Source organism: Coenobita brevimanus, chromosome 106 (genome assembly GCF_032717465.1).
Source record: "Coenobita brevimanus isolate Jiangsu-jjx chromosome 106, ASM3271746v2, whole genome shotgun sequence".
Taxonomy (NCBI): domain Eukaryota; kingdom Metazoa; phylum Arthropoda; class Malacostraca; order Decapoda; family Coenobitidae; genus Coenobita; species Coenobita brevimanus.
Window position 1 is genome coordinate 15,651,602 of NC_137059.1, and position 72,089 is coordinate 15,723,690.

The 72,089-nt window shown below is 41.7% G+C and overlaps 1 protein-coding gene across 1 annotated transcript; it reads right to left on the minus strand.

The window, feature by feature from the left end:
* Positions 1–9,503: 9,503 nt before the first annotated feature.
* Positions 9,504–44,703, minus strand: LOC145416548 (zinc finger BED domain-containing protein 5-like). The gene is made up of 2 exons (XM_080285513.1): positions 44,186–44,703; positions 9,504–9,510 (listed from the first exon to the last, which is right to left on the minus strand). Exons 1-2 carry the CDS (start codon positions 44,701–44,703, stop codon positions 9,504–9,506), a joined length of 525 nt encoding a protein of 174 aa, XP_080141639.1.
* Positions 44,704–72,089: the final 27,386 nt, after the last annotated feature.

The following is a 72,089-nucleotide window of genomic DNA, read 5'->3' on the forward strand; positions in this document are numbered from 1 at the left end:
AGTGCCCTCCCCACATCCATCATGAATGACCTCCTCTTCGGTATGCTGATGCCTGTCCTTGCACGGTTCTCGCAGCTGATGATGAAGGCATTGATGCTCACTGCATTGAGGATGCCATACCACACACAGAGGGGCCAATGTCGTGTCTTCCTAGAGCATGAACTCGTTGCACACAGTTGGTCAAATGTGTCGACCCCTCCTTTTGTGGCATTGTAAAATTCTATGATGTCTGGCTTGCCACTTGGTGCAATGGTAGGCTGGGTGTGCTGGGATGACATGAGCAGCACCATTTTCTTCTTTGTGCGGGATGTCTGTGCCACGTACAACACAAGCGTCATCTCCTTGGTGAAGAGGAAGGCACTCAAACCGTGCAGTCGTGTTTCCTTTGCCTTCATCTCCCGTGGAATTTCAGCCTTGTTGGCTCGAACTGTGCCAACAAGGGTCATTCCACAGTTGTTCAGGAGGTCGGAGATGAGAGGCACTGATGTGAACCAGTTGTCCGTGGTCACATTTCTGTTTGTTCCGTGGTATGGCCTGGTGAGTTCCTTGGTGAAGTAATGCCCGAGGTTGACCCCATCCCGTGGCCTTGTCCCCTGCTTGCCCAGGTAGGGTATGGCACCAAGCATGTACATGGTCTCAGAGTCGCAGATCAGGACAAGCTTGATGCCATATTTGGCAGGTTTGTTGGGGATATACATCCGGAAGGGGCACTTCCCTCTAAACCCCAACAGTTGTTCGTCCACTGTGAGGTTATCGTGTGGGACATAGAGCCGGCCACAGTTCTCGATAAACTCGTCCCACACCTTCCTCACAGGGGCAAACTTGTCCTGGTTCTGCCTCTCCACACGGGTTTCAGGGTTGTCAAACCTCAGGCAGGATATGAGGAACTCAAACCTCCCCTTGGACATTGCTGCCCGATACAGGGGACACCCACTTACAGTGCTCCACATCTCGATGAGGGAGAGATGGTTATCCCTCTGCTGCCCTGCCACTGTGAGCACTCCCAGGAGTGCTAGTATCTCCTTAGGCTCCGTAGCACCGTATGTGGCACTTTGACTTGCCATCCTTGCCGCCACAAGCTCTATACGTTTGTTTGTCCAGGTGACGATTTCCTGAACAATGGATTCAGTAATGAAGAGCTTGATTGCCTCCTCAGGTGATATTTTATCCCTTGCCTCCTGAGTTGGCCCTGGAGTAAATCTTGCTAATATGTTCCTTGACAACCTTTTCGTTGTTGCAACGTGCTGGGGCTGACAGCTCCACCTGAAATTACTTCGGGTGGAAATTGTTGTTTTGTTGAAGTCCACAACAGGTGGAGCGTCAGCCACCAGGCGGCGTTTTCCTCTCCGTCCACCACTGGCAGGGGCAGCAGCAGAGGTAGTGGCAGGGGCAGCAGCAGAGGTAGTGGCAGGGGCAGCAGCAGAGGTAGTGGCAGGGGCAGCAGCAGAGGTAGTGGCAGGAGCAGCAGCAGAGGTACTGGCAGGGGCAGGAACTTTTATTGGTGTGGACGTGAAAATCTTTCTTCTTTTTTTCTTTGGAGGAGCATCATCCCCCTCAAACTCATCACTACTTTCACTTGCAATCACAGGCACATACTCTTCGTCATTGTCACTATCGTATAGTTCGTCTATTTCTAGATTGTCAATAAATTCACTATCAGGTTCAATATGTGGCTCAACATCATCAACACCTTCACTATCACTACTATCTTGCAATGATGTCCACAAGTTCATCATCACTGAGCAACTTTCCTCGACCAGCCATAATTTTGTTATTTCTGAAATAAATAACTCAATACCTGAAAAGAAACACACGTAAGATTTTCACAAAATAGTACGGTCACCACAACGTAGGGAGTATATCACCCTGGTAAAAAGTATCACATTCACCACAACGACGGGTGACTTTCTCCCAAAATCACAAACTTTCCCCAGTGATGGAAAATTCCAAGCCCCGAGCGAGAGCGCACACCCACCCTTCAAGACGTCACACAAAGCACTGAAGGTACTGAGGAGGGGAGCGCGCTCCCGCGTTATCATGGGTATGAATCACGTGACCACGCTACGCGCCCGGGTGCGGATCTCCCGACGATGTGGTTCCAGGGTTAAACACCCCATCCTTCCCGCCTACTGTGTCTTCCACTCCTCCAGCTTCTGCTCTGTCTGCTTCAGTCAGTCCTACTATTGTCACACTTCATCCTTACCTTTCTCCTTCACCTCCTGTCTCTAATCCTTCTGTGTCCTCTGTCTTCCTCTCCCGACCTCGTCCTTCTTCCTGTGTACCTGCCTTGTCCCTCACCTCAATTTTCGGTTCACAGACATGGTCAAAATTGTCAGTGTCCATGATACAACCAATGACCTCTCGCTCCACCTCTCTTTACTTTGACAAGTAGGCAGGGATGTCACCTTCTTGGCCTGTCCGAATGGTTCCCGCCTCCTTATTGTTCACAGTGCTGCCCAAGCCGAGAAAGTGACGTCCCTGGTCAACAATGCAGGACAACCCATGTTCGTGTCTTTAGGCATCCAGCTCAATTCTGCCACTGGCACCATCTGTTTACCATCTTTGATGTCTTTTGGCCAGAGGGCTTTCACAGATTGCTCTAATGACATTGAGCTAATCCTTTCAGAACAGCTTCATCCAATATGTTCAGTCCATTGTTATGCAACTCCTCCTTGTGGACGACGCCAAGAGCCAGCTAATATCGTAAAAATAGTTTTTGCCTTTAGCGGTCTGCCCCCCACAGTCATCATTGGAGGCACTGTTCTCCAAGTATGTGAGTATATTCCATCTCCTTACCAGTGCACATCTTGTTGGCGCTTTGGTCATCCAGCCAAATACTGCCGATCATCTGCAGTCTGCGCTAGCTGTGCACTGGCCAGTCATACCACCTCAGAATGCATTTCCACCATCCGATGCTGCCCTAACTGTCAGGGTAGCCATTCTGCCACCTACCAACAATGTCCCGTCTACCTCTTCAAAGCAGAAGTGTCCAGCATCCGCTGGAAAACTGGCCTCTCCCTTCGTGAGGCTCGTTGCAGAGTTCGCGGCCTCGGTCACCATCCTAACGTTACCTATGTACGTGTAGCTCGTTCTCCTCCCATAGTAACTTCTAGTGCCAGAACTATTTCATCTTCCCCTTCTGCACCTGTCTCTGTATCTGCTGCCCCTTCTTCCTCTCCTCCCACCTCTCGTCTTCCCACCTCTCACTCTGTCCCTACCGCTGTGACCGTTGTCTCCTCTTCCCTTCCTCCTAGTACTCCTATTTCCACCTCTCCCTCCACTCTACCTAACTTCCCCTCTACCTCAGTCTTTCCCTTACAGACTACTCTTGATCCTGTCTCTAATTCTTTCTCTGTTTTAGATTCCTCAACCCCTACATCCTCTCCATCCCCTTCCTTACCTGTTCCTTCTCTTTGTCCATCCCTCCATTCCCAACCACATCTCTCCTCTCACTCCTCCAGTTCTGTTTCTCATACTGGCCGTTTGGCGCCTCTGGCCCAACTTCCTGTCTGACCCCCATCCTCCTCTGGTGGTAAGCACAGACTACCCATCATGTTGGAATGTAAATCTCTCTTGCCCATCCTCCTACTTCTCCGGCTCGTAAAGTTCGCGCGACGAATACCTGTCCCTCTCGATCGATACACTCTGCCGAGTCGAAGTCCACATCTCAGCAGTCTCCTCAGTCATGTCTCTGGACTGCCTCACCACCGGCTGATTTTAATGCAAAACCCTCTGGTGATGACGACAGTGAAACCATCCCCAAGATTATGGATTACATTTTAACTTCTATGCCATATTCAGTAGACAGTGCTGTACCCTCTCTGTTGAAGTTCATCCTGTACTGCTGATCTCCCTCCTACTCCTCTCCTTCCTTCATTTCCCCCTCCTTCACCTTCTGTCCCCTCCTCCTCTCTGCACCCCTCCTTTTCCAGTTCTTCCAATACTCCTTCCCCTCTATCTCTCCCCATGCCTCCAGGCTGTGGTGGCCGTCCTGCTTGTCCACCACTTCCACCTTCTGCCCCTATTCCTACCATCCTAATGACTCAGCAATATATGTTACTATTCCGCATTTATTTTACTTAAGGATGGAAGTTTGGAGGGTGAGGTGCTTGAAAGGGTACAGCAGGGAATAAAGGTTGCTGGTCCCATGAAAGCAGTGATAAGAAACAGGGAAGTGAGCATGGAAGTGAAAAAGTTATTATATGACAGTATTGTGATACCAACTCTAACGTATGGAAGTGAAGCTTGGACGTTGTTGGAGGGGCATAAGTCAAGAGTGAGAGCAGTGGAAATGAGTTATTTGAGAGGAGCCTGTGGAGTCACATGGAGAGATAGACTGACACATGAGGAAGTGAAGGTGCATTGTGGTGTGGATGTGGATGTGATAGGAAGTGTTAGGAGAAACACTCTGAGGTGGTTTGGCCATGTGGAGAGGATGGAGAGTGAGAAACTAATGAGGAGAGTGTATGTAAGTGAGGTGGAGGGTGAGAGAGGGAGGGGAAGGCCAAGGATGAGATGGAGGGATGGAGTGGAGAGAGATATGAGAGAGGGGGGTGTGAACTGGGAGCAGGGCAGTGGAATGGTGGGGGACAGGGCAATATGGAGGTGATTTGTTTGTGGCCACCCCATAAGGGATTAAGGCGTCTGGCAATAGATAGAGAGATAGTAATATATTTTACTTTCTGTGGATTGATCTTTTACTTCCTGTGTATTATATTTTATCTTTAGTATTAATTTCCTTTTATCTTTCCTAGATTCTATTTTTCTGTTAGGTTTCACTTTTATTTGGTGTTTTAAGGTTTTAGTATGTCTATTTTACAATGGAGCATACGCAATTTTACAACCCTTCACAATGACCTTCGCTATCTTCTTTCAGTTCACTATCCGTCCTTAGTCTGTTTACAAGAACCCCGATTGTCTTCCCCTTTGGTACCTATACCCGGCTATTGTTTCCTGTTCTCTCCTGCTTCTCTTTCTGTTTCAGCTATCTTAGTCAACCATACAGTTCCTCTTGAACGTCTGTCCATTAACGCCACTGTTCCATGTCATTTTATTTGTGTTTTTCTCAGACGTTCGATTACGGTGGTTTCTATTATTTCTATCCCTCCCAGCCTATTGATTTCTTTGCCTTATCTCTTTTATTATCCCAGTTACCCATCCCAATTTTATTGGGAGATTTTAACAGTCGTCATGCATTATGGGGCGATGCCATTACTAATTTGCGTGGCCTCAACCTTGAGTCTTTTATTTTTAATAATGATATATCCTTGTTGAATACAGGAACTTCGATGCATTTTGATGCTAAAACTCGTACTTTCTTCTGTTTGGATCTGTCCTTGTGCTCCCCTTCTCTTTAGATTTCCATTGGTCTGTTCTTTCGGACGTTTATATAGTGATCACTTTCCTATCAAACTTACTCTTACTACATATTGTCCGGTAATCAGACCCTCTCGATGGAGTTTTCCGAAAGCTGGCTGGCTGTCATTTACTTCTTTAACTGTTCCTTCTATAACCCCTTCTTCCTTCTCTACTGTTTTAGATATGCTCACCTATTTTACTGTTTGAGTTCTGAGTGCAGCTTTGACTGTGATTCCTAGGTCGTCCTGTCCTTTTACTTTGAAGTGTGTGCCTTGGTGGGATTCGGATTGTACTGTGGCACTTCATGTTAAACGTGCACGTTGGAAGAGTTACGCAAACGCAACACCCCGGATGAACAGAGTGCATTTCTACTGTTTAAAAAGGTCCACGCTCTTCTTTGTAAGATTGTTAACTGGGCTAAAGGCCATAGCTGGAGATTATGCGTTTCCACCGTTATTGCCAATACACCCATTGCTTCCGTTTGGAAATGTATACGCAAAATAGCTGGTAAACATCTTCCCATGCCTTCCTCTGTCCTCCACTTGGATGGGGAGTCAGTTGCAGATGTTCATCTAGTTGCTAATGGCTTAGGTCTTCATTTTAGTAATGTTAGTAGCGGCTCTCATCTCTTACCTGAATTCCGTGCCATTAAAGCTGCTACTGAATGTACGTCTGTTGTCTTCAAGCGTCGTCTAGTCAGTCATATAACGCTCCATTCACGCTCCATGGATTGTCCTCTGCCCTTCGTCTTTATAAGAACACTTGCGAGGGTCCTGATGGCATACACTATAATATGCTCCGTCACCTTTACCCCCAGGCCCTGGCCTTATTATTAGCTATTTATAATCATATCTGGACAGAGTTGTTTTTCCTCCCTCTTTTCGTAATGCTGTCATTCTCCCATTTCTTAAACTGGGAAAGCAAGGCCATGCCCCTCAAGATTATTGCCCCATTGCTCTTACTAGCTGTCTTTGCAAATTGTTTGAGCGTATGATAAATCATCGTCTTATGTGGCTCCTGGGATCCAAGCAGCTTTTGTCCTCTTCACAGTTTGGTTTTCAAAAAGCTCGCAGCACCTTAACTTCCCACCTAAATCTAGAGACTTATATCCGTTCAGCCTTTGCCATTCGGCAATCTGTTGTTGCAGTGTTCTTTGAACTTGAGAAGGCTTATGTCACAGCCTGGCGCTACTATATTTTACGCACAGTTTATTCTTGTGGTATTGATGGTAACCTTGGTGTTTTCTTAAAGAATTTTCTGTCAGCTCGTTTTTTTAGAGTTTGTGTTCAGCATACTTATTCAGATCCATTCCCACAATATGAAGGTGTTCCCCAAGGCATTGTTCTTAGCACTACTCTTTTTTTTTTATTGGCAATTAATGAGCTCTTTTCCTGTCTCCCAGTTGGTGTTCGCTCTTCTTTATATATTGATTATTTTGCAATATATGCTTCAGATTGTGATATCTCTGCCCTTGGTGATCTTATGCAATGCGCGGTTTCTGCTGCCTCAGAATGGGCTACTTCTCATGGCTTTTGGTTCTCTCCTGTTAAGTCTCATGCAATTACTTTTACTCGTTCTCATCTTATTTCTCAACCACCTCATTTTCTCTGTGACTCTCCTCTTCCATACAAAACCTCCACTTCCTTGTGTGGCCTTCTTTCTGACTCCTGTCTTACTTGGAAGGATCATATTGTCTCCTTGAAAATCTTAGCCTTGCAACGCCTCCGTCTCTTACAAACGTTGTCTCACGTGTTGTGGGTGTTGATCGGACTACTTTCCTTCGTCTCTGTATTGTTTTCGTTCTCTCCAAACTTGACTATGCTTGCCAAGTTTATTCTTCTGCTTCAGACACCGTCCTCCACCAACTTGATTCTGTGCATTATCACGGGTTGCGTCTGGCTCTTGGAACTTTTAAGCCTTCCCCAGCTGAGAGTCTGTATGCCGAATCAGGAGTTCCATCACTCTTCTGCGGTCATGCTCTACTTTCTCTTTGTGCCTACGCTAAGTTGCACTGTTTTCCTCATAACTCTTCTCTACTTCCTCCCAGTCCTGAATTAGACATGTTTTCCACTCCTAGGACCAAGCCACCTTTTGCAGTTCGAACTCATACTCTCTTCTCACACTCTTTCCTTACTGTAAGTAATGTTTTCTCTTTCCGCACATGTCTTTTCCCTCTGTGGCTACTTCCACGACCCCATGTTTGACCTTCCATTTTCCCTTATACCAGGTCCGGTTCTTCTTCATTCATTCTCCGTTCCCAGTTTTCAGACTATCTCTCCCACCTTTCCTCTGTAGTACCTATGTACACTAATGGTTCAAAAACCCCTGCAGGTGTTGGATTCACTATTCCCTTTCCTAACACCTTTTATCATTTCAGCCCTCCTATTTGTGCAAGTGTTCTAACAGCGGAGTTATATGCCCTCTTGTTTGCATTGCGGTATATTTGTCGTGCCTCCTCACCCTCATTTGTGATGTTCTCTGATTCATATAGTGCTCTGTCCCTTCTTCAGTCACCCTCTACTTCTTACCCTGTAGTCCTTCGTATCTTGGAATGGTTGTTACGTATCTCCTTTCGTCGTAAAACAGTCCAGTTTTGTTGGGTCCCAGGACATGTGGGCATCATGGACAATGAACGTGCTGATCAGTTGGCTTGCATGGCTGGTAACAGGCATGTCTCTCCTTCCTTCCTCATTCCAGTCTCTGACTTTCTTCCTGCCCTATCTTCCCTCCTTCAACACCGGTGGCAGTCTTGTTGGGACTCTGTCACTAATAATAAATTACGTGCTGTTAAACCCTTTATTTCCCCCAGGTTGACCCCTTGCCACCGTAATAGGAGGTGGGAGACTGCTTTAGTTTGTTTTAGAATTGGTCATACTAGACTTACCCACTTGTATTTGATGTCTGGTGGTCACCCTCCCCTTTGTACTCGTTGCAATACCATTCTTTCTGTACGGCATATATTCCTTGATTGTCCTCTTTACACTCTACAGTGACGTATTTCGTTTCCTTTTTGTCTCACCTCCAACGTCCCCTGCTTCTTGCAGACTTTCTCCGAGAATCACCGTATTTTTCCTTCCATAATATCATGTCCTTCCGTACCTCTGTTGGTCTTCTTTCTGACATCTGATTCCATTCCTTACATCAGTAGCCCCATCTGTAATATAATATATTTCTCGCATTGACCCATTGCTTTCACGACGCCATGTCTGTGCTCCCGGCCCACCCAGCGTACACGTCATGTTGCCAATGATCTGGCTTTGCGCTGGATTTTGGCACTAGGTTGTTATTGTTCTTCTTCTTTAACCAGGCATGGTGCCATTCACTAACAAGTGAGAGAGAAGACATGTTTTATCTCTTAGGCTGGTTTGAGAGTGTAATGGAAAATTTTAAAAAGTGGGTTGTAGGAAAAAAAAAAATGAGTGCTTTGGTCTGTAGTGCCCCTTTAGCTACTGTTGGTACTTGTGGCAGGCCACCCCTCATGCATCGTGTCATATGATCTACTGAGCCAAGACATTATTAACCATGAGTGATATAATAATGTGAAACTCTAGATACAGTAACCCCTCAATATACCGAACTCTTTCCATGAATTTCAGTTTTAACGACCACCTTGAGTTGGCCGAACATTATGTTCTTTTAATGAACACTGTTTGGTAAAAGAATGGACGTGCAGGAAATACCCACCAGGGTTGGGTTCCCTCCCCCCCCACACACTGTGTGTGTATATGAAAAACATGTTTAATGTCCTTGCAGCTGTTCTGTACTATTTGCATTGCTATACTTTATTATGTAATACAGTATTTAGTGTAATGTAACAGTTAATGTACAGTGAGTTTACCCACACTTTCGCTGTAAATACTGATCAACCAGTATACAGTAGTGTAAAGGCAGTGTACAGTATAGTGCAGGATTGTGGTGGTTATCAGTGACTATCTGTGCCAGTGTGGAATGCAATTTATGTTTAATGTACATGCAGGTGTTTTGTACTGTTTACTTTGCTATTCTGTGGTATGTAGTATTTACTGTAATGTAACAGGCAATGTACAGTGTCAGTTTCTTTTACCTACATTTTCCATGTAAATACTGAGTGACAAATGAACATAGATTTATCCAAGACCTACTTCCAGTCTTTATTTGCAGTGCAATTACTTCCTGAAAGGTAAGAATAAATATGTCAATTAGTAAATAGAGCATTTATTGAGAAAAAGAGCCATTTAGACTAGGGATGTATCGGATATCCGCATCCGCGGAACATCCGCATCCATTTCAACATCCGCATCCGCATCTGCACTTATGTAAAAATATACATCTGCATCCGCATTGGCATTTTAATAAACATCTGCATCCACATCCGCATCCGCATTTGAACGAGACACAAAGTGGATGTGGTGGATATACTAAATACAATGCCTTCGTTATAAACAAAAACATTAGTGTTTTTCCGTGATACGACTTGTTTGCTGTGTTTACTGTTTACCCTGGTAGGCGGTCATAATTTTGTAGTTATCCTATAGTGCTTTGGTCTGCACAAGACCAAAGTGCTGTGACTAACTCCACCAAGTCGATAAGAGTCATAAGGGTAATACGCTAACCTTGGTACTTTGTAGTGTCTAATAGGGTTAGTGGGAGTCAAAATGCATTTATATTGGTGTGTACGGCTGTGTGCGTGTGTTTGTTATGGAGACTATGGCTAGGGAAGTGTCACAGTAAGTTAAAGAAAGGTGCTGAAAGTACCACTGTCTGAAAAAACCGTATTTTTTACAGTAGCTGAGTTCATTATGAATATTTTAAAAGAAGGGAAAAATCAGTTCCCAAGGCTGGGATAAGGGATAGGCAGCTGTCTCCAAGGGGCCGAGCTTTAGTTAAATGATTATGCAACAATATATCCTGAAAACATCCGCATCTGCATCAGCATCCGCGAGGATGTCATAGTTTCACATCCACATCCGCATGATACAGAAACATGATATCCGCATTCACATCCGCATCCGCGGATGTTTAAATTCTGACATCCGATACATCCCTAATTTAGACCTACCTGTATCTTATTGTGTGCGAGTATATGGCCGAACAATGCTGTACAATTACCGTAACAATCTTTGTTCGGTAAAAGCCAAAACGCCTGGGAAATACTGAACAGCGTGGTGTTCGGCTTTAACTTCAAGGGTTCGGTACCAGTTAGTTCATTATATCGAGAGTGCACTGTATTGGGAGAGGGTTGTTCACTGTGATAGTTGTACAGCAGTACAGGGCATTCATTTGGTATGAAATAAACTGGGCAGCAAGGTGCACTGTATCCTGCACAACATGTGCACACTAAAATATTGTACATGTATGTATTTTTTTTTTTTTTTTTTTTGTCTGACTCTAGGCATAGGCTTCACAGCCTGCTCCCAAGGCCCAGTAGTCCTCCTACATTCCATACACCTCTACATGTCACCACTTTGGCGCTAATACCCACCGTCCATATTGAATACAGGCTAGGGCTGTCTCATACAGGTCTGGTGTGTTGGTATTAGCAGGGGTATTTTTACAACATGTCGACGGGTCTTCCAGTAGATATTTATGAAATTCAAATCCTTAAACTGTTCCCTGCCCCAGCGGGGATTTGAACCCGGGTCCATTAGGACTGCAGGCCACCTCTCTACCGATTGAGCCACTGCCTCCCCCAATTGCTCTTTATGGGCAGCAACTTATCTTATTGTGTGACATTTTATAATGGGATAATGATGTCTAAGCACATGGCAAGTGCTCCACCTTGTAGTGAGAGTAATCTGAGTTTTCACTTTACTGGAGCAGGTCTAATGGAACACAATTTTTACAGTACTTTTGCCTCAAGCTTTATTTTTGTCATGGGGGGGTACTGTAATTGCAAGGTAGAGCACTATGGTGGTACCAATCTTAAGTGGCGGTTTAGGTGGGGCACGAACCTCTGTACAGTGGTGCCACGTGTTCCATACCCGCTATGTGAACGGCTCTGATATATATGTAATAGGCATCACAGTAAGATAAACACATTATAATATAATGGTAACGTATTATAATATATGAAAGAACAGTAAACTGATTATGCGTAAAATATTTATACAGCAATACAGAAACGTGGCATAAATATTTTACAGTGTTGCTTAAAAAAAAGTAGTCTTTTTTATTGGCTGTTACCATATTTCTGGGGTTGGTAATAATGTCACAGTTATGATTATAAGATAATGTGCAGGAATATAAGCAAAAATATGCCAGTTTCTTAGTAAAAAAAATATATACAGTAATCACTCTAATATCCGGATGCCCAATATCCGAACATCCCCACTATCCAGACTTAAGAATGTTTCATACTGTACTTTTTTCCATACTATACTTACCTCACTTCACTCTTTAATGTACTTTATTGGTGTGAATAGGGTGTTAGGAGCTATGCATGTGCAGTAGGAAGGTGTTTTTCTGAGTTAGGCTAGGTTGGGGTCCATAAGTACCAGTCCAGGAGCCAGTCACCAGAATGTTTAATATTGTATGAACCTACTTCTAAACCCTCATTTTATGTTTCTTTTGCATTTATTTCAGTCATGTATGTGCCTTATTGGTGTGATTTGGGTCTTAAATAGATGCTATGCATGTCCAGAGGGAGTTGTATAGGTGTTTCTCTGAGTTAGGGTCCATAAGTACAAGTCCATCAGCTGGGGCCCAATATCCGGACAGAACCAATATCCGGACCTACCTATGGCTCTATTATATCGGATATTGGAGTGATTACTGTATATATATAATATATATATATATATATATATATATATATATATATCACACACACACACACACACACACACACTGGTACATACTGGTACAGTACACACACACACACACACACACACACACACACACACACTGGTACATACTGGTACAGTACACACACACACACACACACACACACGGCATCGTCGGAGGAAGACGTCCTTTACTGGCGCTCCATACCAGCTCAACACGGCCAGAGGCAATTACCTAAATAAGTATCTTTGAATGAGTCAAGCTCTGTACCAGGTTAGACTAAATGATTTTTCATTATTAAAAGGAAAAGAAATAATAAGTTTAAATAAGACTGTTTCAAACAACAAAGAACCACGATGCGTTGAGTCAGCTGGGTTTGTTTATACTACAGAAAGACGGGGAAAGCGTGCACACTGTAAGTATATACTCTGTTCATTTAGTATTACAAAATAGATCCATATTTCAGTAAAACAAATTTGGAAAAGAAAAGGGATAAAAGTAAAAAGCAAAATGATGATTTCTACCAAGAACTGGTTGAAGTGGAGACTCAGAATAGACTGGTTGAACGTGTACACAAACTAGAAATGGCTTTCAAAAATGAAATTGAGGAAATAAAGAAGCAAATGCACTTGCAAAAGGAAGAGATAGAAAAACTGGGAAGGGAGGCCAATAAGAAAGACACAACCATCAGTGAACTAACAGTGGAATTGAATACGCTTAGGAAGAAAGTGAGTGAAATGGGAAGTACAGTAGTTAATCACGAGAGTGTTATGGAAGAGTTAAAAAATGACACAGAGACAATTAGACAAGCAAGCAGTCTTATGGACCAGAGCAGTGATATTGAGGAGAAGATAACACAGGTGAATGAAGCTGTGCAAAGCTACAAAAATGATGTAGAAACCACATATGCTGAAATGGTGAAAGTAAAGAAAGACTTAGAAACAAGGGTGGAGGAAAAAAACATTAAAAAGGAAGTGAAAAGAATAATCCAAAACAATCCAAAGTTAGTCAGAGATTCAGTATAAATAAATAAATCAATAGTAATCACTGGTATAGAAGAGGAAGAAATTAAAAACAAAATCACTAGAGACCAAAAGGAGATGGCAAATGTAATGAGTTTACTGAAAGAAGTATCAGAGGAAATCTGTAGTAAAGACATAGAGGAACACAAAAGGTTAGGGAAATACGAGAAAAGCAAGACAAGACCTCTAAAGGTGACTTTCCAGAGTGTAAACACTGTGGAAGAGATACTAAAAAATGCAAAGAATCTTATGGAAAAAGAGGAGTTCAAAAATGTATGGATAAAAAGATGCCTAACACAAGAGGAACTGGAATTACTGAAAGAGAAAAGGGAGGAAGCAAAAACAAAAAATGAGGGAAGATCAGAAGAGGACAAGAAGAAATTTTTTTACAAAGTAATAGGATTGCAGGTACGAAAGTGGTACACAAACAGGATGGAAGAAAAAAGAGGAAGTTAGTAGAACCATGTCATGACAAGTATATAAACAAGATGATAAAGTTGATGTACTCAATTGTGGATGGAATGGTATCTAAATTACTAGAGATGAATGATTATGTCAGAGAAAATGAACCACAAATAATATGCCTAACGGAGACAAAATTAACACCAAGGATATCAAATGACATACTAAACTTAGAGGAATACAATATATGGAGAAGAGACAGAAACTTAAAAAAAGGAGGAGGAATTATAATATTAACTAAGAAAAATGTAAAAGTCAAGGAAATAAACCTAGATATACCATCACAAGTAGAACTGATTGCAGTAGAGATCGACACATCTGAAGGTAAAGTAATTGTAGCCAATTTGTATATGCCACCCAGATCAAACACATGGGAAAGAGACGAATATGAGGACCTGGCAGAGAGTACAGTTCAGAGTATAAGATCCTTGCTACATAAAATGGAAGAGAAATCGGAAAGAATTATACTAACTGGGGATTTCAATACAAATATAAATTGGAATACTCTAGATATAAATAGCCAAGAAAGCTGTTGGGACCAAAAGCTCCTGGATCTCGTACAAGAGTTTTCTTAACGCAACATGTGAGGGAAACCACTAGAAAAAGAGGACTTGATGTACCTTCAGTGCTAGATCTAATATTTACTAGGCAAGAAAATGACATTGACAGTTTAATATATCACCCTCCACTCGGCAAATGCGATCATGCAGTACTAAATTATAACTTCAGGATAGCATATGACATAGTAAACAGCAATGACAGTTACAAAAAGAGACTAAACTATAAAAAGGGAAATTATCAAGACCTAAAGAAGTATTTCTTAGAAGTTGATTGCGAAAATGAGCTTAGAGGACAAGATTAAAATGCTGTATATAAAAAATTTTGTGAATTTTATGAAATAGGAGTCCAGAAGTACATCCCACAGCACAAAGAAGCAGATAAGAAAATACAGAAATGGTTAACTACAGAATGTAAAAAATCAAAAGAAAGAAGAGATTTGTTGTGGAATAGATACAGAAGACACAATAGTGAAAGGGCGTATAATAATTACAAACAGGAAAGAAACGACTATACAAGAATAAGGAGGGAAGCCCAAAAACAGTTTGAGGAGGATATAATAAATAAAAGTAGTGATCAACCAAAGCTGTTTTACAGCTATATCAGAAGCAAAACCAAAGTAAAAGATATAATACAATCCATCACGGACAAGGGAATCACTTATACACAAGAGAAAGATAATTGTGAAGCACTAAATAAGAATTTCCAATTAGTTTTTACAGAAGAAAAAAATTTTGAGAGGGACTATGTGGAACACGCATGTCCACACATACTACCAGATATACAAATAGCAGAAAAAGTAATACAGGAGGAGTTAAGTAGATTAGACAGAGGAAAAGCAAGTGGTCCTGATCAAATTTCATGTTGGGTGTTACGAGAATGTGCAAAGGAGTTAAGTAAACCATTATTTTTAATTTTCAAGAAATCCTTGAGTCAAGGGAAACTACCTGATATTTGGAAAAAAGCAAATATAGTCCCCTTATTCAAGAAAGGAAATAGACAAAATCCTCTCAACTACCGACCAGTATCACTAACCAGTGTTGTAAGCAAGGTATTAGAAAAACTTATAAGAAAAGCTTGGGTAAATCATCTAGAAGAACACAGTATGATAACAGAAAGACAGTTTGGCTTCAGAAAAGGAAAATCATGTGTTACTAATCTGTTGAGCTACTATGACAGAGTAACAAATACAATACAGGAAAGGGAAGGATGGATGGACAGTATCTATTTAGATTTCAAGAAAGCTTTTGACACAGTACCACACCAAAGACTTTTATGGAAGCTGTACCATGAAGGAGGAATTCGAGGCAAACTGTTTTGTTGGATGCAAGACTTTCTCATAAAAAGATAAATGAGGACAGTACTAAGAGGAAACTACTCATCATGGAAAGAAGTGACTAGTGGAGTACCACAGGGTTCGGTGCTGGCACCAATCATGTTTCTAGTGTACATAAATGATATAAACAGTAACACTGGAAATGAGAGCTATCTGAATATGTTTGCAGATGATGCAAAAATACAAAGGAGAATTACTAGCACAGACTCTTGTATGGAGCTACAAGAAGAATTAAATAAACTTCATGAATGGAGTAGTACATGGCAAATGGAATTCAATGTGGACAAGTGTCATGTAATCAAGTTTGGTAAAAGTAGAAAAAGACCTGATTGGGATTATCTATCTATCTATCTACTGCCAGACGCCTCAATCCCGTTTGGGGTGGCCACAAACAAATCGCCTCCAAGTCGCCCTGTCCCCCGCCATTTCACTACCCTGCTCCCAACTCACACCCCCCTCTCTCATATACCTCTCCACCCCATCCCTCCATCTCATCCTCGGTCTCCCCCTCCCTCTTCCACCCTCCACCTCACTCACATACACTCTCTTCGTCAGTCTTTCACCCTCCATCCTCTCCACATGGCCAAACCACCTCAGTGTGTTCCTCACAACGCTTCCTATCACATCCACATCAACACCACAACGCTCCTTTATATCCTCATTCGTCAGCCTGTCTCTCCACGTGACTCCACAGGCTCCTCTTAAATAACTCATTTCCACTGCTCTCACTCTTGACTTGTGTCCTTCCAACAACGTCCAAGCTTCACTTCCGTACGTTAGAGTTGGTATCACAATACTGTCATGTAGTAACTTTTTTACTTCCATGCTCACTTCCCTGTTTCTTATCACTGCTTTCAAGGAACCAGCAACCTTTCTTCCCTGCTATACCCTTTCAAGCACTTCACCCTCCAAACCTCCATCCTTACTCATCACACTACCCAAATACTTAAACGTACTCACATTTTCCAATTCCTCACCATCCAACCTCGCTATACATTCACTGACTTCACCTCTCTCAAAGACCATCACTTTACTCTTCCCTACATTCACCTTTAGGTTCCGTTTCTTACACACTCTCTCAAACTCATCCACCAAGCCTTGCAGCTCCCCTTCATCTTCACTCAACAACACAGTATCATCTGCAAACAACAGTACAGGGAGTTTCCAAACACTATCCTCTCTCACCAGGGCCACTCCAACATCCACTACCCTACCTTGTACCTCTTTTATTACCCCATCCATGTACAGATTGAACAACCATGGAGACATGACACATCCCTGTTTCAACCCAACTTTCAAAGAGAAAAATTCACTTAGTTCACCATCCACACGCACTGCAGCCTTCGCACCATCGTACATACTCTTCACAGCATTCAACAACTTCCCATCTACTCCATATATTCTTAACACTTTCCACAATCCTTGTCTATCCACCCTGTCATATGCTTTCTCCAAATCCATGAAAGCCGCATACAACTTCTTTCCCTTCTCTAGAAACTTTTCCACTAAAGATCTAAGAATGAATATCTGATCTACACAACCTCTTCCCTTCCTAAAGCCTCCCTGTTCTTCTCCAACTAATTTCTCTGTTCTTTCTCTAACTCTGTCTATAAGTATCCTACCATACACTTTTCCTATTATACTAAGAAGACAAATGCCCCTATGATTACCACACACTTCTTTTTCCCCTTTTCCTTTGTACAAGGGAATAATTATACCTGACTTCCAATCCTCCGGGACTCTACCTTCCTCCCAGGCCAATCTGCACATCTTCCACATCCATTCTACTACTATCTCTCCCCCATGCTTCAGCATCTCACCACACACTCCATCAATTCCTGGGGCTTTCCCCGATTTAACTTTCTTCATTGCTTCCACAACCTCTATCCTACTGATTTCTACCTGTCTTCTCACCTCCCTCCTTCTCCCAGCCATTCCCCAGCCACTTATACTCGCATTACTTCCATCCTCTACGTTCAACAATTCCTTAAAGTGTTCTCTCCATCTGCTCACTTTTTCTCCCTTCTCCACTAGTAATCTACCATGTTTATCTTTCACTCCCCTGCTAACTTCACTTCCACCCTGTCTTACTCTTTTCACTTCTCTCCAGAACATTTTCTTACAGTCCCTCCACTTTACACTCAAATTCCTTCCAAATTCCTCATCCACTCTCTTCTTACTCTCTCTTACTAATCTTTTCACCTCTCTCTTCCTTTCCACATATAACTCTCTCTTCTGCCTCTCAACTTCTTCCACGCCCCTATTTCTCATCCATTCATTGTATGCTTTCTTCTTTTGTGCCACAGCCTGTTTCACCTCTTCAGTCCACCACGCTGTTCCTTGCACCCCCTCCGTCTTCTCTTCCTTCCACACACCACATCACATGCTGCACATATTTCTTCTGTAAATATCTTACACACACCTTCCACGTCTCCCATCTGCTCCAATTCATATTTGCCCAATCGTTCCTCCACTTCTCTCTTATACTCTGCCTTTTTCTCATCCTCTTGTAACCTTTCCACTCTCCTTGCAACTACTCCTTCCTCTCGTCTTTCCCTTCTTCTATTCCTCCATCTTACTTGCATCCTAATTCTGGCCACCACCAAGTAGTGGTCAGAAAGTCCACTCCCCAACCTCTATACACTCTTGCATCCTTTACACATCTTCGCATCCTTTCATCCACACACACATAATCAATCATTGCCTTCCTTTCATTCAGTTCACCACCCACCCTTCTCATCACTCGCCATGTATACCTGTGGATCATTTTATGCCTGAAGAGGGTATTGGCTATTACCAACCCCCTCCCAGCACAAATGTCCACTAACGCACTCCCATTCTCATCTATCTCAGCAGGCACACCCCACTCACCAACTATTCCATCCACCTTCACATTACCAACTTTACCATTCATATCACCGATCAAAAACACTCTCTCATTCCTTCCAAACTTTTCCATGCACACTTCCACATTTGTCCAGAACTCTTCTCTCACTCTTCTAGCACGATCTTGCGTTGGCGCATACACACACACAATCGCCCACATTTGTATTCCAACTTTCAACTTTACCCACACAATCCTTGACCCAACTGATCCATACTGCCTTATGCTCTTCTTCCATCTTTTACTCACAACTATACACACTCCTTCCTTTGCCCTCTCATTCTCATCTACTCCTGCACATATACCCCATCCATACTCCCATTCTCTCACACTTTCTCCTCTCCATTTTGTTTCAGTTATTCCACATACATCCACTTTCGCATCCTCAAGCACCTGGACAATCTCTCTCTCTTTCACCTCATCATTCGCTCCTCTTACATTCCATGTACACATTACCAAGTCCTTTGTCCGGTCCTGGGTCGTCAACGTTTGGTCAGTCCTTGTCCGAGGCTTCTTGTTTGTTTTTTTAGTTAGTTGTTTTCCGGGGAGGGATTATAAGTTAGGAAATAAAACCCTATACACATCAGAAAGAGAGAAAGACCTAGGTGTGATTATCAATAACAGACTATCTCCGGCTGACCACATCAGCGAGAAGGTACGGAACATGTATACACTGCTTGCAAATATGAGAATAGCATTCACATACATAAATGAAGACATGCTAAGAAGGATAATAACATCATTCATTAGACCAACCCTGGAATATGCATCAATAGTCTGGAGCCCTCATCTCAAAAATCATATAGACATGATTGAAAAAGTTCAAAGGGCCGCTACGAGATGGATACCAAGCTTAAGGGACCTAAGCTACGAAGAAAGACTAAAAAAGCTGAATCTACAAACACTACAGGAGAGAAGGAAAAGAGGTGACATGATAATGCTATATAAGTGCATATCAGGAAAGGAGAAAATAGACATAAATGACTACTTAACATATGGAGAAGCATCAGCAAGAGGACACTGCAAAAAACTGCATAAGAAGAGAGGTGATAAAGATATAAGGAAATTCAGTTTCCCAAACAGAGCAATTGATCAATGGAATGCACTACCGAATGAAATAGTGTGTGCCAAAACAATTCACAAATTTAAGGATATGTACGATAAATGTGGTCTAAGACACGGGACAATACGAGCTTGACTCATTCCTGTAAAGATACAATTAGGTAAGAACAATTAGGTAAGGTAAGAACACACACACACGTAAATACATAAACACATAAATACAGTACTGTACATACATACTATCTATCAATAAACAGACAGCTTAATCCCGGAAGGAGTGGCCAGAAACTAATCGCCCCCATGTCGCCCTACCCCTGCCATTGCACTTCCCTCCCCCCAACTCACACCCTTCTCATATACCTCTCTACTCCATGCCTCCATCTCATCATACATCATCATCATCATCCGGACCTCCTTTCCCACCTTAGGGCAGGGTGAGGAGTAGCAACGTCCAGACAGTCCAAGTTTGCTCAGTCCAATGGGCCACGCTTCCATTCACTCACCATTCAAGCCCCCGGAATCCTGGCTCTATGTGACTCTCATTACAAAGACTTATTACCGACTGCCATCCGCTGGTCAATCGTTTATGAATACAAGTGGCTTAGTTGCCACACAGGGTATATTGGCAGGACCATACCAGCCTTCAAGCTAAGGATTGACCAGCACAGAGGTCAGTGGAGCAGGTCAGGTCTGCCTGTGAGCGACCTTCCTCACTCAGCGGTAAGGGAACATACATAGAATTGTAATACTTCTGTTGATCCCAAGAATTTCTGTATAATAGACACATGTACCTGTAAGAACCTGACAGTACTAGAATCCATTCATATTTATCGATGAAAACCTGTCCTACACAATTGTCTGTCTGCTGTCCCTCTGATTATAATTTGCTGTTAAGTCCACCCTGTAATTAACACCTTTTTTTTTTTTTTTTTATAAGCACGATGAGCTCAAGTTCAAATAGTTCTTTTAGGCATTTAATTACCTTACAGGTCATTTTTATCTTTTTAGTTCCACTGAGGATGAAATAGATGAATATGTCGAAACGTCTGGGGATATTATACTTGATACGAATGTTTGAAAAAGTCCAAATTTTGAGTTAGGAGAAAACTGTCAAGAAAAGAGAGAAATTCGTACATATACTCTGTTCACTTTAACTAGGTGCAGAAATCCCATCTCCAACTTATATATGTCTACTGAGCTTAACATTAGAATATGGTGCTAGTCACGAAGAAGTGCTGTGGAAGGCATGTTGTCTGGGTATTGTATTATTCTGCCATTGAGCTACAGGAAGTAAGCTACAAAAGGACAAAAATCACGGCCAAGTTAAAATGAACGCACTATAGTTGTATTAAGAATGTGGCTTGGTTTGTGAAGGAGTGACTGGTGAATGAATGTGTGGCTCATTTCACTGGCCACTCTATGGGTAGTTCTGCCAGCTTTGTATTTTCCTTTTCACTATGTGGATGATGCCCAGCCCATTACATGTACTGGATGTAGGGTTAGCATGATGATGATGATGATCATGATCATGATCATGATGATGACAGACGGTTATTAGGTGATTTTTATGGTATTGTTGATGGTGATTGTAATAATGGCGATGATGGTGATGATTGTGCAAATGATGATGATACTGATTCGATGATTATTAGGTGATTATTATAATATTGTTGATGGTGATTGCAATAATGACGATGATGATGATAATAGTGGAAATGATGACGATTATTATACTGACTTATTGTAATTCTGATGATAAATGACTATCATCTTGATTATATATTTAGTAATGTCTGTAATATGTTAAAAGAAGACACGATTAGTGTGGTGATGATGATGATGATGATGATGACAGCGATGATGATGATGGTAATGATGATGACGATGATGATGATGGTGATGATGATGACGATGATGTTGATGCTGTCTGCCCGTCGCTTTTACCCCTTTCAGGCCAAGATGTGTTTGTGTTAAGCCTAATAAACTCCTCTGACAGTGATAAAAATGTAGCGAGACGCCTTTGAGCTGAATGGGTTAATTTTGCTGTGTAAGGTTATAAGCAGTGTTAACAGTGGCATAATGTGCATCTCTGAATGTCAAGTCTTCTGTCCTTACTTACCCTAACCTGTCATACTTAACCGTGCCTTACCCTCTCCTGCCCTAGTCTGACCCATGTAAATCCACCCTACCCTTCCTTACCCTAACCTATCATAGTTACAGTAACCCTGCCTTACTCTCTCCTGCCCTGGTCTAACCCATGTAAATCTACCCTACCCTACCGTACCCTACTACCCTACCTAATCCTACCTTACCTTACCTTACCTTGTGCTGCCATACTCTGCCCTACATAACCCTTCTCTACCCTACACTGTGTTGCCAAATTCTACCCTACAGTACCCTACCCTGTCCTGCCTTACCCAAACCTACCCTACAGTACCCTATCCTGTCTTGCCTTACCCAAACCTACCCTACCATACCCTACCCTACCCTACCCTACCACACCTAGTCTAAATCTCGCTTACCTTGCCGGCATCTTATCATATCCAACAGTAGCTTGTACCATGCCACACCTCCCCATACCGTACCCTACCATACCCCTGTCTACCATACCTCTGCCTACCATTACCTCTGCCTACCATACCCCTGCCTACCGTACCCCTGCCTACTGTACCCCTGCCTACCGTACCCCTGCCTACCGTACCCCTGCCTACCGTACCCCTGCCTACCATACCCCTGCCTACCATACTAAACCGAGCCCTTGTATCGTTTGAGTGCCGTATGATACTATAAGGAGTGCCGGTAAATGCGTGATACAGGTCTATCTATCTATCTATTGCCAGACGCCTTAATCCCGTAAGGGGTGGCCACAAACAGATCGCCTCCATGTCACCCTGTCCCCTGCCATTTGACTGTCCTGCTTCTAACACACACCCTTCTCTCATATACTGTACCTCTTCACTCTATCCCTTCATGTCATCCTTGGCCTCCCCCTCCCTCTCCCCCCCTTCACCTTACTCATATACACTCTCCTTGTCAGTCTCTCGCTCACCACCCTCTCCACATGGTCATTGGCATTATATGCTCACATACACCAGCGCCTCTTGGACTGTATACCAAAGCCGTGTGGCATCAAATAAACTCTACCCCACTGACTGCTGTTCTGGCATTATTGTACCTGAGTTTGGCTGTTCTAAAAGGTGCCTTGGGGTCTCAGTAGGTTATTTTATTTATTTATTTATTTTTTATTTATTTTTTTTGAGGGGGGATGGGAAAGGATGATGACAGCTGGGTGTGGAGAGTGAGAGGTATGATTGTTTGGGGTGGGGTTGCAAGAGGCAGACTGAAAAGCCCTGGTATCAGATCATACAGTGTGAGTGCCTAGAGGCTGCTGGGGCTGGAGTAATGTGGAGGGCGGCCATTAGGTGACCCATGGCCACGTGTGTATGTTGCCTTTATAAATGGTACACAGCCTGTACTGCCACTAAGGGAAGTAGGCGGCTTAGGTTCCCTTAAATATACTGGATTAGGTTATTCTAGCCTCAGGCCCCTACACTTTAAAGGCAGTGAAGTAGGTGTGCTTTGACCATTTATTTTGACATTCCGGTTACCAGTGGAATTAGGTCACAATGGGTCTAGTGGGGTCAGGTCAGGTCCATAGACATACATATATAACCGTGGGCTACATTCAGGCCACTTCAAGTCATGGTGGAGGTGGTGGTCTAGTGGTTAGAGAAGAGGTCTACTGTTGGAAAGAATGCACGTTCGAGTCCACGCGAGGGAACGAAAGTCTGCTGATTTGAGTCTAAAACATGACTGAGCTGCACAACCCATTGAAATTTCCTAACACCCTGCTAATATCATCACAGTCCTGAGTGAGACTTGTGGACGGTGGGTATTAGTGGCTAAGTGGTGACGTGAAGGACTTGGGATGTAGGATGACTGCTCGGCCTTGGGGAAATGGCTATCAAATCAATGGCCTCTTCTGTAGCAACTTGTTTGGCACATTACACCTTATCATTCTCTTGTATGTTCTATCTATCTATCTATCTATTGCCAGACGCCTCAATCCCGTTTGGGGTGGCCACAAACAAATCGCCTCCAAGTCGCCCTGTCCCCTGCCATTTCACTGCCCTGCTCCCAACTCACACCCCCCTCTCTCATATACCTCTCCACCCCATCCCTCCATCTCATCCTCGGCCTCCCCCTCCCTCTTCCCCCCTCCACCTCACTCACATACACTCTCTTCGTCAGTCTTTCACCTTCCATCCTCTCCACATGGCCAAACCACCTCAGTGTATTCCTCATAATGCTTCCTATCACATCCACATCCACACCACAACGCTCCTTTATATCCTCATTCATCAGCCTCTCTCTCCACGTGACTCCACAGGCTCCTCTTAAATAACTCATTTCCACTGCTGTCACTCTTGACTTGTGTCCTTCCAACAATGTCCAAGCTTCACTTCCGTACGTTAGAGTTGGTATCACAATACTGTCATGTAGTAACTTTTTCACTTCCATGCTCATTTCCCTGTTTCTTATCACTGCTTTCAAGGAACCAGCAACCTTTCTTCCCTGCTGTACCCTTTCAAGCACTTCACCCTCCAAACCTCCATCCTTACTCATCACACTACCCAAATACTTAAACGTACTCACATTTTCCAATTCCTCATCATCCAACCTCGCTGTACATTCACTGACTTCACCTCTCTCAAAGACCATCACTTTCCTCTTCCCTACATTCACCTTTAGGTTCCGTTTCTTACACACTCTCAAACTTATCCACCAAGCCTTGCAACTCCCCTTCGTCTTCACTCAACAACACAGTATCATCTGCAAACAACAGTACAGGGAGTTTCCAAACACTATCCTCTCTCACCAGGGCCACTCCAACATCCACTACCCTACCTTGTACCTCTTTTATTACCCCATCCATGTACAGATTGAACAACCATGGAGACATGACACATCCCTGCTTTAAACCAACTCTCAAAGGGAAAAATTCACTCAGTTCACCATCCACACGCACTGCAGCCCTCGCACCATCGTACATACTCTACACAGCATTCAAGAACTTCCCATCTACTCCATATATTCTTAACACTTTCCACAATCCTTGTCTATCCACCCTGTCATATGCTTTCTCCAAATCCATGAAAGCCGCATACAACTTCTTTCCCTTCTCTAGAAACTTTTCCACTAAAGATCTAAGAATGAATATCTGATCTACACAACCTCTTCCCTTCCTAAAGCCTCCCTGTTCTTCTTCAACTAATTTCTCTGTTCTTTCCCTAACTCTGTCTATAAGTATCCTACCATACACTTTTCCCATTATACTAAGAAGACAAATGCCCCTATGATTACCACACACTTCTTTTTCCCCTTTTCCTTTGTACAAGGGAATAATTATACCTGACTTCCAATCCTCCGGGACTCTACCTTCCTCCCAGGCCAATCTGCACATCTTCCACATCCATTCTACTACCATCTCTCCCCCATGCTTCAGCATTTCACCACACACTCCATCAATTCCTGGGGTTTTCCCCGATTTAACTTTCTTCATTGCTTCCACAACTTCTATCCTACTGATTTCTTCCTGTCTTCTCACCTCCCTCCTTCTCCCAGCCATTCCCCAGCCACTTATACTCGCATTACTTCCATCCTCTACGTTCAACAATTCCTTAAAGTGTTCTCTCCATCTGCTCCAGCTGGCAGCATTATCAGAAAGGAAGAGGATAGTGAAAATTAACGTAATGTGCAGAACAAATCGCTAAGAAAGAGGTGCTACGAAGGAGGTGGGGGAGATGTGTATTTATGTGCGCTCGTTCATGTAACCCCTCTCCATGGTTCAAAAATTGCAAAGTAAACACAGATGCAATAATAATAATAATAAAGGCCTACAGTGCTCCTTTCGCTTTAAATTGGCCTAAAATTGCCATCTCTTTATCCTGAATGCTGTGATGTAGCAAAAGACGAATGCTGGACTATGGTGTTAGTAATGAAGAGGTATAGATGTCGAGTAGTAGCATTATCCTTTTCTGCCGCTGAGGTACGTGATTAAAGTTGTAAAAGGAAAGGTTTGGGTCGAGGACTTATAATTCAAAAGTCAATGCAGCCACCAAATAACCTGTACTCACTAAATATGCAATAAAACATTGAAAGTGAACTGTTAGATAACTCATCAAGATAGAAGGGTAAGTATATAGTTTGTGTGTTCTTAAAAAATCTCGCTACCTAACTACACATGCTATATTTTGTTACACTGCATCGCGGTATCTCTGTCACAGTACATTATATTCGTCTAAGGGAAGCAAAAGAAAATTGTACCGTGATTTCCTCCCTAAGTGTCTAAAAAGGTAACATTTAGTACTGCTGAGGTTTAAACTAACTTTAGGAAGAGAATTTGAAACTAGAAAGGAGTGCCAGATGCTGGAATTTTGTTCGTTGTTATTGACTTCGGCTTCATGTTATCGTCAGCAAACCCAAAATATCCCGTAAGAGGGTAGTATCCATGCAAATAATGTAGCATATACAAATCTTTCACACAGCTAACTCAATCATAAGTGCAGCGATACTAATAGCATATAAACCAGCGTATTGATGGAAACTGTAATACCAATTTGAATCTCGCGGGCCTTACATCTAGGAAAAGGCCTGGGTTCCAAAATTATAAGTGTTTTGAGCAACCGGCGCACGTGTATAAAATTGCTTGTTTATTTTTTAGTTTTCGCGTAAACAAACCAAAAAAATAATAAAAACCGAAACAATCAACCGAACTAAATTATTTCTAATACTTTTAAAATGCTGTGAAGACTTTTTAAATCTCGGAAATTGGTTTAAGATCTTTATGAATACTGCCGAGGTTGGCGTTGGGAGTGTAAGTGTAACCGACGCCATGTTCCAAGAGAATATTTAGGAGTGATGAGGTGAGTATCCTGCCTTGATTCCACATTTTCAAGCGGTTACAGTTAATTTACTTGTATTATTGTGTTTGTGAAAATTAGATATGGCAATGGAGACAACTTAGAGGTGAGCATTTCTGGTGAGTATTCGTGTTTCGTGATAGGAAAGGACAACAACTTCCAAGCAGATGGTGAAGAAGGCTGGCTTCGTGAGTATCCTGGTCCACTTCCATAATTTTACCTCTAGCATCTGATTTACGTGCATAAATCTGCTCGTTGATATTAAATAAAGTATTGGAGCTTATTAGGGTATAGGTATGTGATGGAATATTCGTGTGTTGAGATGGTTTGTGGAATGGTGGTGTAAGTGGAAGAACAGACGCCGAAGAAGGCCAGCTTAGGTATCCTGCTCTGATTCGTGTTTCGGCAGCTTCCATCTAATTTACTGACATAATTCTACTCACTAATGTTAGGTAGAGACTAGTAGGGTGTACGTGTGTGAGGGAAAGTGGCTGTATTGAGGTATTTGGCATTCTTGTGAGAGCAGACGTTGAAGATGGCTGGCGTAGTAAGTATCCTGCTCTGCCTCCATATTTTCCTTACTAACAGCTAATATCCTCACTTAATTCTGCTTACTGTTGTTATGCAAGGTAATGGAGGTAAATAAGTGTTAGTTTGGTGGGAGAATATTGTTGTTTGGAGATATATAAAGGATGTCGGCTCTTTTCGTGTCCTTGCCGAAAATTGTAAACATTCTGCCCCCGAAATTTTTAGAATGTTCGTATATTGTTTACTTCCGTCGATTTATTGGTTATTGTCGGTTTATTGATTATTATTATTATTATTATTATTATTATTATTATTATTTTTATTTTTTGAAGAGGATTCCCTTCAAGCCGGTGACGTGTTGGAGAGGGACGCCTGCAGGTGGTGGCACTGATATAACCAAGCCAGTACCACTATTTATATATACGTTGCTCAATCCGTATCCCATGACAAAAGGCTGTGGCACTGCAGAGAGGTAACTTCATCCTGCAGTCCATCGGGTTCACGTTTAGGTGTGCAGGGAGTCACAGTAACACTTTTACTACCGCTGTCTGTTGACGATTTTATCTGTAAGTTTAGATCAACATGGATAGGTCATAAAGGGATCTGTGGGCTTAAAGTTGGATGAGGTTAATACAGGTATTCACAAAAAGTCTTGTACAGCACTGCTGGGTTGGGACAGAAATTGCAAAGTCTGGCCAACGTGACTGTGTACTCTAATACTGAAGGTGTGTGGCCTGTGTGAAAGTAGTGTGGTGCATTTATAACGCTGCTCTGCTACCCCACCTGGCTAGTTCTGGTGTGTTGTAACGACGGCTCAGTGTTGTCAATGTCTGTTGTGTATCATGTACCGGGTATTCCCTTTCTACTCCTATTGACACACACACACACACACACACGGCATCGTCGGAGGTGGACGTCTGTACCGGCGCTCCATACAAGCTCAACACGGCCAGAGGCATTACCTAAATAAGTATCTTTGAATGAGTCAAGCTCTGTACCAGGTTAGACTAAATGATTTTTCATTATTAAAAGGAAAAGAAATAATAAGTTTAAATAAGACTTTCAAACAACAAAGAACCACGATGCGTTGAGTCAGCTGGGTTTGTTTATACTACAGCAACACGGGGAAAGCGTGCATACTTTGTAAGTACATACTCTGTTCATTTAGTATTACAAAATGGATACATACTTCAGTAAAACAAATTTGGAAAAGAAAAGGGATAAAAGTAAAAAGCAAAATGATGATTTCTACCAAGAACTGGTTGAAGTGGAGACTCACAATAGACTGGTTGAACGTGTACACAAACTAGAAATGGCTTTCAAAAATGAAATTGATGAAATAAAGAGGCAAATGCACTTGCAAAAGGAAGAGATAGAAAAACTGGGAAGGGAGGCCAATAAGAAAGACACAACCATCAGTGAACTAACAGTGGAATTGAATACGCTTAGGAAGAAAGTGAGTGAAATGGGAAGTACAGTAGTTAATCACGAGAGTGTTATGGAAGAGTTAAAAAATGACACAGAGACAATTAGACAAGCAAGCAGTCTTATGGACCAGAGCAGTGATATTGAGGAGAAGATAACACAGGTGAATGAAGCTGTGCAAAGCTACAAAAATGATGTAGAAATCACGTATGCTGAAATGGTGAAAGTAAAGAAAGACTTAGAAACAAGGTTGGAGGAAAAAAACATTAAAAAGGAAGTGAAAAGAATAATCCAAAACAATCCAAAGTTAGTCAGAGATTCAGTAGAAATAAATAAATCAATAGTAATCACTGGTATAGAAGAGGAAGAAATTAAAAACAAAATCACTAGAGACAAAAAGGAGATGGCAAATGTAATGAGCTTACCGAAAGAAGTATCAGAGGAAATCTGTAGTAAAGACATAGAGGAACACAAAAGGTTAGGGAAATACGAGAAAAGCAAGACAAGACCTCTAAAGGTGACTTTCCAGAGTGTAAACACTGTGGAAGAGATACTAAAAAATGCAAAGAATCTTATGGAAAAAGAGGAGTTCAAAAATGTATGGATAAAAAGATGCCTAACACAAGAGGAACTGGAATTACTGAAAGAGAAAAGGGAGGAAGCAAAAACAAAAAATGAGGGAAGATCAGAAGAGGACAAGAAGAAATTTTTTTACATAGTAATAGGATTGCAGGTACGAAAGTGGTACACAAACAGGATGGAAGAAAAAGGAGGAAGTTAGTAGAACCATGTCATGACAAGTATATAAACAAGATGATAAAGTTGATGTACTCAAATGTGGATGGAATGGTATCTAAATTACTAGAGATGAATGATTATGTCAGAGAAAATGAACCACAAATAATATGCCTAACTGAGACAAAATTAACACCAAGGATATCCAATGACATACTAAACTTAGAGGAATACAATATATGGAGAAGAGACAGAAATTTAAAAAAAGGAGGAGGAATTATAATATTAACTAAGAAAAATCTAAAAGTCAAGGAAATAAACCTAGATATACCATCACAAGTAGAACTGATTGCAGTAGAGATCGACACATCTGAAGGTAAAGTAATTGTAGCCAATTTGTACCTGCCACCCAGATCAAACACATGGGAAAGAGACGAATATGAGGACCTGGCAGAGAGTACAATTCAGAGTATAAGATCCTTGCTACATAAAATGGAAGAGAAATCGGAAAGAATTATACTAACTGGGGATTTCAATACAAATATAAATTGGAATACTCTAGATATAAATAGCCAAGAAAGCTGCTGGGACCAAAAGCTCCTGCATCTCGTACAAGAGTTTTTCTTAACGCAACATGTGAGGGAAACCACTAGAAAAAGAGGACTTGATGTACCTTCAGTGCTAGATCTAATATTTACTAGGCAGGAAAATGACATTGACAGTTTAATATATCACCCTCCACTCGGCAAAAGCGATCATGCAGTACTAAATTATAACTTCAGAATAGCATATGACATAGTGAACAGCACTGACAGTTACAAAAAGAGACTAAACTATAAAAAGGGACTTTATCAAGACCTAAAGAAGTATTTCTTAGAAGTTGATTGGGAAAATGAGCTTAGAGGACAAGATTTAAATGCTGTATATAAAAAATTTTGTGAATTTTATGAAATAGGAGTCCAGAAGTACATCCCACAGCACAAAGAAGCAGATAAGAAAATACAGAAATGGTTCAATACAGAATGTAAAAAATCAAAAGAAAGAAGAGATTTGTTGTGGAATAGATACAGAAGACACAATAGTGAAAGGGCATATAATAATTACAAACAGGCAAGAAACGACTATACAAGAATAAGGAGGGAAGCCCAAAAACAGTTTGAGGAGGATATAATAAATAAAAGTAGTGATCAACCAAAGCTGTTTTACAGCTATATCAGAAGCAAAACCAAAGTAAAAGATATAATACAATCCATCACGGACGAGGGAATCACTTATACACAAGAGAAAGATATTTGTGAAGCACTAAATAAGAATTTCCAATTAGTTTTTACAGAAGAAAAAAATTTTGAGAGGGACTATGTGGAACACGCATGTCCACACATACTACCAGATATACAAATAGCAGAAAAAGTAATACAGGAGGAGTTAAGTAGATTAGACAGAGGAAAAGCAAGTGGTCCTGATGAAATTTCATGTTGGGTGTTACGAGAATGTGCAAAGGAGTTAAGTAAACCATTATTTTTAATTTTCAAGAAATCTTTGAGTCAAGGGAAACTACCTGATATTTGGAAAAAAGCAAATATAGTCCCCTTATTCAAGAAAGGAAATAGACAAAATCCTCTCAGCTACCGACCAGTATCACTGACTAGTGTTGTAAGCAAGGTATTAGAAAAACTTATAAGAAAAGCTTGGGTAAATCATCTAGAAAAACACAGTATGATAACAGAAAGACAGTTTGGTTTCAGAAAAGGAAAATCATGTGTTACTAATCTGTTGAGCTACTATGACAGAGTAACAAACACAATACAGGAAAGGGAAGGATGGGTGGACAGTATCTATTTAGATTTCAAGAAAGCTTTTGACACAGAACCACACCAAAGACTTTTATGGAAGCTGTACCATCAAGGAGGAATTCGAGGCAAACTGTTTTGTTGGATGCAAGACTTTCTCATAAAAAGAGAAATGAGGACAGTACTAAGAGGAAACTACTCATCACGGAAAGAAGTGACTAGTGGAGTACCACAGGGTTTGGTGCTGGCACCAATCATGTTTCTAGTGTACATAAATGATATAAACAGTAACACTGGAAATGAGAGCTATCTGAATATGTTTGCAGATGATGCAAAAATACAAAGGAGAAGTACTAGCACAGACTCTTGTAGGGAGCTACAAGAAGAATTAATTAAACTTCATGAATGGAGTAGTACATGGCAAATGGAATTCAATGTGGACAAGTGTCATGTAATCAAGTTTGGTAAAAGTGGAAAAAGACCTGATTGGGATTATAAGTTAGGAAATAAAACCCTATACACATCAGAAAGAGAGAAAGACCTAGGTGTGATTATCAATAACAGACTATCTCCGGCTGACCACATCAGCGAGAAGGTACGGAACATGTATACACTGCTTGCAAATATGAGAATAGCATTCACATACATAAATGAAGACATGCTAAAAAGGATAATAACATCATTCATTAGACCAACCCTGGAATATGCATCAGTAGTCTGGAGTCCTCATCTCAAAAAGCATATAGACAAGATTGAAAAAGTTCAAAGGGCCGCTACAAGATGGATACCAAGCTTAAGGGACCTAAGCTACGAAGAAAGACTAAATAAACTGAATCTACCAGGACTACAGGAGAGAAGGAAAAGAGGTGACATGATAATGCTATATAAGTGCATATCAGGAAAGGAGAAAATAGACATAAATGATTACTTAACATATGGAGAAGCATCAGCAAGAGGACACTGCAGAAAACTGCATAAGAAGAGAGGTGATAAAGACGTAAGGAAATTCAGTTTCCCAAACAGAGCAATTGATCAATGGAATGCACTACCGAATGAAATAGTGTGTGCCAAAACAATTCACAGATTTAAGGATATGTACGATAAATATGGTCTAAGACACGGGACAATACGAGCTTGACTCATTCCTGTAAAGATACAATTAGGTAAGAACAATTAGGTAAGAACACACACACACACAGACCAATGTATCATGTACTGTGTATTCATTTCCTACTGCCACTGCTACACACACACAGACACACACACACACCAATATATCATGTACTCATTTCCTACTGCCACTGACACACACACACACACACACACACACACACACACACACACACACAGACCAATGTATCATGTACTGTGTATTCATTTCCTACTGCCACTGCTACACACACACACACACACACGGCATCGTCGGAGGAAGACGTCCGTTACCGGCGCTCCATACAAGCTCAACACGGCCAGAGGCATTACCTAAATAAGTATCTTTGAATGAGTCAAGCTCTGTACCAGGTTAGACTAAATGATTTTTCATTATTATAAGGAAAAGAAATAATAAGTTTAAATAAGACTGGTTGAAACAACAAAGAACCACGGTGCGTTGAGTCAGCTGCGTTTGTTTATACTACGGCAACACGCGGAAAGTGTAAATACATACTCTTCATTTAGTATTACAAAATGGATACATACTTCAGTAAACCAAATTCGGAAAAGAAAAGGGATAAAAGTAAAAAGCAAAATGATGATTTCTACCAAGAACTGGTTGAAGTGGAGACTCACAATAGACTGGTTGGACGTATACACAAACTAGAAATGGCTTTCAAAAATGAAATTGATGAAATAAAGAAGCAAATGCACTTGCAAAAGGAAGAGATAGAAAAACTGGGAAGGGAGGCCAATAAGAAAGACACAACCATCAGTGAACTAACAGTGGAATTGAATACGCTTAGGAAGAAAGTGAGTGAAATGGGAAGTACAGTAGTTAATCACGAGAGTGTTATGGAAGAGTTAAAAAATGACACAGAGACAATTAGACAAGCAAGCAGTGTTATGGACCAGAGTAGTGATATTGAGAAGATAACACAGGTGAATGAAGCTGTTCAAAGCTACAAAAATGATGTAGAAACCACGTATGCTGAAATGGTGAAAGTAAAGAAAGACTTAGAAACAAGGGTGGAGGAAAAAAACATTAAAAAGGAAGTGAAAAGAATAATCCAAAACAATCCAAAGTTAGTCAGAGATTCAGTAGAAATAAATAAATCAATAGTAATCACTGGTATAGAAGAGGAAGAAATTAAAAACAAAATCACTAGAGACAAAAAGGAGATGGCAAATGTAATGAGCTTACCGAAAGAAGTATCAGAGGAAATCTGTAGTAAAGACACAGAGGAACAACAAAAGGTTAGGGAAATACGAGAAAAGCAAGACAAGACCTCTAAAGGTGACTTTCCAGAGTGTAAACACTGTGGAAGAGATACTAAAAAATGCAAAGAATCTTATGGAAAAAGAGGAGTTCAAAAATGTATGGATAAAAAGATGCCTAACACAAGAGGAACTGGAATTACTGAAAGAGAAAAGGGAGGAAGCAAAAACAAAAAATGAGGGAAGATCAGAAGAGGACAAGAAGAAATTTTTTACAAAGTAATAGGATTGCAGGTACGAAAGTGGTACACAAACAGGATGGAAGAAAAAGGAGGAAGTTAGTAGAACCATGTCATGACAAGTATATAAACAAGATGATAAAGTTGATGTACTCAAATGTGGATGGAATGGTATCTAAATTACTAGAGATGAATGATTATGTCAGAGAAAATGAACCACAAATAATATGCCTAACTGAGACAAAATTAACACCAAGGATATCCAATGACATACTAAACTTAGAGGAATACAATATATGGAGAAGAGACAGAAACTTAAAAAAAGGAGGAGGAATTATAATATTAACTAAGAAAAATCTAAAAGTCAAGGAAATAAACCTAGATATACCATCACAGGTAGAACTGATTGCAGTAGAGATCGACACATCTGAAGGTAAAGTAATTGTAGCCAATTTGTACCTGCCACCCAGATCAAACACATGGGAAAGAGACGAATATGAGGACCTGGCAGAGAGTACAATTCAGAGTATAAGATCCTTGCTACATAAAATGGAAGAGAAATCGGAAATAATTATACTAACTGGGGATTTCAATACAAATATAAATTGGAATACTCTAGATATAAATAGCCAAGAAAGCTGTTGGGACCAAAAGCTCCTGGATCTCGTACAAGAGTTTTTCTTAACGCAACATGTGAGGGAAACCACTAGAAAAAGAGGACTTGATGTACCTTCAGTGCTAGATCTAATATTTACTAGGCAAGAAAATGACATTGGCAGTTTAATATATCACCCTCCACTCGGCAAAAGCGATCATGCAGTACTAAATTATAACTTCAGAATAGCATATGACATAGTAAACAGCAATGACAGTTACAAAAAGAGCCTAAACTATAAAAAGGGAAATTATCAAGACCTAAAGAAGTATTTCTTAGAAGTTGATTGGGAAAATGAGCTTAGAGAACAAGATTTAAATGCTGTATATAAAAAATTTTGTGAATTTTATGAAATAGGAGTCCAGAAGTACATCCCACAGCACAAAGAAGCAGATAAGAAAATACAGAAATGGTTCAATACAGAATGTAAAAAATCAAAAGAAAGAAGAGATTTGTTGTGGAATAGATACAGAAGACACAATAGTGAAAGGGCATATAATAATTACAAACAGGCAAGAAACGACTATACAAGAATAAGGAGGGAAGCCCAAAAACAGTTTGAGGAGGATATAATAAATAAAAGTAGTGATCAACCAAAGCTGTTTTACAGCTATATCAGAAGCAAAACCAAAGTAAAAGATATAATACAATCCATCACGGATGAGGGAATCACTTATACACAAGAGAAAGATATTTGTGAAGCACTAAATAAGAATTTCCAATTAGTTTTTACAGAAGAAAAAAAATTTTGAGAGGGAATATGTGGAACACGCATGTCCACACATACTACCAGATATACAAATAGCAGAAAAAGTAATACAGGAGGAGTTAAGTAGATTAGACAGAGGAAAAGCAAGTGGTCCTGATGAAATTTCATGTTGGGTGTTACGAGAATGTGCAAAGGAGTTAAGTAAACCATTATTTTTAATTTTCAAGAAATCCTTGAGTCAAGGGAAACTACCTGATATTTGGAAAAAAGCAAATATAGTCCCCTTATTCAAGAAAGGAAATAGACAAAATCCTCTCAACTACCGACCAGTATCACTGACCAGTGTTGTAAGCAAGGTATTAGAAAAACTTATAAGAAAAGCTTGGGTAAATCATCTAGAAGAACACAGTATGATAACAGAAAGACAGTTTGGCTTCAGAAAAGGAAAATCATGTGTTACTAATCTGTTGAGCTACTATGACAGAGTAACAAACACAATACAGGAAAGGGAAGGATGGGTGGACAGTATCTATTTAGATTTCAGGAAAGCTTTTGACACAGTACCACACCAAAGACTTTTATGGAAGCTGTACCATCAAGGAGGAATTCGAGGCAAACTGTTTTGTTGGATGCAAGACTTTCTCATAAAAAGAGAAATGAGGACAGTACTAAGAGGAAACTACCCATCATGGAAAGGAGTGACTAATGGAGTACCACAGGGTTCGGTGCTGGCACCAATCATGTTTCTAGTGTACATAAATGATATAAACAGTAACACTGGAAATGAGAGCTATCTGAATATGTTTGCAGATGATGCAAAAATACAAAGGAGAAGTACTAGCACAGACTCTTGTAGGGAGCTACAAGAAGAATTAAATAAACTTCATGAATGGAGTAGTACATGGCAAATGGAATTCAATGTGGACAAGTGTCATGTAAACAAGTTTGGTAAAAGTGGAAAAAGACCTGATTGGGATTATAAGTTAGGAAATAAAACCCTATACACATCAGAAAGAGAGAAAGACCTAGGTGTGATTATCAATAACAGACTATCTCCGGCTGACCACATCAGCGAGAAGGTACGGAACATGTATACACTGCTTGCAAATATGAGAATAGCATTCACATACATAAATGAAGACATGCTAAGAAGGATAATAACATCATTCATTAGACCAACCCTGGAATATGCATCAATAGTCTGGTGTCCTCAGCTCAAAAAGCATATAGACAAAATTGAAAAAGTTCAAAGGGCCGCTACAAGATGGATACCAAGCTTAAGGAACCTAAGCTACGAAGAAAGACTAAATAAACTGAATCTACCAGCACTACAGGAGAGAAGGAAAAGAGGTGACATGATAATGCTATATAAGTGCATATCAGGAAAGGAGAAAATAGACATAAATGATTACTTAACATATGGAGAAGCATCAGCAAGAGGACACTGCAAAAAACTGGATAAGAAGAGAGGTGATAAAGACGTAAGGAAATTCAGTTTCCCAAACAGAGCAATTGATCAATGGAATGCACTACCGAATGAAATAGTGTGTGCCAAAACAATTCACAAATTTAAGGATATGTACGATAAATATGGTCTAAGACACGGGACAATACGAGCTTGACTCATTCCTGTAAAGATATAATTAGGTAAGGTAAGGTAAGAACACACACACACCAATGTATCATGTACTGTGTATTCATTTCCTACTGCCACTGCTACACACACACACACACACACACACACACACACACACACACACACACAGCTGTCCCCACAACACATCAGATATTGCAGGTGTCTTGTGAAGCTCTGTTTACATACTGCCTTGTACAACAATTTTGGCCCCTCTTGGACTCTTCATGGGGTACAGGCTCAACATGTGCTGTATTTTCTTTGATGATAACAAGAGTAATATTGGTCACTTTCTCCCCCCACCTGCAACTAATTGTTCCTTTCACTTGCAGGTACGATGTTACTTGTTTCTAGTGCGTTACTTGGGTTACTTGCAAGATGGCAACATGAATACAGAGTCAGGCAGCGGTACGTGGCAGCCTAAGTTACAGAGAACCAGTGGCCCCAGTGTAGTGGCTTTCGAATTAAGGTGAGTCTTTTAGCCTTCTTAGTGCACTGACACCTTAATTTAGTCTGGCAGGCTCCAAGTGATTTTAGTCAGTAGGTCAACTCTGGAACTATTCCCCTGTGTCTGTACTTCCTACATGAAAGGAGCATTGTGGTGTGGATGTGATAGGAAGCGTTACGTGAAATACATTGAGGTGGTTTGGCTATGCGGAGAGGTTAGAGAGCGAGAGACTAACGAGGAGAGTGTATGTGAGAGGTGGAGTGGGGGTTAGGGAGGGGGAGGTTGAGGATGAGATGGAGGGATAGAGTGGAGAGGTATATGAGAGAGGGATGTGTAAGCTGGGAAAAGGGAAGTGTGAAATGGTTGGGGATAGGGTGACAAGGAGGCGACTTGTTTGTGGCCACCCCTTATGGGATTAAGGCGTCTGGCAATAGAAAGATAGATTGATTGACCTACATGAAAATTAGTGTCTTTGAGTGTGGTGTGTTCTCAGTTCAGGTCAGCGTCTTTCCTTGCCACTTCACTCCGATGATGTCTGAGTTTATTCTTGCTATTTCCAAGTGGTTTTATGCAACTCAGACCAAAAAGAAGTGTCCCTAAGTGTTGTGTCTTGGTGTGTTAAGCTGAGGTCTTTCTAAACCCTGTTGAGAATGGCAAGCACAGGACATAATTATAATCTTTTCACCTCTCTCCTCGTGTCTACATACTCTCCCATCCGTCTTTCAACTTCCTCCATGCCTCTGCTTCCCATCCACACACTAAATGCTTTCTTCTTTTGCGCCACAGCCTGTCCCACCTCTTCATTCCACCATGCTGTTCCTTGCACCCCCTTTCGTCTTCTCTTCACCCCACACACCACCTCACACATCATATTTTTCATTCTGTCACTTCCATTAGCTTCAGAGGATGTTCACCCCTGTAGCTGGGCATTTTAAAGTTGGTAGTACATCCGCATGAGGCAACTGGCGGGCAAACTACTGTAGGTCTTTCATGAAACACTTTTATTCTTACTAAATAGTTAAACAAAATGCCTCTTCATGTTTGTGTCAGTTTAAGTCCATCCACCCTTGTTGGACTACACCTGGCCATCACCCAGCTGAAAAGGGTTGGGAATCTTGGCAACTTAGAACAAATGTTGTTAAGTCACATGGATGTCAGGCGAGAAGAATAATCTAATTCCTTGTTATATGTTGGCCTTTTTCCAGTCATATTTGCTCTTAATTTCTTGAATCCAGTGCCATTGCCAGTGTTATTCTTGCCGTCTGTAGACCACTGTGTACTTAAAGGCAGCATTAACCCTTTCATGGAGGTATTTAAAATTTTGTTCTTGGTATCTCTAGACCACTTTATTCAGTTTAAAGACTACTCGTGAGCAGTTGTTGAGTAACCCTGGTCTGTCTGGTTGAGCAGACCTATCAATCACAAACAAGCAACTACCCCTGCAGGGCCGTGCCATGCAATGAACCAGTGTTTCCTTGCAGTGGACAGCACCTTGCCACTGCCAGGTGCTGGCCAGAGTATGGAGGTTGGGTTGCCAGACGGAATTTGCATCTGCATCCAGTAACAGGGACGCCATAGTAGGCTGCACATCATGCTGCTGTTTGGTGTTATGATTACCACCCAGCGTTGTACAGTAAAGGGTTGCCATGGTTACGCCATAGTAGGCTGCACATCATCATGCTGTTTGGTGTTATGATTACCACCCAGCGTTGTACAGTAAAGGGTTGCCATGGTTACCCCATAGTAGGCTGCACATCATCCTGCTGTTTGGTGTTATGGTTACCACCCAGTGTTGTAAAGGGTTGCCATGGTTACCGGAAACCAGTAGGCTTGTCACTCAGTGTAGAGCCACCTGAAGTGGAAAGAAGAGTAATAAAAAGCAACAGGAAGGACGGGAAAAGCAGGAAGAGAAGAGGCCAGACACAAAAAGGGAATGACAGGTGAAGGAAGAGGTAGGCAGCACTACATCAAGTGAGTGACCGTGGGTCAGACACCAAAAGAGAATGATGAATGAAAGAGGAAGTTGGCAGCACTACATCAGGTGGATGGATGATAGTGGCCAGCAGCCACCACTGCACCCGGGTATAGTAAAGGCATTAAAGAAGGTTATACTGTAGGCAGCACTACATCAAGTGAGTGGATGATAGTGGCCATCAGCCACCACTGCACCCGGGTATAGTAAAGGCAGTAAAGAAGGTTATACTGTAGGCAGCACTACATCAAGTGAGTGGATGGTAGTGGGCAGCAGCCACCACTGCACCCGGGTATAGTAAAGGCAGTAAAGAAGGTTATACTGTAGGCAGCACTACATCAAGTGAGTGGATGGTAGTGGGCAGCAGCCACCACTGCACCCGGGTATAGTAAAGGCAGTAAAGAAGGTTATACTGTAGGCAGCACTACATCAAGTGAGTGGATGGTAGTGGGCAGCAGCCACCACTGCACCCGGGTATAGTAAAGGCAGTAAAGAAGGTTATACTGTAGGCAGGACTACATCAAGTGAGTGGATGGTAGTGGGCAGCAGCCACCATTGCACCCGGGTATAGTAAAGGCAGTAAAGAAGGTTATACTGTAGGCAGCACTACATCAAGTGAGTGGATGGTAGTGGGCAGCAGCCACCACTGCACCCGGGTATAGTAAAGGCAGTAAAGAAGGTTATACTGTATGTAACCTCGCCAGTTTGAAGTCTGTCCTAAGCTGAATATAAACACCTGAGGCAGCAAGAATATCTGAAGCATAGGTTGGGCCACGTGGACACGATGGAGAATGAGAGACTGACTAGGAGAGTATGTGAGTGAGGTGGAGAGGGAGACCAAGAATGAGATGGATGAATGGAATGGAGAAATATAGGAGAGAAGGGGGTGTGAGTTGGAGGGAGGGAAGTCAAATGGCAGAGGACAGAGCAACGTGGAGGTAATTTGCTTGTGGCTACCCCTTACAGGATTAAGTCATGTGGTAATAGGTAGATAGATGTCACCGGATTGAAGGGGTTATATTTTCAATAGTTTACAGACAAAGCCTAATACAGTTCCATTTCTACCTATAAAGCTGGTTTGCCACTTTGCTTTAGTGGTGGAGAGGGACGCCTTCCTGTGGTGGCACTGATACATCTGGGCGGCTACACTGCATGGTTAAGTAACACCCCCAGCTACTGCCCTGCCCCCCGAAAAGCGAATGGTGGACTTAGGGAGAAGGGCAACAGATGAACATGGGGATACAACAGTATTACTACTACTATTACCACCACCACCACCACTACTACTGCTACTACTACTACTACTACTACTACTACTACTACCTAGCACTGCCAAGTTTCCCCTAATTTAGCCACATACCCACTTGCAGGGAAAAACTCCTTGTTTATTTTAAACCTCATACCTGACAATGAGACCCTCCAGTAATTAGTCAACATATTTAGTCATTATTCTCTCCCTTACTGTCTTCTCTCCAGATTTTTGTTCCGTTGCTTATCATGCGTCTTGGCATTGAATTAGTGCCATATGGTCTCTGACAGGCGCTAGGAATCCAGTATTGAATTCAGTTAAGTAGTCAGCATCTTTTAGTCATTATTCTCTCCCTTACTGTCTTCTCTCCAGTTATTTGTTCCGTTGCTTATCATGTGTCTTGGCATTGAATTAGTGCCATATGGTTTCTGACAGGCGCTAGGAATCCAGTATTGAATTCAGTTAGTCATTTTTCTCTCCCTTACTGTCTTCTCTCCAGTTATTTGTTCCGTTGCTTATCATGTGTCTTGTCTTTGAATTAGTGCCATATGATCCCTGACAGGCGCTAGGAATCCAGTATTCAGTTCAGATCCACCTTATTCTAACTGTTGGTATTCGTCCCCAGGTGGCATGGTGGTTGTGTGGAGCAGTTTGGTGCTGAATAGTGGCGAAACGTGATGGGTTAAAGGCAGATGGACGACTCGTTATCATGGCAACCACCTGATGCTTTCCGTGAGCATTTTCTTTGTAATAGACTTTCATTTTTACTTTTGTTTTTTGTAAGCTTATTCATATATTCGACAGATTTTATTATTATGTACTAGTGGTAAAATATATAGGCCTTTTCAATTTGTCAACTTTTTTTTTATCTGTCTATCTATCGCTTGACACCTTAATCCCGTAAGAGGTGGCCACAAACAAATTGCTTCCATGTCGCCCTGTCCTCCGCCATTTCGCTGCCCTGCTCCCAACTCACATCCCCTTCTCTCATATACCTCTCCACTCCATCTCATCCTTGGCCTCCACCTCTCTCACATACACTCTCCTCGTTAGTCTTTCGCTCTTTATCCTCTCCAACCTCTTGATAATACTGGCAAGTCATGATGGTTGGGTGGGTTGCAGTGATGTAAGTGGCTGCCCGTGGCTTAGAGAGAGAGAGAGAGTAGGAGAAGAAACTGAAGCATGGTTAAGAGATGTGATTTAGAGAGAATGAGAGAGAGAGAGAGAGAGAGAGTGTCCATGAGTTAGAGTAGAAGAAACTGCAGTATAATGAAGAGATATTATTTAGAGAGAGAGAGAGAGTGAGTGGGAATACCCATGAGTTAGAGCAGTGGTTCATGCACATCTAGCCATGACCGCGACGCCACTGTAAGGTTGGAAAAAGGACAAAATTAGCATCATTACGCGTTATTTTAGTTATAGAAATTTAAAGTCTTAATTTGAACCCAAACATCCACTTCTGAAATAATATTTTGTCACATTCCACAAAGACGAACTAAAATTGTTTTTTATCAACTGATAAATTGATTTTAATGGGGGCCTTGGGCCAGGATCTCGCTGGTAAGCTTCTCCATTCGTGGCTCAGTCGTAGAAAGTGCTACCCTCAAATCATGTTCAGGCTGCAGCCAATTTCTGCTTTTCGTTTTGTTAGCAGCCAGATATGCAAACCCTGATCCGCACAGATAGGTTGTAACGAACGGCAACAGCACTTTCACAGCCTCACTGCCGAGGACTGGTTTCTCCTTCACAGTAGTCCAGAACACTGCTAGTGACTGTTTCATCATGTTGCACCTCGATGAGCTCCTCTTACAGATTTGGGATTTTTTTTTTTTTTTTTTTTTTAATGCGAGGAAGAAGGAACCAAAGGCCATGAGCCCGCAGTAACAGTTCCCTCCAAGAGAAAAACAAAATACAACAGAGAGCCAAATTCAAGATCCGATCATTTTGAGATGCCTGGACACACTACGTTTGAAAGACTGGAGATCATAGGCAGCAGGAAATACAGACAAAGGGAGACAGTTCCAGAGCTGACCTGTTGCATAAATGAAAGACTGGGAGTAACGGTTAACTCTTGCATTAGAGAGTTGGACAGAAAAGGGATGAGAGTTTGCTGCCAGACGGGTGCTACGCGCCCGTCGTAGAGGTGGAGGAATGCAAGCAGACAGTTCAGAGGAGCAGTGACCATTAAAGTAGCGATAGAAAAGAGATAAAGATGCAACAGTGCGGCGAAGAGACAGAGGTTGAAGGGAGTCAGTAAGAGGAGGAGAGTTAATGAGACGAAAAGCCTTTGACTCCACCCTATTGAGAAGAGCTGTATGTGGGGAGCCTCCCCACACATGAGAGTTGTACTCCACACAGGGGCGGATAAAACCCCTGTATAGAGTCAACAATTGTGCAGGGGTAAAGAAAGAGCGAAGTCGGCTTAGCACACCCAATCTCTTGTAAGCAGATTTTACAAGAGATGTAATATGATCTTTCCAAGATAAGTCCCGAGTAAATGAAACCCCAAGCATGTTCAAGGATGATGCAGGATTAAGCTGAATATTATTAAACATTAGTGGGTATACCTGTGGAAGACTTTGTCGGGTTGATAGGTGTAAGAACTGAGTCTTAGATGCATTAAAGACAACCATATTATTTTTACCCCAGTCAGAGACATGAGCCAAGTCAGACATTAGGTGTGCCATAGCCTCATCCCTTGTTTCTTGAAGTAACTGTTGAGATGGGCGTTGCGGGAACCGAATGGAAAGGTGAAGGGTGGAGTCATCAGCGTATGAGTGGATAGGGTTAGATGTACAGCTTAGAAGATCATTGATGAATAAAGGGAAGAGAGTTGGTGATAGGACAGAGCCCTGAGGAACACCACTGTTGATACATCTAGGAGAAGAACGATGGCCGTCTACAACAGTGGCTATAGAACGACCAGAAAGGAAGCTAGCGATGAAGGCACAGATAGAAGGATAGAAACCGTAGGAGGGCAGTTTGGAAATTAAAGATTTATGCCAGACTCGATCGAAAGCCTTTGAGATGTCAAGTGCAATGGCAAACTTTCGCCAAAGTCCCGAAAGGAGGATGACCAGGAGTCTGGAAGGTAGGTGAGAAGATCGCCAGTGGAGCGTCCCTGACGGAACCCATACTGACGATCGGAAAGAAGGTTGTGATAGGAAAGATGCCTTAAAATTTTTCTATTAAGAATTGACTCAAAAACTTTTGAAATACAGGACGTTAAAGCAATTGGACGATAGTTGGAGGGTTGGGAATGGTCACCCTTCTTTGGGACTGGCTGAATGAGAGCAAACTTCCAGCAAGAAGGAAAGGTACAAGTTGACAGACAAAGGCGAAAGAGTTTGCCTAGGCAGGATGTAAGCACAGAAGCACAGTTCTTGAGAACAACAGGAGGGACCCCATCAGGCCCATATGCCTTGTTAGTACTGAGGCCAGTGATGGCAGAAAATACATCAACTGAAGAAATTTTAATGTCAGCCATGAGGAAGTCAGAGGGGGGAAGTGAGGGAGGAACAGCACCGGAATCGTCTAAGGTGGAATTGGAGGAGAAAGTCTGTGCGAAGAGATCTGCTTTATCAGTAGAAGAAATAGCTACAGAACCATCAGAGTAGAAAAGAGGAGGGAAGGATGATGAGGTAAAGTTGTTAGAAAGATTTTTGGCAAGGTGCCAGAAGGAGCGGGAAGAATTCGAGTTGGAGAGTTGAGAGCATTTGGTATGGATGAAATTATTTTTAGTAGAGCGAAGAACAGACTTAGCACGATTCCGGGCAGAAACGTAAAGATTATGTGATTCAGGGGTGGGTTGGCTCCGGTACCTTTTGTAGGCCTTCTCCTTGTTGCGGACAGCATTAGAACAAGCGTGATTAAACCAAGGCTTTCTTGCATTAGTCAAAGGATATGAGAAAGGAATGTATGCTTCCATGCCCGAGAGAATAACCTCCGTAATGCGCAAGGCACACTCAGATGGCTCACGGCCATGGAAGCAATAATCATTCCAGGGAAAATCAAAGAAGTACTGCCTGAAGGCCTCCCAGTCCGCAGCTCCAAAATGCCACAGACGACTCTTCTTCTGAGAGGTCTTCGACGTGGACATCGAAGGGTCTGCGCACCCATTGGTATTTCTCATGCAACTCTTCATCCGGAATATATCTGTCAAACTCCTCACTCAATTTCTCAAGGTGCTCAACAATGACACTTTGTTCGTCCTCAAGCGTGACGTCTTCATCTTCCTGAAAAAGGTTCAAGAGTGGAAAGGATGCAGTTTTCTCCCACTCAATCGTTCCCTTCCACGACCTCAGTTTCGCCTTGAATGCCTTGAGCTTTTCTGACACAAAGAGACGAGTTTTTTCTTTTCCTTGCGTGGATATATTCAACAAATTTAACACTGTAAGTATGTCTGTTGAATGTGCCAGTTTAAGCAACCACCTTGGTTCTGCAAGCCTTGATGCTAGTGCATGTTTCTTCTCGTTCAAGATGATTTCAACCTCTGCACGCATTTCAAACACTCTCTGGAGCACTTTCCTTCGGGACAGCCACCTGACAGAGTAGTAAAGCAGGTGTTCATATTCCGACCCCATATCAGAGCACATCTGACTGAACAGCCTGGAATTCAGAGCTGATGGTTTAATAAAATTCACATCACAGAGTTAAGCTCAAATGACAGTTTCCGGGAGGCAAGGTTTTCCCGGTGGAGCAGACAATGAGTCACTATCACTTCGGGGTTGACTTGTTTCACCCTAGCGGTGAAACCCTGATGTGCCCCTAGCATTGCAGGTGCACCGCCCGTGCACACACTGAAGCACTGATCCCAGCTGAGGCCTTCTTTCTTGATGAAGCTGTCAACCAACTTGAACAGATCTTCACCTGTTGTTGTCGTCTCCAGACGTTTACAGAACAGGAATTTCTCTTCCATGTCATTCTTCCCTTGGCACCGCACATACACCAAGAGCTGTGCATCGTCACTGACGTCAGTTGACTCATCCAACTGCAGGCTGAAGTTTCCGCTCCTTGTTGGCAGCCACTACCTGTTCTTTGATATCTTCCGACATCTCTTGAATCCGTCGGCTAATTTTGTTGTCTGACTGGAATAGTTTTTTTTTTCTTTCTTTCTTTCACAGCATCATCTCCGAAAATAGTACAAACCACATCAAGGACTGCTGGCGTCACCAACTTTTCCCCAGGTGTATGTGGCTGTTTACACCTAGCAATTCTTTTTGCAGCCAGATAGGATGCAATTGCTGCTTGTCGAACATAATACACTCCTGTGTTCATAGGGGTGTCCAACCGCTGACTCTTCAGTTGTTCTTCTTTCCTCTTCAAATACTGGCGGTCTTTCCCCGCAGCGTCGGGTGTTTTCCGTGGAGATGGCGCTCGAGCTTGTTTTCTTTAAGCGACTCATGGCTGAGCACTTCCCCACATCTAACACATTGAGGTTTTTCGATCCCACGATCGATGAGAAGCGTAAACCCAATATCAAGGAATTCTTCTTTGTACACCCGCTTTCTGGACATCACTGAAGAATCTGAAAAGATTTTTATACTCGCTTAATAATAAATCAGACAAAAGATGCTACTTGGTACCGTACGCCAGGAGGGGAGAGGGGAAGGAGCCAAGGAAAGAGGAGGAGGGGAGGAGGCCAAGGAAAGAGGAGGAGGGGAGGAGGTCAAAGAAAGAGGAGGAGGGGAGGAGGTCAAGGAAAGAGGAGGAGGGGAGGAGGTCAAGGAAAGAGGAGGAGGGGAGGAGGTCAAGGAAAGAGGAGGAGGGGAGGGGGCCAAGGAAAGAGGAGAAGGGGAGAGGGCCAAGGAAAGAGGAGAAGGGGAGAGGGCCAAGGAAAGAGGAGGAGGGGAGGGGGCCAAGGAAAGAGGAGGAGGGGAGAGGGCCAAGGAAAGAGGAGGAGGGGAGAGGGCCAAGGAAAGAGGAGAAGGGGAGAGGGCCAAGGAAAGAGGAGAAGGGGAGAGGGCCAAGGAAAGAGGAGGGGACGACAAGGAAAAAGGAGGGGGAGGAATAAAGAGGATGGGGAGGGGGGCAAGGAAAGAGGAGGAGGGGAGGAGGTCAAGGAAAGAGGAGGAGGGGAGGAGGTCAAGGAAAGAGGAGGAGGGGACGACAAGGAAAAAGGAGGGGGAGGAATAAAGAGGATGGGGAGGGGGGCAAGGAAAGAGGAGGAGGGTGAGGGGACATGGAAAAAGGAGAGGGAGGAGTAAAGAGGAGGAGGGGAGGGGTATCTTTCGTGCAATATTTCGTCGGCAAGTGAAGTATTCAGTTTCTTTCTCATATTTACCTAGGAATTTTAAAGAAAGACTGAGTGAAACCTATACAGCACATTGCACTTCAATATACGGGTAAAAATACATCAACTTACCGACAGAAGATGAACAAGTTGGTAAAGAGTGTTTGCCGTTACCACCATACAGCTGGAGTGGTGGCCTGGCAGACTGGACGTGGACGGTTCACCTTTGCAGGACACAAGATGCTGTTCACGTACCAAACGCGTACGACACTCAGGGATACCAACATTGAATATACATTCGTATAATTTTATATAAATAACTATATACATAAGTACATAAATAAGAATCAACAAATACGTTTATATATTTTTCTTTACTACGAATTCCGCCAGAAGTCTACGGATTTTTCGCTGATTTTTTTTACTAACTCGCTGTATGGCTGTGGACGGAGGCACGTCTCATACATGTCTGGCCACTTTATCAGCAGTATTTAACACGATACCCAGATTCCTCAACCAATATGTGAATATATGCTGCAAACATCACATAATCGGGAATTGAACATATTTGATATTTTGAGGGTTTGGCGACCCCAGGGTTGGGAAAGGGGGAGTTAGAGAGTAAAAGGAACTGCAGCATGGTTAAGAGATGTGATATATATATATATATATATATATATATATATATCCGGTATACATGTAGAGAGAGAGAGAGAGAGAGAGAGAGAGAGAGAGTGCCCATGAGTTAGAGAGAGTGAAGAAGAAACTGCAGTATGGTTAAGAAATTTGATTTAAAGAGTAAGTGAGTGAGTGAGAGCGCCCATGAGTTAGAGTAGAGGAAGAAACTTCAGTGTGGTTAAGAGATGTGACTTGGAGAGAGAGTGGGAGTGGGAGTGGCCATGGGTTAGTGTAGAGGAAAAAGAAATTGCAGCATTGTTAAGATACAGCCTATGATTTGGAGAGAGTGAGAGTGCCAATGAGTTAGAGACGAAGAAGAAACTGCAGCATGGATAAGAGATGTGATTTAGAGAGAGAGGGAGTGAGAGTGCCCATGAGTTAGAGAGAGAGAGAGAGAGAGAGAGAGAGAGGGAGGGGAGAGAAGAAGAAGAAGAAGCTGCAGCATGGTTAATAGATGTGATTGATGAACAAGTGACGATGGCAGGACCAGTTGTTACCGTGGCAGTCAGTTCACAGTATAATTAAGCCTGTTGTTTATGTATCATGTTGGTGTTGTCACTGACCACACTCCTGTGTCTAGTGTTGTAAGGTATATTTGGCAACACAATACCGGGTCTTTCTACTAGCACGGTTTCTGTTTAAATACCATCATCATTATTCTTACCGCCTTCACCACCACCACCACCATCACCATTATTGTCATCATCATCATCATCATCTCCTCCTCCTCCTCCATCATCATCATCATCATCATCATCGGCGACGTCTTGTTCCCCCTGGCTGTTTGAATCTGGCATAAATGTTTCTGGTGCTGCCTCATCCTATCGCTAAGTAGGATAGTTAGCATGATGGTAGTAGTATAGTATAAGCTAATTTTCATACAGTTAATGTGTCCTGCAGTATTTATTATTACGTGTCAACAAGTGGGTTGGTGGAGGGTTAGTGCCCCTCCCCGTAAAACAAATAACTCAAAGTCTAATGGCCACCCCTTATGGGAATATGGCGTCTGGCAATAGATAGATAGATAGATTATTATTATTATTATTATTATTATTATTATTATTATATTACAACAGTCAGTCACAGCCCGAATACTTAGTTGTGGTTACGTGAAATTCGAATGAGTCTCCTTGGTTACTAGTCAGATCAACCCCCCCCGCCCCCCAACCTGTATACTAGGTCGTGTTTACGTGAAATTCGATGAGCCTTAGTTATGGGGTAATGTGAATCTCCTTGGTTACTAGTCAGATCAACCCTCCAAACTGACTACACTTGGCTATCAGCCGAACTGAAATGGGTTAGGGATCATTATCAGGTTGGAATTGGGATAGGGATCATTATCTATCTATTGCCAGACGCCTTAACCCGTAAGATGTGGCCACAAACAAATCGCCTCCACGTCGCCCTGTCCCCCGCCATTTCACTGCCCTGCATCCAGCTCACATCCCCCTCTCTCAGATACCTCTCCACTCCATCCCTCCATCTCATCCTCGGCCTAAACCTCGCTCACACACTCTCCTCGCTAGTCTCTCTCTCCCCATCCCCACCAAATGGCCAAACCACCTCTGTGTATTTCTCCTAACGCTGTCTATCACATCCACATCCACACCAGTATCTCAGGCGACAGGCAGAGAGAAAGTTACCGTAGATAATACCTGTGAAAGATGATTATAGTTGGTGCACCTTAACTTGGTGCAAAATGTTGTCCTTTGGCAGCTTATTTCACGTAGCCGGTGGCTGTGTGTGTGTGTGTGTGTGTGTGTGTGTGTGTGTGTGTGACTACCATAATACAAAGATAAACAAGACATGGTGTAGTGCACATCTACATACATACATACATACATCACACATATATACGGTACATACGTCTATGTGTGTGTGTGTGTGTGTGTGTGTGTGTGTGTGTGTGTGTTCTTACCTTACCTAATTGTTCTTACCTAATTGTATCTTTACAGGAATGAGTCAAGCTCGTACTGTCCCGTGTCTTAAACCATATTTATCATACATATCCTTAAATTTGTGAATTGTTTTGGCACACACTATTTCATTCGGTAGTGGATTCCATTGATCAATTGCTCTGTTTGGGAAACTGAATTTCCTTACGTCTTTATCACCTCTCCTTATGCAGTTTCTTGCAGTGTCCTCTTGCTGATGCCTCTCCATATGTTAAGTAATCATTTATGTCTATTTTCTCCTTTCCTGATATGCATTTATATAGTATTATCATGTCACCTCTTTTCCTTCTCTCCTGTAGTGTTGGTAGATTCAGTTTATTTAGTCTTTCTTTGTAGCTTAGGTCCCTTAACCCTATTCGGTGCAACCCTTGGCGATTTCCCACACTTACGACCCTAGTATCGAGAAAAGAATCTTGAGTAATATTATTGGTTGGACGAAGTGAAAGGAACGCATTCGGACACGTCGGCGCCGTTGCAAGGCAAGCGCCGCCAAACATATCGTACCGCACCCGCGCGCACTGAAACACACACACACACACACACACACACACACATACACACGTTTAACTATTATCAAATTTAAAATTAATGTAAATATCAAATGATAAAATATTTTACCATTCACCAACGCTTATCATGTTTGCCATATATGAAAGCCGTAGGCTATATTTTCAGTCTGAGGGCTGCAGTATCAATAAACCGTTTACTGTTGTCTCTCACACACACACCGTCCATAACATGGAAGTTGATAGCTTACACATCTTCCTCATCATCATCACCACCCTTCCTCCCTCACACTCACCACCTCCCATCTTCCTCACCACCACCTTCCCTCCCTCCATCACCCTCACACTCATCACTATATTCCCTTCTACCATACTCTCCGTCTCACTACCACCGCTTTTTTCTCACCACCATCTCTCTCTCACTCGCCACCGCTAATACTCTCTCTTTCTTCCTCACCTTCATAACTCCTAAACCCACTTTCAGTGGATTTACTACTAGGTAGACTAGTTGATGGAGAGGTAGCTATTAGTCAAGGAAATCTAATAATGTAAGCATGTAAATAATACCTGGTTATACATACGAGTATTTTTTTTTATGCAAGAAAGAAGGAACCAAAGGGCAGGACCTGCAAAGTGCTCCCTCCAAGAAAAAAACGACAGCAGAGCCAAATTCAAGATCAGTTCATTTCGAGATGCCTGGACACACTGTGTATGAAAGACTGGAGACCGTAGGCAGTAAAAAAAAAACAGAGATGGAGACAATTCCAGAGTTGACCTGTTGCATACATGAATGACTGGAGCAACTGTTAACTCTTGCATTAAAGAGTTGGACAGAAAAGGGCTGAGTTTGTTGCTAAGACGGGTGCTGCGTGCCTGCTGTGGTGGTGGAGGGATGCAAGCAGACAGTTCAGAGGAGCAGTGACCATTGAAGTGGCGATAGAAAAGAGACTGATGCAACAGTGCCGCGAAGAGACAGAGGTTGAAGGGAGCCAGTAAGAGGAAAGTTAATGAGACGAAAAGTCTCCGACTCCATCCTGTTGAGAAGAACTGTGTGTGAAGCCTCCCCACACATGACAGCTGTGCTCTACACAGGAGCGAATAAAACCCGTGTATAAAGTCAACAACTGTGCAGGGCCGTGGGTTAGGGCTTCCTGACTAAAACCTCCCTAAGTGAAGAGTCCAGTCCTGCTGTGGACTAAAAATGGAAAGTTCATAATGATGATGATGAGAATACTACCATATATTTCTTTCTAATGACTGAATATAATATTTAGCTACGCGAGTTTCAGCCACACCCAAAAAGTGTGTAACCTGGATACGGGACGAGGACCCAACTCGCCATGTATCCCACCAACCACTTTCCCCAACCTCCTCCCTTTAGAAAGTAGTTATTTTTCAAATGTCATTACAACTATATAATAATGAATTTATAGAAGTAAAAGATTATTCTTATTAATTTTACACGTGTGGGGTGAGGACTGAGTTGGTGCGTGAGGACTGTGTTGGTGTGTGAGGACTGTGGTGGTGTGTGAGGATTGTGTTGATGAGTGAGGACAGTGGTGGTGTGAGGACTGGTGGTGTGTGAGGACTGTGTTGGTGTGTGACGATTGCGTTGGTGTGTGAGGACTGGGTTGGTGGGTGAGGACTGTGGTGGTGTGTGAGGACTGTAGTGGTGTGTGAGGACTGTGCTCGTGTGTGAGGTCTGTGGTGGTTTGTGAGGATTGTGTTGGTGTGTGAAATATAATCTATTCGTGAGAACAAAACAGACTCGACCTTCTCATGGACCCACTTCACGTATAACTAAGGAGTGAGAAACAGGTAGACCTTTATCATACAAATGGATGGCGAGTGAGAAAGGGCCGGGGAGTACAGGAGGTAGATAAGGCAGAAGGCGGTAGATGTACGGGAGATAAATGCTTGAAAAGGCATACATATTGCATAATAAATGCAAAATTCCACATCAACAGCCTTGTGCCTTACCTACCTCCTATTCTGCCTGCCCCTCTGTTGTATAATAAAGGTCTACCTGCTTCTCACTCCTTACAGCTGAAGGAGGTCCTTGAGAAGGCTGAATCTGTTGTCACCAATATATTATATAGGTATTTCTAAATCTGAGTACTGCAAATTAAAATTGAAGGGCACAGAGAAATATTTAGTTATAACCAATTATTCAAAGGGCACGGTAGCTCTATCTGCTCATGCTACGCCCCAAGGAGTATTCAGAGCAATGCAATAACAAATATTCAATTATGAATAGTTATACCCAAAACATCATCAGTATACAGTATAAATCAATGGTTATTCAGTGGGGCAGTCAATCCCAAAATACCGACAAATTAGTCAGTAGACTGTCCTTCTGATGTCAGTTTATTAGTAATTTCCCACTGGTCAATCACTAGCCTATCACTGAGACCTTTGTCGGTCAGCCAGTCAGTCTCTCCAGAAGTCAGTCCCTTGATCCTCTGTTAGTTGTCACCACGAGAAAATGCAGCTGCCAGCCAAAGCTCCGTACATGCGGGATCACCATTAAATTCTTACGAGTAGACTGTTAACCAGGAAACGTGCCAGTCTTTGGATTACTGAATCGCTTAGGGCAGCCTGTAGCTTCCTGGTTAAACCCTATATCTCTTGTAACCGGAGAACAAGCTGTTCCCTGGGTAATGCACAGGCACAGTGTGGATATGAGGGGTTAGGTCCAGAGCCTTGCCTGGCGCTTTCAAGGGAGACAGCAGTCAATCAGGCCCCAGCTCCTTCTCTACACTGCGAGACCATGCTTCATTTCAGCTGATCCACCCCCTGTTGCATCGACCCCTGGTAAGTTAAAAAGATCCCGGGTGCCAATTAACTAACAGGGCCCTCAGTGACCCACAGCCCGTCACAGGTCGAAAGAGTAGTAACCGTTAACTTGGGGCTATCCATGCCTATGCTCCTATGTATTTTCCGGCGGTATTTGATCCTACGCACTCGAACATCCTTTTTACTCTACACTTACAACTAATATAAGTAAGCCGGAGGATTCTTATGCTGCAAGATCCTCACCTTCCGTATCTCTATTTACATCTATCATATAAGGAAATTTTTAAACAAAAATATAATCCGTATATAACGTAAACTCAGTCATAATCTATATTCACAGACATGCATATTCATTCTTAATTTCCAAAACAAGACTTTCACTGATTGGGCATGTTACTATAGCATTTCATACATACTTTATTTCAATTCTGATCACGTGTGCTTGTGACATACTTGACATTGTTTCGAGGACGATTTTGCTTTGGGGCGATTCTGAGTGTATCCTGGACCATAAAAAGACTCCAGGCATGAATGACACTTGTGCTGCTTGCCTGACCTATTCTCATGTGTTACTTCTGGGACGGCCTCCTCTACATCTCCCTGTCCGAGCATCAGCTTCATCTTAGCTATTGTATTCCTGGTCAGACCACAAGCCTGAACTTTTCTTCTTTCAATTTGCAGATTACACAATGCCTTCACTAACTGCCAGCCATAGGAGATTGAAGCAATTTTTCTTGGGTCCTGATTATTATATAACGAATAAATTGTCTGTGAATTTACTCTGGCAGTGTTGACAATGTAGCCAAGGGCATTCACTGTCCATCTTCTAGATTTAGTGTGTACTGTATGAAAACTTATTTTCTGATCCATAATGTCAGTGCCTCCTTTAGTGAAATCATACAATTTATATATATATATATATATATATATATATATATATATATATATATATATGTATATTTTCAAATCATCATCCTTGGTAATGCCTAATATAGGGGAAACTGTGCTCAGAAGTAACACATCTTTCTTACCTTTGCTTTTGGTGGGTGTTACATAGGATTCAGTGTCATTTCCTCCCCGTGTTTCTTCCAGTAAACTTGGTATGACCTATCTTCCCTTTCTGTGACTATCTCTGGTGGTATGCCTTTCCTAGTAGAATCTATAGTACCTAAGGCTGAGATACCTTGTGTTTGAAGACACTCCAACAACTCTATACTGGTGTACAATCTATCCAGGCTAATAATCCTACCTCTAAGGTCGACTGAGTCTTGTAACTGACTTACCAGAGCTTTCACTGTTGGGACTGTACCGCGTATGTACTGTGGTCCTGGCTCTCCAGGTTTACCTGAATATACAGCTGTCCTAAAGGTAAATGGATATCTAACAGCATTAATAGATTTATATTGGAGGCCATAGAGTACGGGTTTGCTCTTATTGCAGTCTGAACCCTATTTGTGTTCTGCACCCATACAACGTTTCATCAGTGGTCAACAAGTCACCTGGCTCTAACACTGAGCAACAACAATTACTGAACTGTTCAAAAAGCTCCCTGATTGCTGCAAACCGATCGTGTACCCATCTCTGGTGTCTGGTATCAATGTTGATCGTGTACCCATCTCTGGTGTCTGGTATCAATGTTGATCGTGTACCCATCTCTGGTGTCTGGTAGCAAAGTTGATCGTGTACCCATCTCTGGTGTCTGGTATCAATGTTGTTAAAAGTTATGTCGGCATGTAAGAAACCAAATCGTTTTACTGACATGACGGCTTCAAATATTGGGTGACCAAACCCTTCCATGAAGAGACGATTATAGCAATATTTATTTTGTCCCAACAAACCTCTTCGATAGAGCAGGCCAAAAAAGCTTTTCAATTCTATGGCATCAGTCATCTTGACGTGTGTTGGTATTTCAGCAGTCAGTATTAGAAATTTCGGTAATTATGCCTTGTGTTAGCATGGGTTACAATACCATCAATCATATTAGATGTTATAAACAACTCCCATGCCATTATTTCTGTATTAGCTGACCTTCCCTCTCCTAACAAAACATCCTTCACTAGGCAATACTTTCTCAACAGGCCTACCTTCTGTATGATTGGTCCATATTATTGACTTACCGATATCTAATTTTCTCTGGGGTTTCTCTAAAATGCAGGTATATTCCCTGAGCTCGTGTGGCAGGACAAATTCGTCATAATTATGTTTGTTCAAGCACTGGTCCAAAGAACTGATTAATCTATTTTTCACCAGTGGCTTTCTGTTTCTGAGTGGTACCCACTCTTCTTCATTTTGTCAACATTCTGATCATCATCTACATCGTCGCCCTCAGCTACTCTATCCAAGGCAAGGTCATCATCATCATCATCGCCAACTACCTCTTCCAAGTAATCTTCGACTGGGTCAACATAGTCGAAAATAAAAGCAATGACTACGTCCGTCGGCACATCCACCCCGTCCCCTAATTAATGCCTAACTAACCGTCATCCAGCACGCCTACACGAGAGCCGCGAGGTTTGTGTGTGTGTGTGTGTGTGTGTGTGTGTGCACATTACAATGCACGTGTGTGTATCTGTGTGCACAATACAATGCACATGTGTGTATCTGTGTGTATGTGTACGAACAACCATTTCATTGGGTATGAGGAGTCATAGAGAAAAAACAATGAATAATACATAGATAATAAAATTAGTGAATGAAATAACTATTTCACTAAGTATGAGGAGTCATAAAGTATGAACAATGAATAATACATAGAAAATAAAGTAGTTTTAATGAAAATAGGAAAAGTATCGTACGTCTGGAAGCTGTGTTGATGCCCGTTAGGCTTGCGTAGGCTAAGGTCCCAGATATTTCTCTCATCTTCGAGCGTTTTCTTTTTGTTTAGCGCTCTCCACGGGGAAAAATCGTTAATTTTAGAGAAAACGCTCGTTTCAACCCAGTTTTTTTCGCTCAGAATCACTATTTTGTTGTGTTTCCAGTAATTTAACAAGAAAATAATCGTGAGACCATGCATTGCTTACAAACTAGAGTTTATTGGCAAAAATTAGTTAGGGCGTATCAAAAATGATACGGGCTGCACCGAATAGGGTTAAGCTTGGTATCCATCTTGTAGCGGCCCTTTGAACTTTTTCAATCTTGTCTATGTGCTTTTTGAGATGAGGACTCCAGACTACTGATGCATATTCCAGGGTTGATCTAATGAATGATGTTAGTATCCTTCTTAGCATGTCTTCATTTATGTATGTGAATGCTATTCTCATATTTGCAAGCAGTGTATACATTTTCCGTACCTTCTCGCTGATGTGGTCAGCCGGAGATAGTCTGTTATTGATAATCACACCTAGGTCTTTCTCTCTTTCTGATGTATATAGGGTTTTATTTCCTAACTTATAATCCCAATCAGGTCTTTTTCCACTTTTACCAAACTTGATTACATGACACTTGTCCACATTGAATTCCATTTGCCATGTACTACTCCATTCATGAAGTTCATTTAATTCTTCTTGTAGCTCCCTACAAGAGTCTGTGTTAGTAATTCTCCTTTGTATTTTTGCATCATCTGCAAACATATTCAGATAGCTCTCATTTCCAGTGTTACTGTTTATATCATTTATATACACTAAAAACATGACTGGTGCCAGCACTGAACCCTGTGGTACTCCACTAGTCACTTCTTTCCATGATGAGTAGTTTCGTCTTAGTACTGTCCTCATTTCTCTTTTTATGAGAAAGTCTTGCATCCAACAAAACAGTTTGCCTCGAATTCCTCCTTGATGGTACAGTTTCCATAAAAGTCTTCGGTGTGGTACTGTGTCAAAAGCTTTCTTGAAATCTAAATAGATACTGTCCACCCATCCTTCCCTTTCCTGTATTGTGTTTGTTACTCTGTCATAGTAGCTTAACAGATTAGTAACACATGATTTTCCTTTTCTGAAACCAAACTGTCTTTCTGTTATCATACTGTGTTCTTCTAGATGATTTACCCAAGCTTTTCTTATAAGTTTTTCTAATACCTTGCTTACAACACTGGTCAGTGATACTGGTCGGTAGTTGAGTGGATTTTGTCTATTTCCTTTCTTGAATAAGGGGACAATATTTGCTTTTTTCCAAATATCTGGTAGTTTACCTTGACTCAAGGATTTCTTGAAAATTAAGAATAATGGTTTACTTAACTCCTTTGCACATTCTCGTAATACCCAACATGAAATTTCATCAGGACCACTTGCTTTTCCTCTGTCTAATCTACTTAACTCCTCCTGTATTACTTTTTCTGCTATTTGTATATCTGGTAGTATGTGTGGACATGCGTGTTCCACATAGTCCCTCTCAAAATTTTTTCTTCTGTAAAAACTAATTGGAAATTCTTATTTAGTGCTTCACAAATATCTTTCTCTTGTGTATAAGTGATTCCCTCGTCCGTAATGGATTGTATTATATCTTTTACTTTAGTTTTGCTTCTGATATAGCTGTAAAACAGCTTTGGTTGATCACTACTTTTATTTATTATATCCTCCTCAAACTGTTTTTGGGCTTCCCTCCTTATTCTTGTATAGTCGTTTCTTGCCTGTTTGTAATTATTGTACGCCCTTTCCCTATTGTGTCTTCTGTATCTATTCCACAACAAATCTCTTCTTTCTTTTGATTTTTTACATTCTGCATTGAACCATTTCTGTATTTTCTTATCTGCTTCTTTGTGCTGTGGGATGTACTTCTGGACTCCTATTTCATAAAATTCACAATATTTTTTATATACAGCATTTAAATCTTGTCCTCTAAGCTCATTTCCCAATCAACTTCTAAGAAATACTTCTTTAGGTCTTGATAATTTCCCTTTTTATAGTTTAGGCTCTTTTTGTAACTATCATTGCTGTTTACTATGTCATATGCTATCCTGAAGTTATAGTTTAGTACTGCATGATCGCTTTTGCCGAGTGGAGGGTGATATATTAAACTGTCAATATCATTTTCTTGCCTTGTAAATATTAGATCTAGCACTGAAGGTACATCAAGTCCTCTTTTTCTGGTGGTTTCCCTCACATGTTGCGTTAAGAAAAACTCTTGTACGAGATCCAGGAGCTTTTGGTCCCAACAGCTTTCTTGGCTATTTATATCTAGAGTATTCCAATTTATATTTGTATTGAAGTCCCCAGTTAGTATAATTCTTTCCGATTTCTCTTCCATTTTATGTAGCAATGATCTTACACTCTGAATTGTACTCTCTGCCAGGTCCTCATATTCGTCTCTTTCCCATGTGTTTGATCTGGGTGGCAGGTACAAATTGGCTACAATTACTTTACCTTCAGATGTGTCGATCTCTACTGCAATCAGTTCTACTTGTGATGGTATATGTAGTTTTATTTCCTTGACTTTTAGATTTTTCTTAGTTAATATTATAATTCCTCCTCCTTTTTTTAAATATCTGTCTCTTCTCCATATATTGTATTCCTCTAAGTTTAGTATGTCATTTGATATCCTTGGTATTAATTTTGTTTCAGTTAGGCATATTATTTGTGGTTCATTTTCTCTGACATAATCATTCATCTCTAGTAATTTAGATACCATTCCATCCACATTTGAGTACATCAACTTTATCATCTTGTTTATATACTTGTCCTGACATGGTTCTACTACCTTCCTCCTTTTTCTTCCATCCTGTTTGTGTACCACTTTCGTACCTGCAATCCTATTACTTTGTAAAAAAAATTCTTCATGTCCTCTTCTGATCTTCCCTTATTTTTTGTTTTTGCTTCCTCACTTTTCTCTTTCAGTAATTCCATTTCCTCTTGTGTTAGACATCTTTTTATCCATACATTTTTGAACTCCTCTTTTTCCTTAAGATTCTTTGCATTTTTTAGTATCTCTTCCACAGTGTTTACACTCTGGAAAGTCACCTTTAGAGGTCTTGTCTTGCTTTTCTTGTATTTCCCTAACCTTTTGTGTTCCTCTATGTCTTTACTACAGATTTCCTCTGATACTTCTTTCAGTAAGCTCATTACATTTGCCATCTCCTTTTTGTCTCTTGTGATCTTGTTTTTAACTTCATCCTCTTCTATACCAGTGATTACTATTGATTTGTTTATCTCTACTGAATCTCTGACTAACTTTGGATTGTTTTGGATTATTCTTTTCACCTCCTTTTTAATGCTTTTTTCCTCCACCCTTGTTTCTAAGTCTTTCTTTACTTTCACCATTTCTGCATACGTGGTTTCTACATCATTTTTGTAGCTTTGCACAGCTTCATTTACTTGTGTTATCTTCTCCTCAATCTCACTGCTCTGGTCAATAAGACTGCTAACTTGCCTAATTGTCTCTGTGTCATTTTTGAACTCTTCCATAACACTCTCGTGATTGACTACTGTACTTGCCATTTCACTCATTTTCTTCCTAAGTGTACTCAATTCCACGGTTAGTTCACTGATGGTTGTGTCTTTCTTATTGGCCTCCCTTCCTAGTTTTTCTATTTCTTCCTTTTGCAAGTGCATCTGCTTCTTTATTTCATCAATTTCATTTTTGAAAGCCATTTCTAGTTTGTTTACACGTTCAACCAGTCTATTGTGGGTCTCTACTTCAACCAGTTCTTGGTAGAAATCATCATTTTGCTTTTTACCTTTATCCCTTTTCTTTTCCAAATTTGTTTTACTGAAGTATGTATCCATTTTGCAATACTTAAAGTGCAAAGCATATACTTACAGTGTGTGTGTGTGTGTGTGTGTGTGTGTGTGTGTGTGACTGCCATAATACAAAGATAAACAAGACATGGTGTAGTGCTTGTAGTGGACATCTACATACATACATACATACATCATACATATATACACACATACATACACATACATACATCATAGATATATACATACATACACACATATATCATGCATATACATACATATATATATTCACACATACTGTACATACATACATACATACATTTATAAAAATATATGTACACACACAGTACATACATACATACACATATACATACATACATATATACAGTACATACATACATACATACATACAGTACAGATACATGCACACACATTACATACATACATACACATACATACTTATGTATCGGGCCACGGCTAGCACTAAATATCGTGACACCGCTAGCACCAATAAAATGTATCGTCGCACTGCTGGCCACCAATTTAATGTAGCCGTTATGGAGTAGCAGTTGACTACATATTAAGTGTTCTGCTGTTTAGTATAACTAGACCACCGTGTTGGATCGACGACACTGTCTGTAGTACACGTCAGCCACTCGCCGTCACTGCCCGACACTTCCCACCGAAGGTCCTCTGCCACTAGAAGGTGGAAGCTGGTCTGTTACATTAAGTGGTAGCGTAAGGTGACAGAAATGAGCAGATTAAATCTCTCTTTATTGGGCACTGAATAATATAACAGCGACCCGAGAGATATGTAAGAGCGATACCACCTCCCTTGATAACTATATAACGTCTTCTGATGCTGTACGCTCACCGTGCCGACTAGGGCGCGGTGCTGAGGTCAGCTAAAGTGAGGTGCCAAGCATTTACATATACTCTGGGCTTATGCAAAAAGTAGAGATAAATGACAACTCTACTAGCACATTATACACCTCTACAGAATGGTATTAAGTACATTCACATATACCAACATAATAAATGGTTCCCCAGGACTTTACACTGACGCACTATTCAGATATCTTTTCACTTCTCCTAACCTTCATTTTATAATTGAAACAGGGTGGCACTTGTGGTCTGCCATCCACCTTCTTCCTATATCACAGCTAACAGCGAAATGATATTTGGTTGTTCATCATTCACACTTCATTACACACTGTTAATTATGACTAAACAGCTTTATAAATATTATGTACAATGTGTGACACTACAACTTCTTATGGAAAAGATGTTGACACCAGAACATCGCTCGGCCACACCATTGACGTCCTCGTCGACATTGTTGTCCTAACTACCGTGTAGCCTAACCAGAGTGTAGGGTAGCTAACTATTCAGGAACATCCACTTGCAATCCGCGAGTACGGACACGTGGTCTCAGTGGGTTCCTTAATTGGCGCCTTAAATAGTAGCCTAAACCACAAACACAGGACAAGACCACAATAAGTAGAAGACCAACGCCAGGACCAAAATAGGAAGGAGAAAGGTATGAAGGAAGATAGGACAGTACATAAGGCTCTAAATCAGTCCTGTTCAGGTGGGAGAGGAAGGTAAGCTCCTTTAATACATGAGACAGCTTGTTCATATTCAAGGAAGTAACATTGAATGAAGGTAAAAAGGGTCGTAACTGGGATGAGAAGTTCACTGACAAAGCTAGATGATGCTTGCTAGGCAGAACTGCTTCTCTTTACTGTGTAACTCACAAAAATCAGGTGCAATATAGTACCCCTTTACTGTAAGGAATTGATTCTGTGAGGCACAAGTCACAGTTACATCCTCTGTCTCAGGAAAGTAAAAGTACTGTTTTGCATGAATATGAGCATGGAAAACTGACTTCAACTGAATGGGTTGGAAGGTGCAACGTTGCAGAGCAGAGGAAGTATTTGTGTCCAACAAGGCCCTCTTACACTCCTCTACCTTTAATGGTACGAAGACAAAATGGAAAGCAGGACATACATGGAGATCAAGAAATGAGGCCTTACACTTGTCAAATTCATCCACAGTCGTTTCTGCTACATATTTCTTGTCATCTGAGACAACCAGCACCTCTGGACCCTCTTCAATAACAACAAGTGTATTATTAGCAGTAGCAAAAGGGAAGGAAATGAACCGCCATGCCTAGTATGTTACAGCATTCCTCATAGGTACCAATATCAGGATGCCTTCATGGGTCAACTGGGCCTCTAACAATGGGTAATAATATTCCAGTTGACTCAGATCAAAGAGTGGCATAAGTCCATGCTTCCACATAGCTATATCAAGTGCATTTGTTAGTATATTAGTAGGAAGCAATAAAGCATTAACCCAGTTCAAACTTGCATCGATTAAGCCATCCACCATATTGGCTGCATGCTTCTCCAAAGCAGTGGTTGACTCGTTGAGAGCATGTAAGTACTCAGCGAATAACACCAAGTTAGCTAGGGTTGGTAGGTTAATTTGGATGTTGTTCACAAGCTCTACTAGATGGTTGGTAGTCCTAATTATCTCGTTAGCTTTGTTAGTGAACTCATCTAACTGTTTATACACATGCATGATTAATCTTTTATTGGCTTTAGCGGCCAGTGTCAAGTCATGCATCTGTCTACCCTATTGCACTACGTCCTTATCTAATGCCGTGCCAAAGAGTTGTTGAGACAGGATTCCTAGAAAATCCACAAGTCCTCTCTTAGTACGTGCATGGACATGCTTGGAAAGATCAGAGTGTACGTTAGGTAAAGCAACATGCAAGTTAGTGAGCCTGTCGGTGAGCCTGTCTATATGCTTAGTCTGAAGCTCAACAATTCCATGCAAGGTTCGTTCCAAAGCTTCAGTGTCAGAGTTCGTCAATCGTGGGTTTCGATTAAACATCTTTCCCACTTCCAACAGTTGCTGTCTGAGATTCGACAAGCCTTTGGAGACCTCCTTGACAATATCTGGCGTTTGGAGATAGCCTTCCATTGGATAGTAGACGCATACTGCAACTTCCACTACCACGACTTCTCCAAGTGGGCTCTTCAGTGCTCCTGGCATTAACGCAGTCGTGTCCGTGTCCGACGTCATTCCATAGGTCCACCCCAAGCAACGCACGAGGAGTATGAGCCACAGCCACATTTTTTCTGCAAGAGAAGATACTCCCTTAATCACTCTTGTTGTGGGATCGTAGCTTGCTGCGATACTCCTGGTTAGGGACAGGTACGGACGACGACATAGACTGCGACGAAGACAGAGGGGACAACACATCAGACGCAGGGTTAGTTAGGCCTAGCTCTTGACTTACTAGTTTGATCCTATCAGCATGTACTACCTCCTGAGTTCCATTAGCTTCATCCTTTATTCTATAAGTATTTCCACGTACTCGTTCCACAACGGTATATGGTCCGTGGAACTTAGGTCTGAGCTTGGAAATTCTCTCAGGGTTGTGGATCATGACCTTCTGGCCTGCCTGTAACGTCTTTTCTTGACTACCTTTGTGTTGTTTCGCCATAATCTCCGCTCTTGAGGCTTTTAATCTTTTCCGTACTTCACTGTGTATACGTTGGAATTTCAACAACTGTACCTTTGCGTAGTCGTCTTCGTTGTATACTGGAGTAGGAGGTCCAGCCAACAAATCGTAGGGTAACACTTTCTCTTCTCCATAAAGGATATAATGAGGAGACTTCCCAGTTGATGAATTTTCTGAGGAGTTGATGGTCGCCGCTACTTGTGGTAACCAGTCTTCCCAGTTATCCTCTTGATTTGAGGTTATTACTGGTCTCAAGACTTCCAGTATCTTCCTGTTTGTCCTCTCCACCAGGCCATGGCTCTTAGGACTGTAAGGCGTTACAAAAACTTGCTTTACTCCATACATACGACAGATTTCTTGTAACACCTGGTTACGAAATTCACTACCATTATCGCTGAGCAATACCTTAGGTGTAGAGTATGGACAAATCACTGAAGTCACAAAAGAGTGCGCCACCTCCTCTGAAGTTTTCGTCTGTAAAGGTGCTAAAACAGTGAGTCATGAGAAATGGTCCACTGCCACCAGTACATAACTCGAACCTTGACGACTTCTCGGCAACGCTAAGAGATCAATGGAGACTGTATCCCAGGGTTTTTCCGGTAGAGGATACTCTAAGATGGGAGTCGGAGTACATTCACATATACCAACATAATAAATGGTTCCCCAGGACTTTATACTTACGCACTATTCAGATATCCTTTCACTTCTCCTAACCTTCATTTTATAATTGAAACAGGGTGGCACTTGTGGTCTGCTATCCACCTTCTTCCCTATACACAGCTAACAGCGAAATGATATTTGGTTGTTCATCATTCACACTTCATTACACACTGTTAATTATGATTAAACAGCTTTAAAAATTATTATGTAAAATGTGTGATACTACAGCTTCTTATGGAAAAAGATGTTGACACCAGAACACTTATATACATACATACATACACACACACATACTGTACATTAATACATACACATACATACATCGTACATACATACAGTACATACACACATACATCGTACATACATACATACACACATACATCGTACATACATACATACAGATACATCTTACATACATACATACTGTACATTCATACATTCATACATACACACATAAATACATATATACATACATGATTCAGCAGCAGTGCAATCAGTTTCCTCCGTCAATACTGTTCTGTTCATAGTGCTCTGAGATGGGTTGGCCTGGTGCAGAGAATAATAGACTGACTAAAGTTCTTTCACCTTAACATGGCCCAGATTATCGTCGTTTTACAGCTTATTCCGCACAGCTGATTGGCAGAAAAAGACAATTCTGTGGCTGTACTCATAGCACTTCTTCGTGACTAGCTTCCTGACATTGTTTCACCTTAACTTGCCCAGGTGTTGGTTATCTTGTAGCTTATTTCACGTAGCTCAGTGGCAGAAAAAGACTGCTGTGGCTCTACATCCCTTTTGCTGCACGTCGTGACTAGCATCATAGTCTAGTGGGGAACTATAATTATTACAGCTCGGCATTCATGATGGAGAGACGGCATTTTTAGGTGCAACCTGTGTTGTCTTCAGCCATTCCCTAGCACTTATTCGTGACTGGCATCATATACTAGTGTTAATCTCAGGCTACTATACCTCATACCAATTAATCTGGCCAGGCATGTATGACAACACTATTCCTGCCAAGATTCTGATTGGCTGGGGGTGTTTGTTCGATTTCGTTGTTGCTAAAACTGATACTCTTTTTATTACCAGATGTGATACTGAGTTTGTCGACAATACAATCGTCAAAAGCAATAAGAAATCCGTTATATACTTATCAACAATGAAGTTATCGTAGGAAGATAGAGATATTGAGTCAACAAAGTATTTTAAAAGTCCAAGTCAAGGTCAGCATTCAAACAATTCCTTTAAATCTCTGACACTCCGTAATATAACATAAAATTAAGGAATCCTGCTTAATCTAAGCGTTGGTATAACATTTAAATTTTAAGATCAGTCCGTACTGTGATAATAGAGGATATATAATGAAATAGTTTTCCTTTAGCCTACTTTGATTTTTCGCGATTTTTTCAAACCTCCCTCCCCGCAGAACTCGTCTTTTCATTAGAATTTTTAATTATTCAGAGTTCTGGCACGATTTAAGGGCGCGGACTGATCTTAAAATTTAAATGTGTTATACCAACGCTTAGATTAAGCAGGATTCCTTAATTTTCTGTTATATTACGGAGTGTCAGAGATTTAAAGGAATTGTTCGAATGCTGACCTTGACTTGGATTGTTAAAATACTTTGTTGACTCAATATCTCTATCTTCCTACGATAACTTCATTGTTGATAAGTATATAACGGATTTCTTATTGCTTTTGACGATTGTATTGTCGACAAACTCAGTATCACATCTGATAATAAAGAGAGTATCAGATTTAGCAACAACGAAATCGAACAAACACCTCCAGCCAATCAGAATCTTGGCAGGAACAGTGTTGCCATACATGCCTGGCCAGATTAATTGGTATGAGGTATAGTCACAATTCAGAGTAGAGTGATGGCAGGTTTTGGCCAAGTTAGTGCAGAGTGGTCACTGACATCATTCCTCTCAAAGACGGTAATTTAGTCGTTGCTATAATTAGTTTCAGATTTTGTTTCATACACTCACTTCCAGACTTATTAACTAGGTCTAATATGCAGAGTAAATCGCTAAGCAAGATGTTAGGAATTCTCAAGTGTCAGTTGCAATAAGACCGTGAGTCTGCGTTGCCATGGAGATATTTGCTTTCCCGTCAACTTCATCTCTCCTTACTGGCTAACGAGAGAGAGAGAGGAGCGACGTTCCATCCTCACTCCGCGGTGACCAGCATAAAAATGGCGATATTTCACTAACTTCCCCTGCCAGCTGTGTGTTTTTGGTACAGGCGGGTGTGTATATGGTTATTACAACACTGGATCACTTATGTATCGCCTGTGTACCTGAACAACATTATTTAGGCCAAAAATAATATTCTTTCAGTATTGCCAATATAAGGAGGAAACGTACCATCCCAGTTACACTCTTAAGACAAATAAAAACAGCTTTACTTCCTAGTTTGTAATAAAGTGATGGTTTGTATGGTGTTAATATTACAAGTAACTATATTTCCTATGGTATATCTCCTTTATTTTCTTATTATCCTGGTGGTAAAATCCACAGCTGGTCAACAGGTAATGCAGTGCTGATGTGGCAACTGTTGTGTGTCAGTCTGTGCTGGAAAAAGTTCAAGGTTTGGGTTGAACTGCTTCCTTCACATCAGGTAATGTGTGTTTAAGCTGCAGTTATCATTGATGCGGCTGTCTGGCTGAACCCAAGTGAACACATGCCATGTAACAACATTAATTGCATCATCAGTTGGGTAAATTAAACCCGAGTATTTAGGAAAATGCTGGAGCACTGGCAGGTTCGAAGCATAGTTGGTCTGACGTGGTTGGTGTGGTGGATGAAAGGAGGGTGTGGTGCAGAAAGGGAAAATAGGAGAGGGTAGGCCAAGACTGATGCTGTGTGAGAACAGAACATTTGTTAGGGCAGGACAAGACAGGCCAGATGTCAGGCTAAGTTTTACTGTACAAAATATACCAGGTAAAGTGATTGGAAAGGCTCAGGTCAACTTATACCTGCTGTTTCTGTTCTTGGTATCCAAACCTGACAGTCTTTACTACAGCACCACCAAGCAATGCAACTTACTGTTTTAATGGTAATATTATTTTAGCTGCCTTGATTTATTTCTGTACTATTACTGTTAATTATGTATGCAGGAAGGAGGCATTTTATTGGGTAGTTATGTAGTGTGATTAAAACAGAAAATCTATCTACACTAACAGCACATTAGGCAAACCCCCTGTGGCGGGGGGACACAATCTGGCCGCACTATGGGGTGGTACTACTACTCTGCGGCCAGGTTGTGCTAGGAAGAATACTGCCACCGTATTCCCTGCGTGTCGTAAAAGGTGACTAAAAGGGGCGGGGTGAAGGGACTAGGGACCCCCTCCTCTGTTTTTTTAGTTCCTAAAAAGAGACAGGCCAGAGAAAGGGATGGAGGATGGAGTTATCCCCGTACCCTGAAGATTGGGTCTATGAATGTGCGTGGATGTAGTACAATTGAGGCTAAAAGGGAGGAGATTGGAAGAATGTTTGTGAGAAGAAAGTTGGATGTGTTAGCTTTGAGTGAAACGAAGATGAAAGGGAAGGGTGAGTCTATGTTTGGAAGTGTGAATGGAAGCTTGTCAGGTGTTGATAAAGGAAGGGCAAGAGAAGGTGTGGCCTTGTTAGTGAGTCCGGAAGTACAGCAGTGTGTGATTGAATGGAAGGAGGTGTCATCGAGACTGATGTGGGTGAAAAACGAAATTTGAACGTGAGTTGTGGGTGTTTGTGAGTGCATATGGGCCTGGTAGTGAAAGGGATGAAGAAGAGAGGGAGTCTTTCTGGAATGATGTTGTTGAGTGTCTGTAGAGTTTTGGAGCGAATGTGAATGTGGTAATGATGGGAGATCTGAATGCTAGAGTGGGAAATGTAGCAGTTGAAGGTGTAGTTGGTATGCATGGTGTGCCTGGAAGAAATGAAAATGGGGAACGAATGATGGCGATGTGTGTTGAGCGAGAGATGGTGATTGGAAATACGGTGTTTGAGAAGAAAGATATTTATAAGTATACATGGGTGAGACAGGAGGGTGGAAGGGTTGTTGATAGAGCTTTGATGGACTATGTGGTTGTGTCTAGGAATGTAATAGGAAGATTGCTGGATGTGAGAGTTCTGAGAGGGGAGGGTGGAGGTATGTCTGACCACTACCTGGTGGAGGGAAAGTTAAGAGTAGGTAAGAGATGGGTGAGAGCTAGGAGGGTTAGGTGTGGCAGGGAGGTTTTGAAAGTGGGTGAGTTGGATAAAAGAGAGAAAAAGATAGAGTATCAGGAGAAATTGAAAGATGAGTGGAACACACTGAAAGATCAGGAAAATGGCAGTGTGGAGGAGGAATTGCAGTTGTTTAAGAGTGCTGTGGTGGGGTATGCAGAAGAGGTGTGTGGTGTGAGACGTGTGGGTGGTGGTGTAAGAAAAGGAAGTGAATGGTGGTGCGAGGAAGTAAGTATGGCTGTGGCTGAGAAGAGACGTGCATATGAAGTGTGGCTGCAGAGGAAGGATGAGATGTCATATGAAAGGTATAAGGAAAAGAGGAATAGGGCGAGAAGGGCTGTGCGTGATGCTAAAGTGGCAGCAGATAGAGAGTAGGCAGCTTGCAGAGAATTTTCAACAGAATAAGAAAATGTTTTGGAAGGAGGTGAAAAGGGTGCGGAAGGGAGAGTCTGGGAAGGAAGAACGAGTAAAAGCAGAGGATGGAAGGATGTTAATTGAGATGGATGCAGTAAGGAAGAGATGGGCAGAGTATTTTGAAAGATTGTTAAATGTAGAGGAGGAAAGGGTGGCTGAGATTGTGGCAGATGGAAGGGTGCAAGGAATAAATGTGTTGGGAGAGTTGAATGATTCTTTGATCACGAAGGAGGAAGTGCAGAAGGCAGTAAAGGAGATGAAAACAGGGAAAGCTGCAGGTATGGATGGGTGTGCTGTGGAATGCCTGAAAGGTGGTGGAGTGACCATTGTTGACTGGTTAGTAAGATTGTTGAATGTGTGCTTTGTGAAAGGTATGGTACCAATTGACTGGGCAAGTGCTTGTGTGGTCCCGTTGTATAAAGGCAAGGGTGATAAGTATGAATGTACTAGCTTTAGGGGTATAAGTCTGTTGAGTGTTGTAGGTAAGGTTTATGGCAGAGTGTTAATTATGAGAGTTAGAGAGGGTACAGAGGGAGTGATTGGTGAAGAGCAGTGTGGCTTTAGGAGAAGGAGGGGATGCTTGGATCAGGTGTTTGCTATGAGACAAGTGTGTGAAAAGTATTTAGCGAAAGACAAGGATGTGTTTTGGGCATTCATGGATTTAGAGAAAGCGTATGATAGAATTGATAGGGAGGCTTTGTGGACTGTTTTAAGATTGTATGGACTTGATGGTAGGTTACTAAATGGGGTGAAAAGTTTTTATGTAAATAGTAGAGCGTGTGTAAGTGGGAAATGCTGTGAGTGACTGGTTTCCTGTCAGAGTGGGGCTGCGACAGGGATGTGTGATGTCGCCTTGGTTGTTTAATATTTTCATGGATGGTGTTGTAAGGGAGGTGAATGCAAGAGTTTTAGGTGGAGGTCTGAGTCTGGTGAATGTTGATGGTGGAGAGTGGAATCTGAAGCAGCTGCTGTTTGCAGATGATACTGCACTGGTGGCTGATTCAGAGGATAGATTGAGACAGTTGGTAGAGGAGTTTGGAAGGGTGTGTGAAAGGAGGAAATTGAAAGTAAATGAGAATAAGAGTAAAGTGATGAAGTGTACGAGGTTGGTAGATGGTAGGGGGATGAATATAGCTTTGAATGGCGAGTTGCTTGAGGAGGTAGAGTGTTTTAAATATCTAGGGTCACATGTTCCTGTGGATGGAAGAATAGATGCAAAAGTGAAGTTCAGAATAAATGAAGTAGGAAAGGTGCTGGGAGGAATGAAAAAAGTGTTTAGATGTCGTTCGCTTAGAATGGATGTAAAGAGAAGGTTGTATGAGGGTGTTGTGGTACCGACTGCGTTATATGGGGCTGAAACATGGAATATGGGTGTAGCAGAGAGGAAAAGTTTGAATGTAATGGCGATGAGGTGTCTGAGGAGTATGTGTGGAGTGACGTGTATGGATCGAGTGCAAAATGATGAAGTGCGAAGGAGAACTGGAGTTGTTCGGGAGATGGCTGGTAGAGTTGAGCAGAGGGTGTTGCGATGGTTTGGGCATATGGAGAGAATGGATAATGAGCGATTGGTGAAAAAGATAACTAGATCTGATGTGAGAGGTGTAAGGCTGAGAGGAAGACCACGAATAGGATGGATGGACAGTGTGAAGAGAGCACTGGATGTGAGAGGAATGTCTGTTGAGCAAGGAAGAGTGGCTGTGCGTGACAGAAATAAATGGAGAAATTGTGAATGAATAAGTGATGACGCAGCCCTGAGGGGATATTCTTCCGCATTTGGTCTGATCAGCTAGTCAGGTCAGGTGCGGGTAAGGGGATGGGTCTGTTATGATGTGGCAGGGTAAACCAGCTCTGCTGTCGGGCCCTGCTGCGAATGTCACTGATTGCATTGCGCAGTTGACCCTTGTGCGGTGTGGTGCGGTGAGGATCTGTCCGTTCTCCCCTTTGGGGCTAAGATGCGAATGAATGTGTTTGAATGGATGAGTAAATGGGGAGTGTGTCGTCCTGTCTCGGCTACCTCCCTTTCCTTGGGGGAAGCAGCCTAGGTATATAGATAGATAGAAAACCTGTGCTGTATTTATAAACTGTTCTAAACATAAACTGTGTATATAACTGCCTGTATAGACGCTTAGCATCACTCAGGCAACTAACAAACACTTTACAAAATAATTAGTCAATATTACAGTGACAAAATATGACAAACAAACCACCTGTCATACTAGATAACTTATGGCGTTGAGTTTATGCTGTAGATTAGTTAGGATCCTTTATAAATGCCAGCCTGACGCTCTCACAACACCCACGGGCCATAGTTATAAATCATCCCAGGCCTTAGGGCCGTATAGGATTCTTTGACGTAATATTTTGATCGCTATTCACGACGCCACCAAACCCTTCACAACGGAACTAAGAGTGAATATTACAGTGATAAATACAACACACAATTGTACGTATTATAAGTCACGGCTACAGCAACGTGTATATGGTGAGAAATGCCTCTCTCTCTCTCTCTCTCTCTCTCTCTCTCTCTCTCTCTCTCTCTGTTTTGTGAATATGGGTGGTACAGTTGCCAGATCACAGTGTATTATGGGTGGATCAGTGTACCACATTTACCACACCAGTAGCCATGTGACAATAACATAAGAATTAAATAGTTTACGTATTACTAAGGCAATATCAGGCCTTAATTTACTGTAGACTTGAAAACAGACAGACATACAGACAGTGTGTGTGTGTGTGTGTGTGTGTGTGTGAGAGAGAGAGAGAGAGAGAGAGAGAGAGAATTATAGTTTGCATTTAGGAGAGAGAGAGAAAGAGAGACGGAGAGAGAGAATTATAGTTTGCTTTTAAGAGAGAGAGAGAGAGAGAATTATACTTTGCTTTTAAGAGAGAGAGAGAGAATTATACTTTGCTTTTAAGAGAGAGAGAGAGAATTATACTTTGCTTTTAAGAGAGAGAGAGAGAATTATACTTTGCTTTTAAGAGAGAGAGAGAGAATTATACTTTGCTTTTAAGAGAGAGAGAGAGAGAATTATACTTTGCTTTTAAGAGAGAGAGAGAGAGAGAGAGAGAGAATTATAGTTTGCTTTTAAGATATATGAAAAAAAAAAAAAACAAGCAACACCTATGGCCACCCCCCTACCCCAGCCTAAAATCCTTGCCACCACGTCTCTGTCCCAATCCGTATCCCTCTATTTACAATAATAAGTGCAACCCTATACAGAAAAACAATGCATGAGCCTCCAAAACCATTAAAGATTAGGTGCACCCCACCCGAATCGAGATGGGCCCCTCCATTTCCTTTCGCCTTCTTTTCTCCACATCTTTTCCTCCCTCTCATTGCCCCTGTCACCCCAGCCTACCACCCTATACCATGGAGAGAGCTGAAGCCGACACTTTCTGTCCTTCTAAAAGTCTGTTCCGTTTAACCCACATTCTTTCACTACTAAACCTTCTTCCCCCTTTCCGATATTTCGCTATTGCTATCGGTATCTCCCGCCTCGACTCCGCCATTTGTAATGGTTGCCTTGCGTAATTTGTAAAATCCACCCCACGGCTAAACTTAATTCGAAAAATCCATATATGTACAGAATTTTTCTTCTGAGATATTATTTTTTCACTTCTACAAAAAACTGCTGTAATTAGTGGGAGACCCTGTTATAATCATATGAGTTTTTATATGAGGTCCTTAGTTAATTTCACTATAAAAATATGGTGTTTGATGTGGTGTGCGGTTGATGGTCATATATGCCGCACGTTACCTTACTTGGTTTTGTTACATCCCCCATTGCAACCTAGGAGTTTGGCTTGGGTAATGTAGTATTATGAGCAGAAATGGAATTCAAAACAACGCAATGAACATGAAGAAAATCGTTTTGATATAAAGAACCATTACGTAATGAAACCTATTACAATTATATGAAATTTGGGACGAACATGTCATAGCAGAAAAGTGTCAAAGATATATGTAAAGCATTGGAAAAACAATCAATTCTGATTATCAGCGAGGCTAACTACCTTTAAAAAAAAAAAAAAATCAGTATTTGGCGATTGGCAAATGTCCTGGGAAAATGAACCAACAAGTATATAATAAGTTAATAATGATCATATCATCAGTTTGTCCTTGATCATCATGAAAACAATCCTCTGGACATCACGAAACTATTGACTCGTCTAAGAATTGGGCATACGCGATGGACGCATGGCCAACACATACCTTCCTCTATTGGAGCCCCACCTATATGTTCCAACTGCCGAACACAAAACATATTCTCATTGAATGCCCTGTTTATAATCGGTATTGAAAAATGTGCTTCACTAATCCTACAATGTATGATATATTAGTAGTGACACCAAAATTTTCCCAAAGTTCAGTTT

Bases quoted from the DNA above. Each gene is read 5' to 3' on its own strand.
- LOC145416548 (XM_080285513.1), bottom strand. From the start codon at position 44,703: ATGGGGTCGGAATATGAACACCTGCTTTACTACTCTGTCAGGTGGCTG.